The following is a 60948-nucleotide window of genomic DNA, read 5'->3' on the forward strand; positions in this document are numbered from 1 at the left end:
GGTTCCACATAGACCCCGTTCCTTTAGCAGGTTCTGCAGACTCACAGCAGGGGGAAGGGGATCTTTGTAAATCACCGTCAAAGCTCACTCCTCAAAGTCTTCATCAGCGTGGTCAGATTTCTGTAAGACATAAAAAGAACAAAAATACTTTGGTTACGAGTTCCTATGGCAAGACCAAACCAAAACTAGCCTTGCCATAGTCATCCGTAAACTCCGGTCAAATATAATTTCCCTACATGTACGTCTGGGTCTGATCTCAGTGGCCGCGTTTACATCGGTTGATTTCAACCTACCATTCAGCAAGCGGGGGAGGCGGGGCTTGTAGGTGCCATCAAGTATTTTCGCCACATTTGCTGGTTGTAGTTTGGCAATGGCGGCGGATACGAAAGTAATGGGAGCTCTTCAATCCGTTCTGGCTCGGCTCCCAAAAATCCAGAAATTAAAATTTACTGGGGATGTTGTCGGGCGGTGGAAGGAGTACTTTGAGAATCTCCTCAATCCCACCGTCATGTCTTCCGATGAGGAAGCAGAGGCTGGGGACTCAGAGGGGGGCTCGCTCATCACCCAAGCTGAAGTCACCGTGGTGGTCAGAAAGCTCCTCGGTGGCAAGGCTCCGGGGGTGGATGAGATTCGTCCTGAGTACCTTAAGTCTCTGGATGTTGTAGGACTGTCTTGGTTGACACGTCTCTGCAACATCGCGTGGCGGTCGGGGACATTGCCCCTGGATTGGCAAACCGGGGTGGTGGTCCCTCTCTTTAAGAAGGGGGATCGGAGGGTGTGCTCCAATTACAGAGGGATCACACTCCTCAGCCTCCCCGGTAAGGTCTACTCCAGGGTGCTGTAGAGGAGGATCCGACCGATAGTCAAACCTTGGATCCAGGAGGAACAATGCGGTTTCTTCATCGGGTGCTCGAGGGTTCGTGGGAGTTTGACAAACCAGTCCACATGTGTTTTGTGGACCTGGAGAAAGCGTTCGACCGTGTCCCTCATGGTGCCCTGTGGGGGGTGCCTCGGGAGTATGGAGTCCGGGGCCCTCTGCTAAGGGCAGTCCATTCCCTGTATGACCGCAGCAGGAGCATGGTCCGCATTGCCGGCAGTAAGTTAGACCTGTTCCCGGTGCGTGCTGGTCTCCACCAGGGCTGCCCTTTGTCTCTGGTTCTGTTCATTATCTTTATGAACAGAATTTCTAGGCGCAGCCAGGGGCCGGAGGGTGTCCGGTTTGGGAACCTCTGGATCTCATCTCTGCTGTTTGCAAATGATGTTGTTCTGTTGGCTTCCACAAATCAGGACCTTCTCAGGACCTTCTCGGGGTCTCTGTGAGATCCACAGACGTATCAGTGCGGCGTCAGCAGTGATGCGGTCGCTGTATCGGTCTGTCATGGTGAAGAGGGAGCTGAGTTGAGGCAAAGCTCTCGATTTACCAATCGATCTACGTTCCCACTCTCACCTATGGTCATGAGATTTGGGTATTGACCGAAAAGACAAGATTACGGATACAAGTGGCCGAAATGAGGTTCCTTCGCAGGGTGGCTGGGCACACTCTTCGAGACCAGGAGAGGAGCTCAGTTACCCGGGAGGAGCTCGGAGTAGAGTCGCTGCTCCTTCACGTCGTAAGGAGCCAGTTGAGGAGGCTAGGGCATCTGTTTCGGATGCCTCCTGGTCGCCTCTCACGGGAAGTGTTCCAGGCATGTCCTAGTGGGAGACTATGTCTCCGAGCTGGCCTGGTGTTGCCTCGGGGTCTCCCCAGAACAGCTGAAGGAGGTTTGCTTGGATCGGGAAGTCTGGGCATCTCTGCTGAGACTGCTGCCCCCGCGACCCGGCCCCGGATGAAGCGGAGGAAAATGGATGGATGGAAAATTGAAGCCTTGGAATGCACAAGGAATGCCCCCAAGAGTTATGATAGTTGCTTCACTCACTCCGGCACATTACAAACGTTGCGACCAAACGTTAGAGAACATCAGATCCAATCATTTCAAAGGAGTTCACCCCTCCCACCTGATAACGGAGCTCAATTGTGAAGGTCCAGACCCTTGTACGAGTACGAGGGTATGGTACAACCAGGCTAAACCAAAACCTACAGGTAAAATGTTGCTTTGTCTCATTCAAACATCTCAGCTCTGACTCTGTCCCACCTCTGTCTGTTCAGCTCCAGCCTCAGCAGATCCTTAAACAGCTGCACTCTTCAGTCTGACACTGGACACACACAAAGCCATTCACAAATGTTTTTTTCACATCCAACTTATGGCCAATTTGTCCAAATATAATGATTAGTGTCATCTTACCTATTGCCTGGATGCTGAGATGGTCTCAAAGTTTTTACAGCATTTCGGATGTCTGTATAAAAAAAAAGAATTACAATCAGTAAGCTCACTGCAGGCATATCCACACAGGATTGCAATTAGCTAATGACCTCAGGTGAAACGCAAAGACTATGGATGTCCTTAGAGTTTCATGACAAGAAGAATAAACTACATCACATAAATATCAGATCTAATAGTTCAAGACTAAACAATGCTGTACAATACTAAAGTCCAAACCACAGGTAAACTGTTTTTGATACAAACATTTGAGTCTCACCTCAGTGTGTCTCATCAGGTCTTTCCACAGCTGGACTCCTCAGTCTGACACTGGACACACAAACCATTTAAAAGATTATTATACTCAATTACATGCTGTTTAAAACACTGACCAGTGCAGTCTTACCTTGGGCCCTGATGCCAACTCTGTCTCTAAATCTTCACAGCTGTCACTGTCTGAAAAAAGAAAAACTTTAATAATGACCAGTAGTAATAGATATACTTTCATTTAGTTCAGTGAGTTGTTAAATGGTGAGTGCAAACTGAAAAATATACTGTGATATTTTGTTGTACCTGATTTAACATTTGAAATAATGAGTATTACAATAATAGGGCCAAAGCTAATTATGTAAATGCTGTATGAGTGAAAAATACACAAATGACTGTACTGCTGCTGCACTTTTGCAAAGCAAACACTTGGTAAATTACCCATAAGTATCTATGTTCTGTCTTTAAATGACAGGCCTGGAGCTTTACTACTTAAATTTGTATCACTAATATTAGACAGACCACTGTGTGGTCACCAAATTTTTCACCATTTTTCAAATATAAATTATTGAAAATGGTAACGATACACAAACTCTCAGAGCAATCACAAATATATCCAAAGACACACTCACCTTTTGTAGCTGTAGTTTCTCTTACTCCTTAATGTAATCTATGTACAAAGGTTCATGTGGTAAACTCACATCCTTTTGCATCCTCTTCAGAACACATCTGTCTCCAGGTCTCCTGCTCCCCCCAACAGGCTTTCTCCTGAAGTGTTTTAATGTACAGTATGCACAATATTATAAATCAATAAATAGATATAGCAATGGTGGTGTGGACATCTTACTAAGTTTACAATGTGTTATATGAGTATTGAACAATTCACTTCCCTACGCGCTGTTAATGAAAGTTAGCAATTTTAATTTTAAACAGAACCCCCTGTCCTGACTATGAGTGTCAAAAAAAATAATAATAATAATAATTATAAAAATAATGCACTGGTTTTATATAGCGCTTTTCTGGACACTCAAAGACGCTTTACATTGCACTATTCATTCACTCCATACTCGGTAGTGGCAAGCTACTATTGTAGCCACAGCTGCTCTGGGGTAGACTGACGGAAGTGAGGCAACCAATCTACGCCATCGGCCCCTCCGACCACCACCAACCACTCACTCACTCACGCACTACATTTGTTAAGTTTCCTGGTGTTCCCAAACAGTCTCCCATCCAAGTACCGACCAGGCCCTTCCCTGCTTAGCTTCCAAGGTCTGACGGGATTGGGCAGAGCAAAGGCGGTATGGTGGTATATGTTCCTATGCTGTGACCCACTTTACCTCTGTAGGACGTCAATAAGTGTTCATTTTCCTTTCACAAGCATAGCTTTTTGAAGGAATTGACACAATGGTTATGCTTTAACATGTCAAATGCGTTTTAGGAATCTATCCCACTAAGGTGAAATTGCAATTTTACTCACCTAACTCATAATTCGTACAAGCAGGAAGAACGTAGAGTCACTTAGTTTCAAATTCTATGGGTAATGTAATGGTACAGTAGAACGGTAATGACAAAAGATACATACCGTAAATGCTCAACTAGGACCAGGCCTTTATTGGAACCAGGCCACAATTAGAGACAGGCCTTTATTTCTATTTGAGCAAAATGGACAACCAGGAAAATAAAGAGAAACGAGATTTGTGTCCATTTGCACCTAAAATATTAGGTTCATTTATTAATTAACTTTGCAAACACTCTCCCAGCGGCTGGAACATTGACGCCTTTTATTTTGTCGGGACAACAGGAAGTGTTTCGTTGCTGTTAGCGGAATTTTGACATCAGTGTCACTGCAGGTTTCTGTTTCGTTTTTACCGCGGACCGGATTATTTGTTGTTATCTTGTGTAAAAGTTGAGTTTAGACGGAGCGTTTGTGTTTGTGATCGATCATAAAAGACCCGAGAGAAGACGAGACGCTCGCGCTGATGGGAGGAGTTATTTTGAGGCGTGGGACTTACCTGCACACGGAGCAGCTGGACGTGCTTTGAAGACGCGATGGTGACTTTATTAAAACCCTGGAGGGTCACACAACATTTGTTGCTTGCCCTGTTTCCAAATATAGTCACAGGAGGTTCAAAAAGTGGCTAAATCTGTATCAAAGTTACGCTCGGATCAGCTCCTTCCCAGCGTTCCCCATCGGCCCGGGTTCCCGTTTGTTTATTTCCTGCACGGGAGTTATCATTTACTCTAGTATGGGACAAATTCCAAACATGGGAAATATTTCTGCTATAGTTTCTAATAGCCCCGGCCTGTTTTAGAGACCGGCGTTTATTTGCCTCCACCAGCCGCAAACCCGGCCACTGTTAGAGACCCGGCCGCTAATGGAATATTAGAGAATTTACGGTACATGAATAAATAAGTGATTAAAGACATGATTAAAAGGTAATTCAAACATGATTGAAAGGTAGTTAAAAACAGGTAAAAAAGGTTTTTGCTCATTCATTTAGAATATTGTAAAATTGTTCAACTCCAGACTTTGAGTATTGTTTTGTAAGAAGTCCTGCCAGTACGTGATATGAGAGGAACAGAGGCAGCAAGCTCCGTAGTAATAACATTTGTACATGTTTGGCAGCTTGTGCCACCTGAAATAAATATGTTACACCAAGAAGGAGTTGGCCCATCTATCAAAAGTGTAACAGTTGTTATAGCAGTAGTAGTAGTTATAGCAGAAGTAGTGGTAGTAGTTCTAGCATTAGTAGCAATAGTAGTTATAGCATTAGTAGCAGAAGTTATAGTGGTAGTTATAGAAGCAGTAGTGGTAGTTATAGCAGTAGTAGTAATAGTAGTAATAATAGCAGTAGTAGTGGTAGTTATAGCAGTAGTAGTGGTAGTTATAGAAGTAGTAGTGTAAGTTAAAGCAGTAGTAGTAGTAGCAGTTATAGCAGTAGTAGAGGTGGTGGTGGTAGTTATAGTAGTAGTAGTAGTAGTAGATATAGTAGTAGTAGTTATTGCAATAGTAGTAGTAGAAGTATTAATAGTAGTAGTCGTATTAGTAGTAGTAGTTGTAGCAGTAGTAGCAGTATTAATAGCAGTAGTAGTAGTAGTTATAGCAGTAGTAGTGGTGGTGGTAGTAGTTATAGCAATAGTAGTGGGGGTAATAGTTATAGCAGTAGTAGTAGTTATAGTAGTAGTAGTTATAGCAGTAATAGTAGTAGTTATAGCAGTAATAGTAGTAGTAGTAGTAGTAGTAGTAGTAGTTATAGCAGTAGTTATAGCAGTAGTAGTGGTAGTTATAGCAGCAGTAGTAGTTATAGTAGTAGTAGTTATAGCAGTAATAGTAGTAGTTATAGCAGTAATAGTAGTAGTAGTAGTAGTAGTAGTAGTTATAGCAGTAGTTATAGCAGTAGTAGTGGTAGTTATAGCAGCAGTAGTAGTTATAGCAGAAGTAGTGGTAGTAGTAGTAGCAATAGTAGTTATAGCATTAGTAGCAGTAGTTATAGCGGTAGTAGTAATAGTTGTAATAATAGCAGAAGTAGTGGTAGTAGTTATAGTAGTAGTAGTAGTGGTGGTACTAGTTATAGCAATAGTAGTAGTAGTTTTAGCAGTAGTAGTGGTAGTTAAAGCAGCAGTAGTAGTAGTAGTTATAGCAGTAGTAGTGGTAGTTAAAGCAGTAGTAGTAGTAGTAGTTATAGCAGTAGTAGTGGTGGTGGTACTAGTTATAGAAATAGTAGTAGTAGAAGTATTAATAGTAGTAGTCGTATTAGTACTAGTAGTTGTAGCAGTAGTAGTAGTATTTAAAGTCAAAGTAAGACTTGTTTTTATTTTAGTAAATATGAATTTACTGTTGCGCCAACATTCGCGCGCTAGCCATTAGCCTACTCGTAGTTAGATTGGCTCGCCGTCATTTTGTTTTCCTCATTGTTTTTTTCTTAAATATTTGAAATTGGCTATTTTGTTTAAGAAGAAGTAAAAAGTAAGGTCTCGAAGTTCCGACAATGTCAAGTTGACATACACGTGTATTAGAAGATTTGTAGAATTATTAGAAGTATTTAGTAGAAGCTAATGTATAAGAGAATTTCTGTTCAACTACTTCTGTGCCTATGGTCAGATCTGGATGTGAAAATGAAAAATGAATATTGCGTATTACATTGTTTAAGACAATTAAATGAGTCGGCAAGCAGAGAGCCTGGACGCAACATCAATATTTGACTCCGGTCTCTTTCTTTCTTTCTTTCTTTCTTTCTTTCTTTCTTTCTTTCTTTCTTTCTTTCTTTCTTTCTTTCTTTCTTTCTTTCTTTCTTTCTTTCTTTCTTTCTTTCTTTCAGTTCAGTTTCCCAATGCTTCCCTATTTACATAAAAATAAACTGTTTGCGGTGATAGCACCGGCCTACTTGGCCCATGCCTGGAGTGGACCCGTCACGTCTCACGTGAGAGGATGAGGACAGTTGTTTCCAGTACATCAGTGATGTGATGAACAGTAAAGAGTTCATAGTGTCTGAGGATGCTGGAATGTCACATTTACTTGAGCTCAAACACAACTCTCTAAAAGTCATGATTTGTCTGCTAAGTGGAGAAGGTTCCCAGTCCCCAGACACACAGGTTAATGACATTTAATAAGTCAAGATAGCAATAATAACCAACCTGAAAATGCAAACGCTGATTCTGAGAACCACAGTTACAGGGGTTACACAGTAGTTATGAGGATCTATGTAAGAAAATGTCACTGTTCATGCTGCTCAGCCTGTACTTCAGCCGTCTGTACAACCACAGCCTAAGCCACAGGCTAGAGTCCAACATAGTGAACACTCCACTCATGACAGAGTCCTGTCACTCAGGGATCTCTCCTATCTTCACCAGAGAGTTCAAAATCCAAGGAGGACAGATTGGAGATCAAGGGACAGACATAAGTTATAACAACATTTGTTGCCAGATCGAAGAAGGTTTCAAAGAACAGTCTAGTGATACTGAAATATTCCGAGCTGTTCTCAGAGCCATCAAACCAGGTAATTTCAAAGACATGCTGATGAATAAAGATGAACTGACTGTATGTGAATTGAAAGACTTTTTGCACTCCCACCTTGGTGAGCAGAACAACACTGAACCTTTCCAAGAACTGATGTGCACTAAGCAAAATGACAATGAAACTCCCCGGCAGTTCCTTTATCGAGTCATAGGCCTTAAGCAAAAGATTCTGCTCACGTCAAAACATATTGCTGCTGATGTAAAGTATTCTGCCTGTACAGTCCAAGATGTTTTTCTTCACACAGTGTACCAGGGTCTAGGGCACAAACACAGTGACATTCGCAGAGAGAACTGAAACCATTACTCGCTGAACCTTCAGTCACTGATGAGGCAATCTTAAGCATCTAAAGAGAGTAATAAGTGATGAAAGCGAAAGGCAGCGTCGTCTTGGGCCTGTGTCACGACAAAGAAATGCAAATGTGCACAGTGCCGCCGCTGAAGTAAATGCTGCTTGGGGCGCTTCTGCAAAAGAGGTCACTCACGCGAAAAAACAAAACGATACGACGACACCATCCAACAGCTGGTAGAGAAAGTCGAAAAGCTAACAAGTTATCAGTTATCAGAAACCAAAACGACATGGGTGTGCAACATGTCTTGCAGAGAATCGTTCTCATTGTCCTCACTGCTTTTACTGTGGAGCAGAGGGACATCGAGCCGTGGGCTGTCTCAAGAAACCATCACGTCAGGGAAACTGGAACCAGTCTCTGCCAAGGGACAAACAGTGACCGGATCCCTCTCAACATCCCAACCTGCAACAAGTAAAGACAAAGAAAGTGGACAACAGACAGAACCTAAACATGTCAACATACTGGCTACGGACTTACCTGATGTTAAAAGTGAAAGACTGGCTAAGCTTATTGGGAAGAAAGCGCTCATCCAGTACAATCTGAACAGTTTCGCTGTCAGTGCACTCTTAGATACTGGGGCCCAAGTAAGCATTATTGATAAAGAGTGGAAAAACAAATATCTTCCTGACACAAGTATTAGGCCACTCAGCGAAATTGGTGGTGAAGAGGATGACCATATGCTGTAAATGGTTTCAGCTTGTCTATCACAGTGCCCTTTCTCATCAGTAGTCTTGCTCTGGAGAGACCAATACTAGGTTTCAACGTGCTAGAGGAAGTGATTCAAAAGCAACCTGAGCAGTTTGTTCCAACACTCACCAGCCTTCTCTGGAGTGTCCATCCCTACAGAAAAAGCAGAGCTGCTGGTGAACTTTATTCAAATTGACAAACCCTCAACTCAAAATGAGAGACTCTGCACTGGTAAATGTGACACAACTATTGCAGCAGGTCAAGTTGTGTGGATTAAGTGTAATGTTTCACCAAATATGAACTTGTCAGAGACTGTCTTTCTCTTCGAACCTGATGCAAATAACACATGTCTTGCTGAACTGGACATTGGTGAGAGTCTCGTAAGTACCCTTATGTATTTGTTCCTGTGGGTAACAACACCAAACACACAGTGATGTTGCAAAGAAAAACAGCTCTTGGTTGTATTCACAGTTTTGACAAAGTGATAAACATGAACTCACCTGAAGAACTGGAAGATGCAGATCCCACAGTAACCATTAGCAGTACCTCTTCTCCTACAACTCACCCATCACCATGGCAACCTCCTGTTGATTTAAGTCAGTGTTTTTCAACCAGTGTGCCGCGGCACACTACTGTGCCGTGAGATATTGACAGGTGTGCCGTGGGAAATTATCCAATTTCACCTAATTGGTCTAAAAAAGGTCTTAACAAATTCATTATTATCCGCAAGTAATGTGCCGCGCTGTCTACTAGTGATCGGCAGAGTAACCATGTAATACTCTTCCATATCAGTAGGCGGCCGCAGGTAGCTAATTAATTTGAGACAAGAGAATTGGTGATGCATGAATGCATAGGCGGCGGTGACAGTGGCATTGTGGCTAGCTGGCAAGACGTGACAGTGATGGAGAAGTTTTTGAAAAGAAAAAATGCTAATTCCGAACTGGACCCTGGACAAAATCTGGACCCAGGTGAAGGCCCAAGTATGAGTGGAGGTCAAAAGAAAGCAAATAAGACGGTTACCGTAAGGCAATTTAGCGAAAGCTATCTTTCATTTGGATTTACTTTCACCGGAGATGCAATGAAACCGTCTCCGTTGTGCTTGGTGTGTGGTGAAAAGCTATCCAACAGTGCTATGGTCCCAAGTAAGCTTAAACGCCATCTCCAAACGAAACACCCTTCGCTTCAAAACAAGAATCTAGACTATTTTCTTCGCCTGCGTGAAAACACAGAGAAACAGGCAACTTTAATGAGAAAAACCACAAAGGTAAACGAGAGAGCACTTAAAGCTAGCTATCACGTTGCTGAACTTGTTGCTAAGTCAAAAAAGTCGCACACTGTGGCAGAGACACTAATACTTCCCGCCTGCAAAGCCATTGTAAATGAGATGCTCGGACCTGAAGCAGCTAAAGAAATAGCCAAAGTCCCTCTCTCAGACAACACCATTTCCAGGCGTATTGACGACATGTCTGCTGACATCGAAAGCGTGGTTTTGGAAAAGATCCGTATCAGTGAGAAATTTGCATTGCAGCTTGATGAGTCCACTGATATTAGCGGGCATGCTCAACTCTTGGCCAATGTGTGCTTTGTGGATGGAGACGCAATCAAAGAAAACTTCCTTTTTTGCAAGGCATTGCCAGAAAAAACAACAGGAGAGGAAATTTTTTGGGTCACATCAGAATATCTTGAACAAGGAGGACTTAAGTGGGAAAACTGCACAAGTGTCTGCACTGATGGAGCTGCAGCCATGGTCGGGCGCACAAAAGGCTTTGTAAGCAGAGTGAAGGAAAGAAACCCAGATGTGATTGTTACGCACTGTTTTTTACACCGTGAGGCCCTCGTAGCAAAAACTTTACCAGCAGACCTAGTTCCTGTGTTGGATGATGTTGTGCGCATGGTGAACTTTGTTAAGTCACGACCCATGAAAAGTCGCATATTCGCATCTTTGTGTGAGGAAATGGGAGCGGAGGTCCGGTGGTTGTCGCGCGGCAAGGTCTTGGCCCGTGTGTATGAGCTGCGGGAGGAACTTAAAGTGTTTCTGTTAAATGAGAGGTCCGATTACGCAAAGATGCTTGCAAGTGATGAGTGGTGTGCTAGGCTGGCATACCTGGCAGATATTTTTCATCATCTGAATGAACTGAACACACGAATGCAAGGCCGAAATGAAAACCTGCTTACAAGTACGGATAAAATAAATGGATTCCGTTCAAAGATGCAACTCTGGCAGGAACATGTGGAAAGTGGCAATCTTGAAATGTTCACACTCACCAAGCAATGGCAAACCGTTAACACTGCAGCACTGTGTGAGATAATAGTTAAACATTTAAAAACTCTTGAGGAGAGGATGTCATTTTATTTTTCTTCAGCCTCCACTGAATGCCTTGACTGGGTTAGGGACCCATACAGCTCAGCATCAGTTGGTGGAAATGACATGAGTTTACAGGAGCAGGAGGAACTAACTGAACTGAGACAAAACCGCAGTTTAAAGCTAAGCTTTGCTGATCTGACTTTGGACAGTTTTTGGTTGGCAACTGCTAAGGAGTTCCCCATTCTGGCAAACAAAGCTATTTTGACATTGCTCCCATTTTCCACAACATATCTGTGTGAGGTGAGCTTTTCAAGCCTGACTGCTATAAAAGCTAAAAACAGAGAGAGACTGAGAGCTGTTGAGGGAGAGCTTCGTGTGTGTCTTTCTTCGATTCCTGCCAGGATATCAGCTCTGTGTTCATCCAAACAGGCCCAGGTTTCACACTGAGTGAGTTGAAATATTAAATTTGATTATAAAATACTTTTTCTTTGTGTTCATTTGATTCTTATTCAAGAAAGTTTTATAAGAACAACTTTATATTGTGAATATAGGCTGCAGAGTTTCATTTTTAAACATATTTTGTTGGTGGTGTGCCTCGTAATCTTTTCAATGAAAAAAGTGTGCCTTGGCTCAAAAAAGGTTGAAAAACACTGATTTAAGTCACCTCACGAATGAGCAACAAGCATAAGTATACAAAATGCTTCGTGAAGAATCGGGTGCCTTTGCTGAGGACAGTACAGACATTGGATGCAAACCAACACTGCAAATGTTGATCAATCTGACTAATAACATCCCTGTTCAGAGATCCTACTCGTCAATACCAAACCACTTTTTAAAGAAGTAAAGGACTACATACAATAACTGCTGTTGAAAGGGTGGATAGTAAAATCGAAGTCCCCATACGCTGCTCCAGTGTACAGTATGTGTCAGAAAAAAAGATGGCAGCTTACGCTTATATATTGATTATAGGCTTCTCAATAAAAAGACTGTTCCAGATCGACATCCACTGCCCAGAATACAAGACCTGACAGACACTCTTGGCGGTTATGCCTGGTTCAGCATCCTAGACCAGGGAAAGGCATACCACCAGGGTTTTGTTGCCGAGGGGTCCCGCCAGTTTACTGCCTTCATCACTCCCTGGGGCTTACGCCCAGCTCACATTAAATCTGGTTAAGGTCCGATACGGCCTCCGCGAACTTAGAAAGTCATTAAAACCAATGTTGCAGACTCACACTGCTCCGCGAAGTCCGGGTCCGGCTACCGAGGACGTCTGAGGACATCACATCCGGTGAGTGTATTCTGTTTTGACGCTCGTTGTGAGCAAGTTGAACATTAGCTCTCTCTGTTACTATTGTTAATCCACGTATTAAACGTAGCTTTAGAGTCCACTCTAGCTTGTTATAGATCTAATTTGACCCATTATCTCCGCGGACCCAATTCTCCGCTTGAACCAACACTTCTGCGTGGATTAAATCCCTTCTCTCTCTTCTCCGTAACGTGGTAGCTCGCTGGCTAGCTTAGCCCGCTAGCCTAGCCATGGCTGCCCCATCCACTTCTGCCTCTTTAGTGCTGTTCTGCTCAGTTTGCCGTATGTCGAGTCAGAACCCTGCCTCTTTCAAAGACGATAGGAGTAGTTGCGTTAGGTGTAGTGTAGTGGCAGCTTTGGAGGCCAGGGTGTCCGAGTTAGAGGAGCGGCTGTCCGGAGTTTTGGTGAAGGCTATCGTTAGCTACAGTCAGATAGCGACAGGGACCGTAGCCGCACCTTGCCGTACTGGAGAGTCTAAGGACGGGGGACGCCCACGCCGCTCATCGCTACCTTTGGACATTATATTTGCCTGGATTCACCTGAACTTTTAATTGTTGAAGAATTATGAAGAAGTGAAGAAGTGGACAACACAGGAGAAGGAGTGAAAAACTCCTTACTCTACATTGTCATATTTATTGCTGTGTTTTATTGCCTTGATGTTTGTTGCAGCCCTTTGAGGCGACTTCTGTTGTGATATTGGGCTATACAAAACAAAAAAAACCATTAAACCGAGGCCATCTGGCGGCCTTCCGGCGTCAAACGGAAAGAATCTGCAAGAAGTCTATTTTTGCCGGAGGCCGGAGCCCCAGCGGATCAAGCTGACAGAAAAACACGAGCCAAGCAGGAAGTCAGGTCTCGTGAGGAAAGAAGGTGTATTTCAAAATAAAATAGGCCTGCTCGCTACTTATTTGGTCTCGTTTACCACCTGTACACGAGCGTAACATTGTAAATGTAAACATTTCTCCATTACCAGTGACACGGGGGCAGTAGTGTGTTAACGCCTCCACTTCACTGGGGAGAGTCGTTGTACTCGCAAATGTGGCTTTAGTTTACAAAAACTACCTATATACGGGGCTAATCGTAAACTCGCACCAAGCGGGCAACCCTCGCGCACTTCTGTTCTCGCGAGTGCCATTTCTGTGCCTGGTGCAGTGTCTGGTGGACTCACTGTGAGTGGTAGTTTGGGGCAAACCCAGACTGGATCAGGACCAAACCCGGACCGTAGTTAATGTGAGCCTGGGGTTATACGAATGGGTCTGTATCCCATTCGGGCAGACAAATGCCTCTGCAGCGTTCCAACGGAGTATGGAGGAGATGCTTGGCCCCCTCCAAGATGAATGTTGCCTTCCTTATTTGGACAATATACTGCGCCATGCAAAAACTTTCGATGAACATGTTGAGTGTCTCAGAAAAGTGCTGCGTGCCCCACAACAACATGGGGTAAAACTAAGACCAGAAAAGTGTGAACTGTTCAGGAATGAAGTGAGGTACGTGAGCACGATTGTGTCCGCTGAAGGAGTCAAAATAGACCCACGTGACCTCTATGACACCAAAGACTGTGGGAGATTTGAGGAAACTAGCAGGATTACAGGGGTACTACCGCTCTTACATACAGGACTTTTCCAAAATAGCCAGGCCAATCTATGAACTGCTTCAGATAAAGCCAGGTACCGTCCAGAGTCCCACTTGTAAGAAAAGTAGTAAGCGACCACAGTTACACTCGAGAGAGGCTGTCACATGGACACTTATACATCAGGAAGCCCGAGAACAGTTAGGTTCTCTCCTCACTAGCCCTCCTGTACTAGCCTACACTCACTTTAATTTGCCTTTCACACTGCACACAGACGCTTCAGACAAGGGCTTAGGAGCTGTCCTTTACCAGAGTCAGAATGGCAAGTTGCGTGTCGTAGGTTATGGCTCACGGACTTTGACACAAGCTGAACGTAACTACCATTTACATAGTGGGAAGTTAGAGTTTCTGGCCTTGAATTTCTGGACTATTTGTATTATGCGCCCCATTTCACCATTTAAATCGACAACAACCCTCTGACTTACGTCATGAGCATAGCAAAACTTAATGCGGTTGGACACAGATGGGTTGCGGAACTCTCAGACTTTAGGTTTGACATAAGATACAGACCCGGTAAAACGAACATCAACGCAGACACACTCTCGCGTTTACCACTAGACATTGAGAATGTGTGTGAGTGTACTGAGACTTTTTCAGATGAAGCTGTTCGAGCTGCATGGGATGGGAGCCAGGCCACCTAGCAGAAGGACATCGCTTGGGTCGCCGCCGTCAACGCTACTGCCCCAGACTCCCACCAGCCACTCCCTGCCAACCTGCGGAGCATCAGTCACAGTGACCTGGTTAAAGCTCAGCGGGAAGATTCTGCCATCAGTCAAGTCATCAGACTGAAAGAATCAGAGACATAGCTGACAGAGGAGGTACGTAAAACAGTGAGTGGAGCAGCACAGAAACTGCTACATGAATGGACTAAGTTGCACCTGGAAAACTTCCTGAAAAATACAGAAGTCTAGCCTTGCAGAAGTTACATGTTGGTGGGCCATGTTGGTGCCGAAAGAGTGCTCCATCTTCCCAGGGAAAGAATCTATTGGCCCTTTATGGCAAAAGAAGTTGAGACATATGTCACCCAGAAAAGCCCTTGCATCATCAAAGAAACCTGTGACACATGTCCGAGCTCCTATGGGTAGTATAACAACAAGTTCCTCCCTAAAGCTCGTGTGTATTGACTATTTACACCTAGAGACTAGTCATGGAGGGTATGAGTACATACTAGTGGCTATCAATCACTTCACTAGATATGCTCAGGCCTATCCCACAAAGAACAAAAGTGGACGCACAGCAGCTGAATGCATTTTCCAGAATTTCATTCCCCGGTTTGGGTATCCCAAAAAACTACACCACGACCAGTACCGTGAATTCGAAAATGAACTGTTTAAGACCCGCAAAGTAATCCAGCAGAGCGGCTCAATCGAACCATTCTCCAAATGTTACGGACACTGACAGACACTGAAAAGCTGCAGTAGAAAGACCACCTCCCACACATTGTACATGTGTACAACTGTACACGCCATGAGGCAGCTGGATACTCGCCCTTTTTCCTGCTCTATGGCCGTAATCCCCACCTGCCCGTGGATCTGTTGTTGTCTGTCTGGTTTAGCTGAGGAAGGAGAAACATACTCACCTAAAGGATATGCAGAGAAATGGGCCGAGTGCATATCAGGCATACCGCATTGCTAGTGAAAAGTTCCCCCCATTGCTAGTAAAAAGTCTAGTGCAAGAGGAAAAGTGACATACAGTATTACAAGAAAGTAAAAGGTGTTGTACTACAGCCAAGAGACCGAGTCTTAGTCCGTAATCTCAGTCAACATGGAGGGCCCGGCAAGCTGAGATCCTATTGGGAAAAGATTATTTACTTAGTGAAAGAGCAGCTTGGCCAAAACTCAGTGTATGTTGTTCCTCCTGAGAGCGGAGAAAAGAAACAAGAACAGACTAAAAGCAGTGACACTCTGGAAGCGACTCAGATGAAGAAAGCTGCGTTAGTTGAGGATACCTGCTGAAAGAACTGTGCGAAGACAAAACAGTGATGAGCAGACCTCATGCCAGCCAAGTACAGCACTAGGACGCATCAGAGAATGTACAAATGGACTAAACAGACACCTCCCTGTGAGACTACCAGAGAGGACACACCAGCTGCACTCCCACACTCACCTGATGGAGAAGAGACTGAGGATTTACCCTCTGCAACTCACATGCGTGAGGAGGTGTCGGAGGAAGAAGGTGGTAATGAACATCCTGCACTCGCCATGCCTGAGGAAGAGGGACCTGAGGACAACTCAGTATCTGACCAAGAACAGAGACTATCTACTCCCCCGGTAAAACACACAGAGGTTTGAAGGTCTGCACGAGATAGAAGATCACGTCACGTGTTTACGTATGAGACATTAGGTCATCCTTCAGCGCATACACAGGGAACAGTTAATTTATTTAATGGAAAACTACAATACTTACCTGTTTCTCAGAACACCTATCCAGTTATGACCTACATGCCACCTATGTATACGCCATACTCATACTTACCTGGTACTTACACACCATCAGTTGCCTATTCGCCTTATACTTACCAGACACCTGTATACACACAACCTGGGGTGCTTGTTTCATAGACTTATGATACTTAAAAGACATTTTGTAAAAAAAAAAAAAAAGTTAATATGTTTTGGTTATGAGGAAATATGGACTGAGGTAATGTAATATTTTGATTTATGTCGGGAGCCATCTTTTCTTTGGTCAGGGAGCGTGTGACGTCCACTATGTGTGGCCACATAGTTTTATTTTATTATAGTAATTTCATAAATTAGAGTAAGGTTTGGGTATTGGATAAGTAAGGTAGTATCGATGCCTACCACTAGAGGGCAGGTTTAGAGCGTTCACTCCTGCTTCTCGTCAGTCGGCAAGCAGAGAGCCTGGACGCAACATCAATATTTGACTCCCTTCTCTTTCTCTCTTTATTTCAGTTCAGTTTCCCAATCCTTCCCTATTTACATAAAAATAAACTGTTTGCGGGGATCGCACCGGCCAGTACCTGCAGCAGTAGCTGTATTAATACCAGTAGTAGTAGTAGTTATAGCAATAGTAGTAGTAGAAGTAGTAATAGTAGTAGCCGTATTAGTAGTAGAAGTTGTAGCAGTAGTTATAGCAGTAGTAGCAGTATTAATAGTAGTAGTAGTAGTAGTTATAGCAGTAGTAGCAGTAGTAGTAGTAGATATAGTAGTAATAGTTATAGCAATAGTAGTAGTAGTAGAAGTAGTAATAGTAGCAGTCATATTAGTAGTAGTAATAGTAGTTGTTGCAGCAGTAGTAGTAGTAGTAGTAGTAGTAGTTATAGCAGTAGTTGTAGTGGTGGTAATTGTTATAGCAGTAGTAGTGGTGGTAATAGTTATAGCAGTAGTAGTGGTAGTTATAGCAGAAGTAGCGGTAGTAGTTATAGTAGCAGTAGTCGTAGTTATAACAGTAGTAGTAGTGGTGGTAGTTATAGCAGTAGTAGAAGTGGTAGTTATAGCAGTAGCAGTAGTTATAGCAGTTGTAGTAGTAGTAGCGGTAGTAGTTATAGCAATAGTAGTAGTAGCAGTAGTAGTACTATATAACTATTAATTGTAGTATCTTACCATCTGGTTCGCAGCTCCTCCCGTCGCTCTTCAGTCTGAAGCCGCGTAAACAGGAGCAGCTGAAGCTGAAGTCAGAGGCCGTGCACAGCTGTTCACAGGAGGCGGGGCCAGAAGTGCGACAGGCAGGCGGAGCTAAGAGGAGGACAGGGTTAGGATTAAACCAGAGGCCCTCCCTCCTGTAGAGCGCCCTCTTGTGGACTGACCTTTGAGTTGCGGCGCTGAGTCCGGCTCGTTGTCCAGTCCCAGTTCACATGTCACTCCGTGAAAGGGGGCGGGGCATTTGCAGTGGAACCCACCCAACAGGTCAGTGCAGTTCCCTCCGTTACCACAGGGGGCAGACTCACACTGGTTCCCATCGTAATACTGCGCCCAGAACTTGGCCTAGACCGGGATCAGACTCAGACTGTTAATACGGCAAAATCGGTCCATATGGATGTTTTTTCAGAGATAAGATAAGATCATCCTTTATTGATCTCACGACAAAAAAATTCACTTGTTACATTCGGCATTCAATAAGATCACTCAGGTTGTGCAAAATAGAATGGAAATGTGCAAACAGTTAAATAGTAGAAAAAAGAGGTATCTTATGTACAATAAGTAAAAGCAAAATCCCCGGGGGCGGAATTATAACAATAACGAAACAAGAATGAATAAAAATAGAATAAAAATGAGAACAGACTATTAAAAGTAGAATATCGAGGTGCAAAGTTTACATTCCTAGTGCAGGTTCTCAGTAAGTGACGCTGGTACCGGGAATATTGCACGTGGTTTTTCAAAGGGGTTATTGCACATGTTACTTTGCGGTCTTATTGTACAGTCTGACAGCAGTCGGGATGAAGGTCTTGCGGTAGCGCTCCTTCTCACACTGAGGGTGTCTCAGTCTTCCACTGAAAGAGCTGCTCAGCTCCTCTACAGTCCCGTGCAGTGGGTGGGAGGTGTTGTCCATGGTGGAGGTGAGCTTGGCTAACACCCTCCTGTCCCTCACCTCCTCCTGACCAGCTTGTTCAGTCTGTTCTTGTCCCGCTCTGTGCTGCCCGGGGCCCAGCACACTATGTCTTTGTATCTTTATTTAGTAGAAAACTATATTCACAATACAATCATTTGTTAAAGTATTTTTTGAATAACTGGTAAAGGTTTACAGCTTTAAAAGAGGACCACATATGGTCTATTCCAGAGATGTCGTCTGTATCCATCAGAGCATTACTACGACGACAGTGCCAGGATCAGAGTGTTACTCCGGTAAAAGAGTAAGGATCAGAATGTTACTATGACGACAGAGTAGGGATCAGAGCATTACTACGACGACAGTGCCAGGATCAGAGTGTTACTCCGGTAAAGGAGTAAGGATCAGAGTGTCACTACTACGACAGAGTAGGGATCAGAGCATTACTACGACGACAGTGCCAGGATCAGAGTGTTACTCCGGTAAAAGAGTAAGGATCAGAGTGTCACTACTACGACAGAGTAGGGATCAGAGCATTACTACAACGACAGGGTAGGGATCAGAGCATTACTACGACGACAGGGTAGGGATCAGAGCATTACTACGACGACAGAGTAGGGATCAGAGCATTACTACGACGACAGAGTAGGGATCAGAGCATTACTACGACGACAGGGTAGGGATCAGAGCATTACTACGACGACAGAGTAGGGATCAGAGCATTACTACGACGACAGGGTAGGGATCAGAGCATTACTACGACGACAGAGTAGGGATCAGAGCATTACTACGACGACAGGGTAAGGATCAGAGCATTACTACGACGACAGGGTAGGGATCAGAGCATTACTACGACGACAGAGTAGGGATCAGAGCATTACTACGACGACAGGGTAAGGATCAGAGCATTACTACGACGACAGGGTAAGGATCAGAGCATTACTACGACGACAGGGTAAGGATCAGAGCATTACTACTACGACAGAGTAAGGATCAGAGCATTACTACGACGACAGGGTAGGGATCAAGGCATTACTACTACGACAGAGTAGGGATCAGAGCGTTACTCCGGTAAAGGAGCAAAGGCCTATTCATACTCCACGTCTTGCTGACGCATCAGCTCAGAAGAACTTTGTTCGGCAGGGCTGCAAGAACTTTGCCTGTGATTGGCTGGATTTTTAGTGGGCGGGGTTATTTTGGCGGAGGCGGGAAGCGAGAATCTAATGTTTACATCCTAACACAGGTGCGGAAAACGGAGACAACATGGATAGTTTTGAGGCACCACTCGCGGCAGTAAAATACTTTGCTGAAGGATTACAAGGACACGCAAAGGGCAAAGAGGTCCTGGGGAGAAACACACGGACGTTTTGGGCGAGGACGAAGAGGAAACAGAAGAGCCTGGCACTACCTGCGTGAAAGAGGCGAGTGATGAAGAAAAAGGTGGTTCAGGCTCGTGGACAGAGGGAGACCAAGCTTATAGACCTTAGACCCTTCATCAAACACCGGGAAACATCACCAACATGTTCAGTGAAGGTTCTTGGATGGACAAAACCTGAACTGAGGCTACACAGACGTCAAACAACATGGTTTTACCGAGTGACACAGAGGTAAGCTTTCAACGTTAACGCTAACGTTTTCTAACATAATAAACCAGCGGGAGATGTGGCTAAGCATGAAGTCAATCTTCAAAATGTCTGCAATACCGTGACTGATATGTTTTATAATAGTTTGAAGTCAAATGGCTCTTTTTATTTCGGTCATTCCTTGTTTGTTTTGGCTGTGGAAAAAGGGGGCGTGGCAGTTCGGCAGAAACACGTCTTGTGGAGTATGAAATGTCAGAGCTCAGACAAACTTTGTTCTCGTTCTTTTTGACTCAAGAACAAGAACAAAGTTCTTGCGTCTTGTGGAGTATGAAGAGGCCTTAAGGATCAGAGCGTTACTATGACGACAGGGTAGGGATCAGAGTGTTACTACTACAGCAGAGTAGGGATCAGAGCGTTACTACGACGACAGGGTAGGGATCAGAGCGTTACTACAACGACAGAGTAGGGATCAGAGCGTTACTATGACGGCAGAGTAGGGATCAGAGCGTTACTACTACGGCAGAGTAGGGATCAGAGCGCTACTACAACGACAGGGTAGGGATCAGAGCGTTACTACAACGACAGGGTAGGGATCAGAGCGTTACTACTACGACAGAGTAGGGATCAGAGCGTTCCTACTACGACAGAGTAGGGATCAGAGCGTTACTACAACGACAGAGTAGGGATCAGAGCGTTACTACGACGACAGAGTAGGGATCAGAGCGTTACTACTACGGCAGAGTAGGGATCAGAACGTTACTATGACGGCAGAGTAGGGATCAGAGCGTTACTACGACGGCAGAGTAGGGATCAGAGCGTTACTACAATGACAGAGTAGGGATCAGAGCGTTACTACTACGGCAGAGTAGGGATCAGAGCGTTACTACAACGACAGAGTAGGGATCAGAGCGTTACTACAACGACATTTAGATAGTTAATGTGTAATTAATGATTAGATCATGTTATTTACCGTCAGGTGGTGGTCCTCAAACACCTCTCGCGCCTCCTCGTAGTTGCACACCTCCTCCACACACTCTCGCTCCAGGTTTCCCTGAAGAATTTCCTCCAGGAGAAAGGAGTTTGCTCGTTTGGATCTCAGGAACAAACCAGGAGCTGCAAACCAACAATTCTGCGTTTGACTCTTCGAAAAAGTCCGTTCAGACACCTTGGACCCGAGGCCTAAATTCCTTCTGCCACGATAGAGCTGCATTATAAACGTAGCATTTGTGAAAGAAACGTGGACTGGAAAGAAAGCACATTTTAACAACCGTTTGTAGCATTTGTAAATTATCTGGCTTTTTTTGTACTAAAATATATAAAAAACACTCTAACCCAGGAATCAAACCAGGGTTAACTTCATCAACTAAAATATTCTGTTGTCATTTTAGTCAGGGATATTTGTATGACTTAAAGTAAATTAAAAGATGTTTATGAGACTAAAACTGTGTCAAAACAAGAATGAAAAGAAGAGACTAAAATCATCTGAAGTTCGCTGACGGTTTAAAGTGCCTCATCTTTAAGTTCTCCGCCAAAGGAACAGCTATGAGCTTTGTTCATGAAGCACATTAAATATTATTATGACAAATTTTAACTTAAGTGTTATAAAGTATCTAAACTGACACTGATCAAACTCAAACTATGACAGTGGGTGTAAGGGCTAACCACTCTGCCCCCAGTCCCGGAGCCTTGAGCGGACCCTGGACCTCGCTTTGTAAGGGGTCAGATTCAGATGCTTGACAGCACAGTCAGCTCCGCCCCTTGTTTACAGAATGAATCAGGACGAGCTTTACCCAAAGACTGGACTTATTTAAACATTTAAACAATAAAATGAAATATCTTTCTAACTGTGAAGGTTATTCCAGTAAATAAACGTAAAGGTGGAAGTTTCTCACCACGGTTTATTCCAGAAATATGAAGCACACAAAACGTCAGCAGCAGAGACGAGAGACCGACCCTCAGCGCCATGACGACCAAAGCTGTCAGTCACCGGAGACCCACCCCTTGTCAGTCAGCAAAACCCCGCCCCCAGCTCTTGTCAAACCCCACCTCCTGCTGGAAGAACCCGCCCCCTGCTGTTGTCAAACTCCGTCCCCTGCTGGAAGAACCCACCCCCTGCTGTTATCAAACCCTGCCCTCTGCTGGAAGAACCCGCCCCCTGCTGTTATCAAACCCCGCCCTCTGCTTGAAGAACCCGCCCCCTGCTGGAAGAACCCGGCCCCTGCTGCTATCAAACCCCGCCCCCTGCTGGAAGAACCCGGCCCCTGCTGCTATCAAACCCCGCCCCCTGCTGTAAGAACCCGCGCCCTGCTGTTATCAAACCCCGCCCTCTGCTGGAAGAACCCGCCCCCTGCTCTTATCAAACCCTGAGCAAAATGCAAACATGTTTGATTGATTTTGTGTCCTTTGCTGTTTCTTACCTTGGTAATACTTTATTTTACACCACCCTTGATACATTCTACTTGCCAAATTTAGTACAATGTAATGGGATTTGTAACAAAGTGTAGTAACTTGTACCTAAGGGTTAGATACACAATGAAATAATGTGTATTAGTACTTGGCAGGTACACAATGTAATAAGACATGAGACCCTAACTCTAACCCTGACCTTCATAAGTGCCAACCCTGAAGGTCGTATGTCTTATTACATTATGTACCTCCAAAGTACTAATACACATTATTCTGTTGTCTATGTACTACATAGATACAAGTTACTACAGCTTGTTACAAAGCAGATTACATAATCTACTACTAAAGTTTGTTAGGTACAATGTATCAAGGTAGTGTAAAATAAAGTGTTACCTTTTTATCGTTATCAAAATACTATTTTAATTTTCTATCAATTTCTATGTATTTTGTTATTACTATATTAAAGCAGTACTAAGTAACTTGTTTACCATAATAAATCCGTTTCCTAGTCCCTCTGGGTGTAATACAAGTGTTAATGGGTTGATTATGTAAATGGCGTGACACCCCCTGGTGTCTCTGGCCAGGAAACCACAATTGCAACTTCGCTGCGTATGGGTCGGAGGCCCCAATACACACTAATAGAATCATGAAGAAGCTAAGAAAGCTAACTGCGGGCTAGTGTCACTTAAACAGTATCTACAGCCAAGTTTGAGTGAAAAAAATGATCTTCCCTCTCTCCCTTTGTCTTTTCTGTCAGCGTAGTATTTACTCTCACAGACAATTAAAGAGCAAAACACTGCAACATGCTATGACGCCTGCAATGGTACTGATGGCCTCTAGGGGCATGAGTTAATTTATTTTTTTCAAAATTATATTAATTTATTTTAGTGTTTAAAATTTCTATTGAGTATTTAGTATTTATTATATTATCAGTATATTATGTATATGTTCTATTATTATTTATTATTATTATCATCATCATTTTATTCATATTATTATTTCTTAATTATTTAATGTTTTTTTTATTATTATGTTTTTTTTAATGACAGTATTATATATGTAATTTTTATTATTTAATGATTCATTTATTTTTATTCCCCTGTTTCCTGCAGGGGGGGGGCTTTTATTTGTGATAAAACAAAGCATATAAATGTCTTTTTGGTGACTTCCTGTCTCTGTTTCACTCTGACTCTGTTCAAATATTTAGTGTTTGCTCATATCTAGAGTCTGTGACGTCTCCAACACTCGCTGTCACAGCATCGTGTTTTAGAATCCACTCACAGAACAAGCTCTAAACCATCATCATTTCTGTCTATATTTAGTAATAAAATATTATAAATCTCTGTCCTATTCAGGTCACAGCTCGCTTCACGGGGAAGAAGGTGTTCTTTTCCGTTACTGTCTGATCTTTTATTTGTTTTTCTCCGTGGTCTGGTCTGAGCCGGACTTTGGAATATTGCACAAACGCGTCGATATTCGCTGTTTACAGACAAACTCAAACACAGCTTTCCCGTAAACTCTGACTTCATCTGGACTTTTCCAACACCCGACAGCAGGAGCAAAAACAGGCATAAAATGGCCGCCGTGGGAGAGACAACATGGAGGAGGAACGGATTTGGACAGGACTTTATTTAAACAGAAAAACAAAAGCTTCTTAAAGGTATTAACGGTAAAAGATGGTGAAGCCTCTGGTCCCGGGCCGGTCCTGTTCTCGCTGAGGGCCACTCCCTCTGGTCCCGGGCGGGTATTGGTCTTCCAGGGGAGAGCTGCGCCTCTTCCTCTTGAGCTGATCCTGGTTCTGGTCCGGTCTCTTTGGGATTAAGACCTGGATGCCGTCACGGATCCAGCCAATGTACTTAGAGACCTGACGGGACAAACTGCTTTGTGAAACAGGAAAGAGCTCTGCATCCGGCCCCAAAGAAGGAAACAACTCCTAGACCCAAAACGGTGCAATAGGAACCCTTCTGCACCAACTATTTTGAAGTTGTGCGATCTTTGAGCTTCAAAATTGGGCTAAAGTCGTGTCTAAAATCGCATGGTGTTTGCCTAGCTTTTGACCCAGAAGTAGAGCGATGACATCATCACTTAATAATAATAATCATGCATTGGTTTTATATTGCGATTTTCTGTACAGTCAAAGACGCTTTATTCATTAACTTGGTGGTGATAAGTTGGGGTCTGCCCTGGGATAGACTGATGGAAGCTTGGCGTTCAGTCAGCCCCTCCCACCACCAACCACTCGCTACAGTCACGCAGGCTTCCTTGCTGCTTCCAAACTCTCCATCCAAGTACCAGCCGGGCCCTTGGAGATCTGACAGGATCAGGTGGAGCAAATGCGGAGCGAAGGCAGAGCATTCAGTAAAATTCATTATACGGTCAGTAGATTATGGATCACAGACAAACTCTGTGATGTCATCGTTTTAGTAAAAGTTGTGACGCCTTAACAACGGAGCCATGTAAATCTCCATGGAAAGCCATGTAAATTAGATCTTTCCACTCGGGGACCAAAATACCGAGTTTGTCTGGATAATAGGTTGGATTGATCAAATATTTTAGCATAGTATTTTAATAGTATAAAGGTTTAGTCTTGAGCTTGACTTCGTGTGGACAGGGCCTCTATCTTTGACGCATTATATGTGTGTAGACCTGGCCCCCTGTGTAGGCCCTGCCCACCCATGTGTATACTACTCCCCGCTGTGTACACTCCTCCCCCCCTCTGTCAACCCCACCCACCTGTGTATAGACTCCGAACTTGCCCTTGCGGGCGCAGCCCTCTCCCCAGGAGACGATGCCGGTGACGAAGTAAGTTCCCCTGTAGCGGGTGACATGGGGTCCGCCCGAGTCGCCCTGGCAGGCGTCGCGCCCGCCCTCCTCGTACCCGGCGCAGAACATCCTCGTGGAGATACGGAACTGTGTGGACTCCATACACTGCGCCCGCTCCACATACGGCATGGCCAACCGCTGCAGCACTGAGGACGGACGTGAGAACTCGCCCAGACGCCCGAACCCAGACACCAGGCCGTCAGGCTCCTTCATCAGCACCTGCAGGAGCAGAGGGTAGCGGTTACACCTGGGGCGGTTGCAATAACTCGCCCAGATGCCTAAACCCAGAACCCGGGTTGGGTTAGGCCAGTGATTCACTCCCATTCACACGACTGCTTGCTTGAACTTTTCAGTACCCCAGAAACGGATCCCATGTCAAGTAAAACTCATCCACTTTCCCTTTTAATTATTATTTTTTGTTTCGTAACATCATGTAGCAAATAAAAATAGGTTGGAGGGTTTTTCTTATTCCAATTTAGTAATCCGTTTTCTTGACTGAAATACATTTGAAAAACGGTTTCTGCTTGTTAATAAGATTAGCTGTTTCTGGGGGTACTTCAAAACGTGCAAGCACCGGGTCAGGATGCAACAGTATTCCACAAACATCAGGTATCAATTAAAACATGTTTAGTCCTGTAAGCTGTTATGTTAGGACAGTTCCAAAAAGTGTGTGCTCATGAAGCTTCACAATCTGTGTTCATCCCAGGGAACATTTTGGAAAGCTGTTCTTTGGAAAGACTGAAGACTGAGATGCAGTGATATTTATTCCAATGTCCTTTTGTCAAGCTTCTTTTAGGTGATCAAGTGAAGGCATGTATTCCATATCTGACAGTTTTCTGCACATGTACTTCTTTTGAGATCCAAATAATATTGCTTATGACCTGACCATCGGACCAGACGAGGCTGTGGGCCCCCCTTTATGTTGGGAACCAGTAGGTTAGGCGTAACGCAGAGGTGTTTTTTTTTTTTTTTTTTTCATGAATACCAAGCAATACACACTGTTTAACTGTTCTTACTTCTTGATATATTGTTGATATGAACATGGAGTTGGATCTGTATTTCATGAAATGCTTGATTATGGTGGTTATTTCATAATGACCAACATTGCAATGTAATTTGGGTTGTTTGTAAATTAATTGGACATTGGATCCTATATTCGAAACAATATATTCATTAATTCATCATTGCCTGAATTAACAGTGTGAAGTATTTCATCATGAAGCATCATGACCTCACATGTATTCATGCACCCTTATTATAATGTGTAAAGGAAACACTGGTTTAGTCAGAATGAAATATGCAGTAGCACCAAAAACTAAGAAGTCCAAATATGAGGACCTACAAGCTCTGAAGGCTGTACTACCTCATGACTACCATTCATTCTATGATAGATCACCGCACCATGTAACTTAAACAACTGCTTATACAATGGTATACTGAAAGTGTTAGTTAAAGAGTTTCATTGTTTTATGAAGCAAGATTGAAGTATTTTTACCTGGTTGCTTACAAAACTGATGCTAGTCTGGATCTTCCAATGTTCAGGGTTTAAAGCTGACTTAAGTGATGTCTTTCTAAAACATTTTCATCTGCAGGTGGAGTAGTGAACCCGCTGTGCTCCACCACCACCCTCCGCCCCTCACCTGGCATTCCCCCATCACCCACGCCCCTCACTCCCCTCCACACAATAGTGTGGAGGGGAGTGAATGCTCTGATTGCATTCAATGGGCCAGATCTTGTGTTGATCGAGTGTGCAGACGGTGGGGATTTTGTGGTGCCGCCCCTTCCCATGCTTTCCCCAGAATAACAATAACATGCACAATGCAGCGCGCACTGTTTAATAAAGATGAAAGAAATAAAAGTGTCCCTCCGGTGCTTCAGCCACTCGCTGCAGATCCAAGATGAGCGGGCGGGACAGAGAGGCAGCAGCCTTGGCGTTGAACATCGTTTGAATGCGCAAACTCAATTGTACAGGATTTAATTGATCAGAAACGGGCACATTGGCTACGGAGGAGTTGCAGAGTTATGCAGTAGTTACAAGAAAACTCTAGCTTATTGTAACATTTGAACTACAGCTGCAGGATTCTTGGAGCGGCTGAATTAAAAAAAAAAAAGTTTGCTCTGGGTCCCGTTTGTGAAATGCGCTTCTTTCTTTTGGACTGAGCTGTACACGAGGAGCAACAATGTAAAAGGAAACATGAGGCTTATTACAACGACCATCCATCAGGAGGTAAACACTGACACACCATGGAAACGACTCCTTAAAACACAGATTAGACCTGGTGTTGTGGCACTTGAAGGCACGTGTGGTTTATTTATGGAAAACTGTTTAGTTTTGGTGTTAGGGGTGTGCACGTTGAGCTACTGTATCAAAGTAAACCCGTGCGTAACCGACCCTCAAACAGACTTTTCAAGGTAATTTCGCTTTTGTTTTCAATTTGACGTGGATTCTGAGGGAGAAGACGAGGCAGCGCGATGTAAAGAGGAACATAATGTGAAGGTTGCCACAGAAGAGCAGCTCCGAGTTTGTAATGAACCACGCCTCAGTCGGCCTCTTTTTCTTAGATTACGGCCTCTCCCTTGTGGCGCAGTCTTTAGCGCAAAACCTGCGCCACATGCAAGATCACGCGTGTGCCACGCTGCGTTTAGAGTTGCGCACGGACTGAGCCAGTCACAAGATCTGATCCAATGAGATATGGAAATCTCATTAATCTGTGTGAAACACACATTTATCAGCCTAAATAAGATATGTAGCAAAGTAAACATTTTCAGAGATTTATTTGCTAACGGTTGCAACGTCTTCTGCTTCAAACATTACGATTTCTTGTTCACATGTTTACATGGTGCGGGGGCATGTGGGGGTGAGGCGTGTGTTGGGGGTGTGCTGTGAGGTGAGGGAGGGGCGACACCGGTCTCCCCTCCTTGCTATTTGCGAGTGTGGCGCACATGGTTGCGCATCCAGTGGCACTTGATGGGAATGCAACGTATCGAGTAGCTTTAGAATTCTCAAGTAACACTTTCTTTTTTTTTTTTTCTTTCATGTGGCCTTAATGCAAATGTTTCTACTGCAGTAATGCAATTTACATGAGTTCTACTGTTAATCACAATACTAAAAACAATGAAGCATTGCATTGCAACACTCTTGCCGGCCCTCCAGACACTCCTCCTTTCTGTTCAAATGAAGAACCGTCTGGACAGCTCCTCGCAGCCTATCATTTAACGATTTTACCCACATCGGTCCAATCACGTACCGAGAGGCGGGACTTCATTCCCCCAAGAGGCGGAAGCCGTCACCACACACAAGGTTTTCTTCTGCTCTTTCGTCTGTTTTAAAGGTTCTGTATCCTGCTATTTTAGCCATCCCAAAGTAAAGTATAGGCATTCATATGATATGTTGTACCTCTTCCGCTATGGAATGCCCATGCATTATTAGCAGTAAAATAAGTAAGGATTAAACAACGAGGAGCCGTGAATGCTGCTCCCAGACTATATGTCTTTGACATATCTATGAAAAAGCATGTAGTTTGGCAGGCCAGGCAAGCAACATTCTGTAGTTGAAAGTGTATTTTTGTTTGTATGGAATTTATTTACATGAGCCAACCTATTTTTATACTTAGTAAGACTTTTTTTTATTTACAACACAGTTTTGCTATTTTATTTTGAATATGCTTGGATATCTTTAACAAAGACCATATTATAATATAATAAAATTTTGTTTCCTGAAAAAAGTGTTTTTTAGATACAGTATTTGTTTGCCTTGATAGTCTGTGTAATTCACATAGTGAAAAAAACAATAAAATATACCGTGGGTTGCAGAAGGATCTGTACCCCTTTATCGTTTTTACATTTTGCCACCAGTGCTTGATTTGTAAATTTGTTTTTTTCAGGAACACATTTGGTCTAAGGTGATGGATTGGGGAAACAGGCCAAAACATTTGCTGGAACACTCATTAAACACCATTATATCAGATACAATTTTTGCCGGATCCTCCTATATATTTCCCGGATCCTTTACCATGAAAAAAATGTAATTGGGGGAATGTGTTCCCCCAAACGGGGAATCAAATTAAGCACTGTTTGCCACGCATATGCTCCACAAACGTACAGGGGGCAAAAAAGTATTTTGTCAGTTCCCCATAGACTTCTTATTGGAGTGGAAATCTCATACCGTCCCATCCCTCAGTCAGGGTTGGGTCAGTACATTCTAGGCGAAGTCCCTTGTGGGCAGACAGAGTCATGGCTGGATCAGGGTTAGGGTTGAGTCAGTACCTTCTCTGCGAAGTCCCGCGTGGGCAGACAGGCTGGGAGGATGTAGCGGCTGAAGCTGATGGGCGTGCGGAGCTTAATGAGAGCGATGTCGTTGTGGTAAGTCTCGGATCTGTATTTCTGATGGATCAGAACCTTCTCCACTTGACGCACCAGCTCGTTCCCGTGCTTTACCTGCGTGTCGAACTCTCCTGGACGATCGAGAGCACACACACAATAAATCAGCTGTTTACAAACCAGAGACTGGATATAAACCCAGGCTCACCCAGGACCACGTAGATGTGCCGTGATTGGTTCATGCAGTGGGCGGCGGTCAGAACGATGAAGTCGTTCAGAATAGTTCCCCCACAAAAGCCTCGGTGCTCCTCGTTCAGCAGCAGCGCCTGGAGAGAGGGTGGGGTCAGAGGGCGGGATCAGAGGGCAGGGCGGGGTCAGGTCCTGGTCTAGTCCGGATCCAGTACCTGCCAGGGACACTCTCCTGGAGGACAGTCTTCTCCGTTGACAATGCGGGTCCATGAAGCCATCTGAGACATGATCTTCTCCTCCTGGACGAGGTCCAGACCCAGGTCCAGGTCTGAGATGGTGATGAGGGATGAGTTCTCGGCTGAGTCCAGACTTTGGACGTGGCTGGTCATGTTATGGGTCTTGTTGCCCCAGACCCCGCCCTGGTTTAGATTCAGGTCCTCTTCCTGGTCCTGGTCCTGGGTCAGGTTGAGGGTCTGGTTGCGGTCGTAGACGAACACAGTCCTGGTGTAGTCCGTGACGACAACTCCACATTTAAATGGCTCTGAACAAACAAAACGACAGAAAACATGACACATTCCTCCGTGTTTGGATCGAATGTAGGCCAGGGTACAATACCAATACCTGAACAATATTTGTTTTCTAGAATCAAAGAAATGTGGGACAAATGTGTAAAATATTTGTAATTAAAAATGAATAAAAATTAGGAGGAAAAAATGGGAAAACAACAACAAAGAAAATTGGAGAAAGAAAAATTGGGCAAAAGTGGTGGGAAATTATAAAAGAAGAAATGTGTGAAAATGGGGAAAACAATGGGGAAAAACCAAGGGGACAATGGTGTAAAAAAAATGTGGCAAACATTTATTTGAGCTGAAACCCAGTCACTTCCTTTAATCCTGTCCGGGATCAACATCAAAACTTAGATAGAAAGATATAATGTTTTCAGGTCCTGCTTTTGATACTTCTATTTCTTCAATACCAGTAGAACCAAAACTTTATTTCCAATTCCAGACTGGTTGGGTTTAATGGTGCCCAGTGTCGACAGAAGAAGATTTATTTATACATTTTCACTGTGGTTTATTTTCTCGGCTGGTACTTGGTTTGGATCAGACCTGAGAGTGGGCGGAACATGACCCAGAAGTGGGCGGGGCCTAACCCAGTAGTGGACGGGGGTTTACCTGTGGACTCGCACGACTCTTGGTCCGGTTTGAGGAAGTAACCGTCGGCACAGGAGCAGTGCACGCTGCCGCGCTCCACGTTACAGAAATGCTCACAGCCGCCATTTTGGTTCTCACACAGCTCCGGGATCACTGGAACCATGGAAACGGACATTAATCAGAACCCAAACAGAACCCAGAGGTGAGCTAACGGTCTGGTACCGATTTCGCAGCTGGAGCCCTGGAAGCCCGTTTTGCAGAAACAGGTGAATCCTCCCACGGTGTCTTTGCAGATTCCCTGGTTCAGACACGGCGCCGACTCACAGGCGTCTCCATCTGAACCAGGACAAGGACCAGAACCGGGTCAGGACCAGGACAAGGACCAGAATCAAGTCAGGTTTAGAGTTAGGAATAGGGATATATCGATAGGTTGCGTTCACGCTCCAGAATGTGATGATGTCATAACCTCAGGTGGGGCTAATACAACTCTATGGGCAGTTTTGGCAGAAATCTCCAGAACGAAAATGTCCAAATGTTTTCCCTAATCATTATTTGACAGTGATTAGATTAAAAATCTAGCCACATTATGTTTATGGCTGAAAGTCCTTTCTACTGACCAACATCACGTCCATGTTTATGAATATTGTCAGCACTTTTGGACACCTTTATGAGGAAATAATTGGACATTAGTTTATATGTCCTGACAGAAAGACATTGAATTTTGAGACAGTTTTTGTTTCATGTGGATTCTCCCAGTAATGACTAATATGTATGCCAAAAAAAAACAATAATCTGCAGTTTGCCAGTTACCCTCATGGAATATTCCCTCCACCTCAATATTAAACTATCGGCTCTTTAGAATATTGTGATGTCAGGTGAACACAACATATATCAAACTCTGTTTTATCTCCAAACCAACTAAAATAAAATGATGTGGAATCTCTCACAAAAAGAGCATCAAATGGATAGCATGAATGTTCCTGTTTGTTCTGTTTCTATTTGTTCTGTTTGTTGCAGCAGTAGCTGGTCAAAGAAACTCACCTTTGTATTTGGCCCAGAATTCGTCCTGAAATAGAGAGAAGCCAGTTTCCCATTAAAAATTCATTTGCAAAAACAGATAAGTGCTGTTAAAAAAAGTCACCGTACACTTGAACATTTCTCTCTACAAAGTAGTTTGTGTTTCTCAGGCCTGTTTTAGTGCCATTAAAATAAAGTCACTAGGTCTTAATCAAATGTACACGACTTTAGCTTCACAAGTGTCATCTGCAGAGAACAGGCACAAATGTCCAAAACAGAGAAATCTGCTTTTGCAAATTAACGCTTTATTTTTAAACAGCCTGGACTCGACCCAGACTCGGCTCTGACTCGGTCCTGACTCGGCCTGGACTCGGCCCGTACTCAGCTCGGACTCATCCCTGACTCAGCTCAGACTCAGCTCAGACTCAGCTCAGACTCAGCTCAGACTCAGCTCAGACTCAGCTCAGACTCAGCTCAGACTCAGCTCGGACTCAGCTTGGACTGAGCCTGTACTCGGCCCTCACTCAGCCTGGACTCGGCCCGTACTCGGCCCTGACTCAGCCTGGACTCGGCCCGTACTCGGCCCTGACTCAGCCTGGACTCGGCCCGTACTCGGCCCTGACTCGGTGCAGACTCAGCCTGTAGTTCAGACTCCCTCAGACTCACAGTGCGCTCCTTGTTCTCGAAGATTTCCCGTGCCTCCTCATAGTCGCAGCGCTCCTCCTGACACTCGCGCTCCATGTTTCCCTGCTTCATCTCCTCCAGGAACGAGTTTGCTCTTCTCCGTCGGACCAGGACCTGCAGGGCATCGTCCCGGGACACGAACACCGGCCCCGGACCGGGCCCCTCACCTGGAGCCAGACCTGGGAGAGACCAGAGCAGAACCATCGTCACAACTGAACAACTCTACAGACTGACCCTGGCCCGAAACTGGACCCAGACCCGGTCCAGACTCATCTGTTCATGTAAACACCTCAGCCTCTGGAGGAGGACACACAGACCTGGTGTGGGCCCTGGTCCTCAGGTCCTCAGTGTTGGGCAAGTTATTTACTACAATAGTAATACATCCTATATTAGTAGTTATTTGGGCTGGGACAAAATATTACATTGTATTGTATCGATACTTTATCAAGTATCACAATACTTTCAGTACTTGTGTTTTCAGGCATTTTTATCATCACGTCTTTGTTTTCAGTAACAGTTACACAGCACTTTGTTATATTTTGTGTTAGCACTTAATAAATAAACAATAAATGTCATTTGGTTCAAAACTTTGGACACATGACTGTTTTCTTTTTATGCATTTTAAAGCAAACATATTACTCATAAATAACTATTTCATCGTCCCAGCCTCAGTAGTTACAGCTTTAATGTTTGTTTGTATTACATGCAGGTTTTCCCACAGGAAATGCGGTAGATTTGGTGGTGTCTGTCATGTGGTATGTATTTTGCCTGCCACTTGTCCGCGATTGTCAACGCAGAAAGTAAATAATAAATACATTTTTTTATTTTAAGTTAGTTAAGGCGGTGTCCCGCTGTTGTTTAGGCCACCCTGACATAATACTGATAAAAAATGTAGCGGAGTTTCTTTTGAGCTACTTCTAAACTGAAAATAATAATAGTGCCACCGAGCAAAAGTGCAAAGATTCCTTTACTTTTGCAATAGGTCAGCCCAACACTGCAGGACAGACCTGCTGCGGGCCCCTCAGCTCGGGGCCCCTCCAGGTTCTTGCCTACATTTGTGAACTCATAAACAGACCCTGGTCAGGTCTAAAGTCACCTCGGCCGATGAAGTTGGTGTTCCAACTTCCCTTTGGGGGCGTTTCAAATTTAAATAACTAGAACATAATGTAAACTCTAAACTCGTAAAAAGCACCGGATTATTGTGGATTAACTTTTGGTCAGTGAAACATTGATGTTTTTAGTCGCCTGCGTCGTGTTTGAGGGCCAGACCGAGGAGCTGGGTGGTCGCATTTGGCCCCCAGGCCTCAGTTTGAACTAAAGTCTCGACCAGAACCAAACCCTGGATTAGACTCACCCTGGGTCCAGACCAGGTCCAGGAGCAGCAGGAGTCCGTAGATCCGCAACATGGCTTTGTCTGAGCCTCGTCCTCCACTGGCTCCTCCCTCTGTTCTTCAGTCCTTCACTCCTCTGGCCTAAGTCCTTTAGTCCTAGCTCCTTGTCTCCTCTGTCCTCGTCTCCTCTGCCCTAGCAGCTCGTCTCTGTCCTTAAGTCCTTGTCTCCTCTGTCTTCGTCTCCTTGTGTCTTAGCTCCACGTCTCTGTCCTAAGCTCCTCGTGTCCTCTGTCCTTGCTGAGTGCCATGCGTCACTGCAGCTGCAGTCTCTGTCCCGGAGGTCACTGACCCGGATCCTGCTCCTGTTTAAAGCAGCTTTACCTGTTTGTTTTTTTTATATTCATCTGGAGTGATCCACTTTTGAAACTCAAAGAACTTCTAAGACTATGTCTGTGTCCTCTGTCTTCACTATTCCCTATGTAGTGCACTATAATGTGGTCACGCCATTATGTAGGAGTGTCCGAATGTCTGGAGAGAAGAAGTAGTAGACTCAACATTTCCCACAATGCAATCTGAAAAGTAGTGTGCAGCGATGACGGGTCAATATATTATCAATTTATCGCTCTTTATCGCAGAAGTACATTATTCCCGGAGTTTATCAAACTTATAGTAGCTGTAGTCACTCCTTTCTGCATGCCAATGCTAAAAACAGTTAGCAGTAACACTTTATTTTACACTACCCTTTACACATTGTCCTGCCAAATTAAGTACAATGTAATGTGCCTTGTCCCCTCCTGGAACCGCCACCTTAACGTGGTGGAGGGGTTTGAGCGCCCAAATGATCCTGGGAGCTCTGTTGTCGGCAGGGCAAACAGGTCCAAGGTGACGGGTCAGACAGAGAGCGGTTCAGAAGCCCCTTATGAGAGACCAACAGGCCCGGATAGAACCATGAGGCCGTCCTTCTGTGGACCCACCACCTGCAGGAGGAGCCATAAGGGCTGGTGCAATGTGATTTACAACCAAGGAATGGACAAGTGGAAGAAAATGGATGGATGGATGGATGGATGGATGGATGGATGGATGGATGGATGGATGGATGGATGGATGGATGGATGGATGGATGGATGGATGGATGGATGGATGGATGGTAGTGTGCCTTGTAACAATGTGTAATAACATGTACCTACAGGTTGCATATACGATGGAAAAATGTGCATTAGTATCTTGGTGGTACATTATGTAATAAGACATACGACCTAAACTCCAATCCTAACCTTCAGCCCTAGCCCTAAGGATCTAATGTCTTATTTAGTGGTGGGACTCGATTAAAAAAAATGTAATCGAGTTAATTACAGGTCGGTAATTAATAAATCGCAATTAATCGCATTTTAATTGAAAACCAAAAACGATTTTTTTGCACCTAAATGATTCAATAATTAGATTCATGTATTCATTGTTATTAATCTGTATAGTTATTCAAGTAACAGAGGCAAAGTGTATTTATAGCAATTTAGCTAAGTGTTTTAGTCACTCTGATCATTCATGTAACTTGTAGAGTACATTAATAGTATTATTTATTAATTAACAGAAATAATATCTATGTATAAAAGTAAAATATAAATAAAGCAAAAGGGCCATAAAACAGCAACTTTAAGTGTTTAACAATTGCAGTAAATAGAAATCAAAGTGCCATTTCATATACTGACAAGGACTAGAGTTATGTTGGCTCAGAAGCCCATCATATTGGCCAGAGTGGGCTGGCTGGAGTGGTTCCATGGTTCAGCTGTTTGCTGAACGCTAACATAGGCATCCAGGACGTCTATGTGTTTGTCCAACATGTTTTGCATTGAGATGGTATTTTAGTAACTACGATGGAAGGCAAACTCTTTTTTTGCACAACTTACACACAGCAGTACAGCTGTCTATCGTCCCATCAGGACGTTTTTAATACAACAGAAGCGTCTCCATCCATTGCTGTTGTGTACGGATGTGCGTCTGATACGGACGTACCAGAAACACGCAAATAGAAAGGTTCCAACTTGGGAGTTCCGGCTTGAGGGGAAAATAGGGGAAAATACGATTAATTGTGTTAAAAAATGTACGCGTTAAAATCTTTGTTATTAATTAATCGTGAATTAACGTGTTAAAGTCCCACCCCTAGTCTTATTACATTATGTAGCTACCTCCAAAGTACTAATACACATTATTCCATTGAGTATGTGCTACATAGGTACAAGTTATTGTCACATTGTTACATAGCACATTACATTGTACTAAATCTAGTTGGGTACAATGTATCAAGGCTGAGTAAAATAAAGTGTTAGCTAATAAGATACTAATGCGAAAACAGTTAGCTAATTAGATGCTAATGCTAAAAACAGTTTGCTAATAAGACGCTAATGCTAAAACAGTTGGCTAATAAGATGCTAATGCTAAAAACAGTTGGCTAATAAGACGCTCTTGCTAAAAACAGGTAACTAATACGATGCTAGCGTTATGTGAGTGAATAAAACCTCTTCTAAATAAAGTTAAACCGAAGTGTGACCAAACACACAAACAGGTGCCTCTTCTTTAACCTTTATTTCATCCAAAACAGAAACACAAACATCACTGAGGTCCAGGCCCTGTCTGGTTCTGGTGCTGGGCCTGCACCGGGACTGGACCTGGTTCTGCTGCAGAGTCATTCTGGAAGTGGCCCGGTCCTGAAGTCAGGGTCTGATTTGTGTTGGCTGTCGGTTCTGGACCTTGGGTCATGTTCCCGGTCCGGTCCCTAATCCAGTCCAGGTAGCGTGAGACCCGGGTGTAGATCCCGTACTGACCCGGCCGGGCGCAGCCACGCCCCCAGGACACGAGGCCCGTGAGGAACCAAGTGTTTCTGAAGCGGGTCACGAGCGGCCCACCCGAGTCGCCTTTACACGAGTCCTGATGCCCTTCCAGGAACCCAGCACAAAGCATGTTCTGGGTCAGGACCAGCCCGGTCTGGTCCTCGCAGGCCTGAGAGCGCACCAGCGGCACCTGGAGGACACAGGAGTTACTACAGCAGCACCTGGAGGTTAGGATTACTACAGAGGCACCTAGAGGTAAGGAGGAGTTACTGCAACAACTATTATTATTACAACTACTGCAAACCAAAGTCACGTGGACAAAGAGCTTTAACAATAGATCGAACGTGGCCCTCATTGTCGTGGTAAACGTGTTGGCCATCTTACCTGGCCGGTGAGACTAAAACCTAGGCCACCAATGCTAAACCAGTTTGAATATGTTAATTGATCCAACGGCAGAATGTGAGACACACTCATGTTTGTGATTGGTTTATTATTAAGTTTTAAGTCTCGTATCTTAGTCAGGATCAGGTCATTTCTTTGAAACATTGTGTTGTTTAGCTGCATCAGCATTGTTTTCTCCATTCATTCCCAGGGTTCAGTGTTTAGCATTCATTGTATCACTGTCCCAAGTTTAATAAATATTGATACACCACAAAAAGTACCAAAAAAATAAGGACAAAACAAATATTATATTTGACATATACAGAAGTGAATTATTTGTAGATATAGATTTGATAGAGGAAATTACATGAACAATGGAGCTAAATCTGAGCCTCCTTCAAAACTGGAATACAGTCAGGTCTGTAAATATTGGGACCTCGGCTAAATTTGTTATTTACAATGTTTTTGGCTTTATAAACCGCCACAAATGAAACAACCAAGATTTGCTTAAATTGCAGACTTTCAGCTTTAATTTGAGGGTATTACATCCATATCAGATGAATGATGTAGGAAATACAACCGTTGTTTTGTGTGCCTCTTTGGCTGCTCAGCGGTTCCATGGCCATGGTCCATGGTCTGCTCTTCCCTCATTATAACGTCCATCATACTTCATTTCAAGTGTGATATTTGCATTTTCCATACTGTTGCTGTTAATTCTCAATCTCACATCCAAAGAGCCAGGGTCCGATTTGCTGGGGGGGATTTTCCCCCCAACATGTTATTATTATTATTTTTTTATGAATGCCTGAAAGCTGACAAGCTCCAGGGATGGCACAGGCCATTTGAAGTTTCTCATCTCCTGTCTCCCTCGCTGCTCCTCGCTTAAAGGAATAGGCCACCGTTTTTACATACTGAGATATGTTCTTACCTGAGCTTTGACGAGTTCTTTAGGACCTGTCTGATCTTCCCCCCTGCCTTCAATCACGTAAACACAGCGCAGACGGCGTTAGCATTTAGCCTCTCCCTCTCTCTTCCACGTTTTCCCTATTTAAATATGGTTACGTGAAGTGTTCCACTTCAAAGTATAATTGCACAAAATTAAACAATGTGGATTTTCTAAGGGAATAAAAAGGGGAACTATATTGTAAGGCGTAATAATACCAGGAGTACTTCGAAATCCGCGCAGTAATCTTTACTTTACTGTGCGGATGCCAAACTACTCCTGGTATTATTACGCCTTACATTATAGTTCTCCCTTTTATCCGCTTAGAAAATCCACATTGTTTAATTTTGTGTAATTATACTTTGTAGTGGAACACTTCACGTAACCATATTTAAATAGGGAAAACGTGGAAGAGCTTGGTAGCTTCTATCTTGACCTGTTTTGGAGCTATAGAGGAGAGAGGGAGAGGCTAAATGCTAACGCCGTCTGCGCTGTGTTTACGTGACTGAAGGCACGGGTGAAGACCAGACAGGTCCTAAAGAACTCGTCAAAGCTAAGGTAAGAACATATCTCAGTATGGAAAAACAGTGGCCTATTCCTTTAATGTAGTCTAAACCTATACAGAGGAACACGTAACATAGGCCTATGCGTCTTACAGTATATATAAATATCTGCCTCGGCTATAGGCTGGATCATTACGCATTGAATTGGGCTGTGCATGCTTATATTCAGCCCAAAAACACACACGGGCATTCATTAAACAAAAAAAAAACATAAGTTCTGCTATAGATACAGATATATGTTACAAGGCAGATCCAGAGCTGTTTAGACAAGACGTCATTAGCTCCGCTCAGCGAGTCAGGTGCAGAGTCCAGGCCTATCTGTCAATGGTCAGGGCCTTACAGGACAGAGCGGTGCTCTCAACATCTTGGTGGACTCTTTCTCCTCCAGGGTTTACTGCTAGTGTGTGTGACCAGGTTGTTGTTCAAGAGTTTGGGGCATAATGTCACGTTAGTAGCATCAACTTCACCCTCCACTCACTCCCCCAGCAGCGCGCACGCTCGCGCCAAACACACACACGTGCACATGAACACCCACACACATGCAGTTCAACAGCATGAAATGTATGTGCTTTGTATGTGTGGCACTACCAATGTTATTGTTAAATATAGGCTAGTAGCTTTTATTAATTAATATTCATTATTATTATATAGCATTGGAACATCAGCGTCTGGTTCTCTGTTGTTCTCCGTACTTCCGTCTTGGTTCCGCTGGGCTGTGAGCGCCCAGTGTGTGTTTACGTCTCCTAGGTAGATATTGCAGATATTTGCCGTTAATTTGTCTTCGTAGCCGCTAATACGAGTTCTTCTGTAGTGTCGCGGATGGTTGAGGGCTTCATAGCACCATTCCATGGCACCAAGGCTCTGCTCGGCGATGGCGGTCCAGGGTCTGCTGGGATCCACGTGTGAGCACTATCGAAGCACCGGGCCAGCCGAGGAGCTTGTGTGAGCGTGCGTACAGTCTAACATTATCTTTCATTTTATTGGTCGAGGGGTTTGGTCATGTCCCTACTTTTGTTCTCCTGCTCCATTTTGTTTACCTTCATGGCACTGAAGTACAATTTTCATAATAATTCTTTACATTTGTGTAGTGTCTGACCAAAATGAACCTTGAAGTATTTGCAGCTGTAGTGGTTGTATTGCTGAAGTAGTGTCAGTATTTGCAGTAGCAGTATCAGTAGTAGTTTCTGTGGTGGTAGTAAATTATTTCTGCAGTCGTAGTATTTGCAGAATTGCAGAAGAAGTAGTACTAGTAAAGTAGAGGTAAAGTACCTCTAGTCTCTTCATGATTCTGGACGTAGGCCCGCTCTCATGCACTCGTCCCCAGCCGCTGACCAGGTGTGCGCTGACACTCAGTAGTTGTGTGTGTGTGTGCGCGCTCGTGGACAGGCAGACGGGCACGGCGTGTGATGTCACGGCGAGGGGCGTGGTCAGCCGCAGCAGAGCGATGTCATTATCGGCCGTGCGCGGGTCGTAATGCTCATGCACGTGAAGAGCAGACACCGAGACTTCCTGTTCCGAGCCTTCAGCCACGTCTAGGTCATGTTCCCCTGAAACAACGAGTTACAACTGGTCAGAACCTACAGAACAAGGTCAAAACCACAAAGCAGACACCGAGACTTCCTGTTCCGAGCCTTCAGCCACGTCTAGGTCATGTTCCCCTGAAACAACGAGTTACAACTGGTCAGAACCTACAGAACAAGGTCAAAACCACAAAGCAGACACCAAGACTTCCTGTTCTGAGCCTTCAGCCACGTCTAGGTCATGTTCTCCTGAAACAACGAGTTACAACTGGTCAGAACCTACAGAACAAGGTCAAAACCACAAAGCAGACACCAAGACTTCCTGTTCTGAGCCTTCAGCCACGTCTAGGTCATGTTCTCCTGAAACAACGAGTTACAACTGGTCAGAACCTACAGAACAAGGTCAAAACCACAAAGCAGACACCAAGACTTCCTGTTCTGAGCCTTCAGCCACGTCTAGGTCATGTTCTCCTGAAACAACGAGTTAGAACTACAACATGACCACAACAGAACCAGGTCCAGGTCACATTATCCTGAATGGGTTGGTAATAACTCTCTCTTATACCATGGTCTGGGTGAATACTCGATTCTGCCCAGGAGCCACATATCGGTGTTTACTTCCACGGAAAAGAGCAAGATTAGTCCTGTTGTGATTCTGGCGATGCAGCGTGTGCTGATGTTTCGTTGAGCCTGACGGAGATCCTCGTAGCAGCGAGAGGCTCACTCTGATGAGCCTTTAGACAGTGACCGGCTAAAATCCCACATAAAATAGTCCCTGTAGTCTGGCATACTTAGCGAGTTTAGTAAATGAAAACAACATTTGTTATAAAATGTTACGTTTGTGGGACCATGGTGTAAGTAGATTAAACAAGGTTATAATGCATAATATAATATAATACTTGGTGCGCATCGTGCATTATAACCGTCTAATGCACAGCTCCTCATTGTTTAATCCTTACCTAAACCCTGGTCAGTTGAGTGCTCAAGTTGTTTACATGCATGATTGAAGAACTGAGCCTCTGTGTGTTTCCTCTGTCAGTAAAATAACCCATCAGTGCAGTACCTGCCACTGCCTGCAGGTGGCGTTGCTCCACGTCCTCTAAGCAGTGGGCTGCGGTCAGGACCCAGTCTGGATTCAGGAACACGGCTCCGCAGAAAACACGGCCTTTGTTCTTCAGGAGGATCTGACACAAACAAAAAACTGCATGTATTATATACTGTACGAGTCTTTTTAAGTTTTAAGTCCTACGTCACCTCACACCTGAGTTTCAGTCTGAACGGTCCTAATCTCCACTGATCACTGCTTATTAGCCAGCACCATTAACATTACCTTCATTGAAGATGGACAGCTCCTTTAGGACTGAGAGCCTACACAGACAAGTTTTACTGAACCTCAGTGAATAGAGACATGCTGCATGTCAGTTTGAAGCACAGAACCTGGAGAATCCAATTGTATTTTGATCGCAATTGTAATTTTGATCTTTGAGCAACAGTATGCTAACGCTAGCGGCAACTAATCGAGGCTGGGACAGAAAGTATGTTTGAATCTAGTAAAGCAGATGTGTCCAAAGTGCGGCGCGGGTGCCAAATGCAGCCCTCAAACCATTTTTGGTGGCCCTCGGGTTGTTGCTGAATCAGCACATGTCACCAGAGATGGTCCTTATAATTCTACACAATTCTAACCTAACAACTAACATTGTGAGACAGAGCTGGCATTAAGGTTTTACGTATAAATACATATGTGGGGCACAAATTAAAGCTCTGCTAAATACGCCTAGTTGAAGATTTCACAGCACCCCCCCATCACCCCTTGTACATTTATGAAAAAACAGATCTATTTGTAATGATCACATCAGAAGATAGATCACTACAAATAGATCAATACAGACAGATGTCAGTATTGGTATCTGAAGCAGAAAACCTGGATCGGTGCATCTCTAGAACCGACTAAACAGGATTTTTTTAAATATATCAACCCTATGCCCCTATTACAGCAGCACCCGGCAGACATATGGAAAAATCAAAAATATTGTTCAAAAATATCGGCTGTGCATATCAGCATCTGCCCGAGAAAAACCTATATCGGTCGAACTCTAGTGGTGTCCCTTAAAAGCTGTCGGACACTCGGCTCCTCAGTGTTTAATCCACATATATCTCGGTCCCACAAACGGAAACTGTTCCTGGGCCGGAGTTATTTCACTTTTTTAAACTTTTACATGAGGCTAGTTCCAGCTATGCAAAATATGGGCCCCCCTTTAACTTTTCAACATTTTGCCATATAGACCATAAACATAAATATATTTAATTGAAATGTTATGTGAAAGACACACACTAAGTGACACACAATCGGGAAGTGAAATTTATACATGATTTAGATTTTTTTTTTATCAATAAAAAACTGAAAAGTGTGATCTGCAAAAGTATAGGCTCCCCTTTCCTTTTAGTGCAACTAATTGCCTTCAGAAGTTTCCTGTTAATTTCTGAATGACCACATGTTGACCCAATGCCTAAACAGCCTGTGTGTAATCTAATGTCAGTTCAAATACAGCTGCTCTGTGATGGTCTCAGAGGTCTGTTCAGAGACTATCATCATGCATCAGCATCATGAAGTCCAAGACAGGTCCGGGATAAAGTTATTGAGTATGTTTGGTTAGGTTATAAAAAGATTTCCAAAGCTTTGAACATCTCTCAAAGTACAGTTAAATACACCATCCAGGAATGGAAAGGAAAGCCGTGACCCCCAAACTGGAGGAGTGGCTCCAGCAGATCTCAGGAAATACATCAGACATCTCGGTCCAATGAAATGCAGTCCTAGGAACAGCAAAGATACTGCGCAGAACCCTCAAGCTCCCAGGTCCCAGAGGACCCGAGCTTGGAGAAAAAAAGAGACCGCCCACGGAGGGTGAGGAAGAGTTATATATATAGGAGACAGGGACAGATGTAGAAGAATGTTAGAGAGAAAAGAGTCTGTTGTCCTCTCACCGTCCAGGGACACTCCCCTCTGGGACACTCAGACCCGCCCACAATGCGCCTCCTGGTGTCCAGCGGAGGAGGAGCCACGCCCTGAAGAACAGGGACTGTCCCACAGGCCCAGGGCCCTACAGGTCAGAGGTCACAGGTTAGACATTATTCAGCTTATTCCACAGGTTCGCATGGGCGCCGCCATGAATTCGCCCCTTTTCGCCTATCTGTTAACATGAGGCTGGAGAAGTCCACATAAAATCAGCCACTACACAAAAACAAAGCCATTTTCAGGCCGTGCACAGAAACGGTGCAGTGTTGACATGTTGGTGCAAATGAACATTGGACATTTTACACAAATCAAGCTACTAAACATCAGATTTTAGCAGTCATAGCAGGTTTTCGGTCGAGTGCAAATGCATGCTTTGCGCCTGTGCTTTCTCCGGTAAACCTGTGGGCGTTGCTTCTGGAAAAAAGTGGGCCGGCGGAGGCGTGTACTACAAGCAGCGCTGACTTCAACGAGCGCTTGCTGCATTCCCTTCTTTAGGGTGCTATAGGGTCTCTCTTTACACTTTCATGTCCATCCAAGCGGATACAAGCAGCTGATAAGAGCAGCTGCATTTGTTATGTTTAAAGGCTGTGTTTACAATGTGTGTCAGTGCGCGGCAGATTTACCTCCTGATGAATGAAGAGCATCAGCGGTCGTCGTAATCAAGCCCCATGTTTCATATTGCATTGCTGCTCCTCTTGAACAGCTCAGTCCAAAAAAGAAGACGCGTATTTCACAAAAAGGGCGCAGAGCAAACTTCCATCAATTCAGCCGCTCCAAGGCGGCTCAGTAGCACAGCGGTCCCGGGTTTGGTTCCCACCAGGATGGGGTCTTTCTTTGTGGAGTTTGCATCTTCCCCCCATGACTGCATAGGTTTCCTCCGGGTACTACGGTTTCCTCTACCACTATAAACATGTACAATAGGCTAGGATGAATGGGCGTGTATTTGAGAGTGGGGGATGACGGATGGAAATTAGCCCAAGGCTACAATCCTGCATGGCATGTTTACATGCATGAGCCCTATGTATGTTCATTAACATATACTGTCCCAATCAATAAACCAATACAAAAAGAATAAATAAAATAAAGATTCCTGTAGCTGTAGCTAAACTCTTCAAACAAGTTTCCTTGCAACCACTGTATAACACTGCAAGTTCTCCGCAGCCAATGTGACAGTTTCTGATGTCTAAAAAAAAAAACAATTCTTAAAGCCGGACCCAACCCAAACCCGACTGTTATGCGTGACATCTCAGCCCGACCCGGCGCGAATTTCGGATCGGGCTCAGGCCTAAAATCTTACACAAGGCAACTCAATCCGCCATACAAAAGAGATACAAAAATCACAATCAGGTTAAAGTTAAGGGAATGAACAAACATAAAAACCTCAAGACAAGGTAAATACACCATACACAAGGTTACGTGTGTAGGGGAGGGGCAACCCCCTGTGGACTGGAGGGTGGGGGCGGGGGGGGTGGATCAAAGGTCCTGAATCCAGATGCAGAAGGATTGGGACATGGTTAAGGAGGGGATGTGTTCAGTAGGAATGTCACAGTTACTGTTGAAGCGGTAAACCCCGATAAAAATGTTGACTACAACAATTACCCTTTCAATTTAAAAAATATATATCTCGGTGGACCACCGCGCCAGCGGTGTAGGCACTGTGAGCCTTACCAGCTGCCGTTTCATTTGCCGAAGTTCACGTGTAGGCACACTTCGTAGCTTAAAAAACAAAACTTTCTCAAAGCTGGAATCACGTCCAAAGGAGGAGACGACAGCTCTCAGGACATCTAGCCTTCAAAGAAGACCAAGTCTAAAGTCAGGGCATATTTTGGGTATTTTAAGAATGCCGAGGGACAGTTGATAGACGACAGTTATCTGTTTGCAGAACGTGCAGGAAAAAAAGTGTCTGCTAAAGGCAGCAATACTTCGAACCTCATGACTGATCTGCGTGACCATCACCCACAACTCTATAGCCAATGGAAGTAAGTTAACGTCAGTGTTTTAGCTGAAATGCATGATGTGGGGACTTTGGGTTGAGGGAGAATGCACCATAGTGCAGCCGCAGCGCCACCGCCAGCATTTAAGCCGTATCAATAAACCAGGGCAGCACCTAATCCAATAAGCAGGTACCCTGTTATCAAGAGTCCAAATAAGTAAATATCTGTGATGTCTTCGACCAACGGGATCCTCTACTTACACTGTGTTCCAAATTATTATGCAAATTGTATTTTTGTGTCAAAAATGTAAAAAAAAATAAAAAAAATAATGAAACTTGTGGATGGTATCGTGTCTCGGGGCTCTATGAATCACTGACATTAATCTCAGAGACCTAGGATGATTCGTTTTCAGGCTAAGCCCAGTTAAAAAGGGCTTTATTATGCAGATCATCATTTTCAAGAAAAAAGGGAAAGAAAGGGTCTCTCTGCTGATGAAAAGCGTGAAATAGTTGAATGCCTTGGTCTAGGTATGAAAACCTTCGATATTTCATGAAAGATTAAGCGTAATCATCGAACTGATAAGAGATTTGTGGATGATTCAGACACACTCGGGTTTGTGCAGATAAAGGCACAATATGGACGGTTTCTGCCAGACAAACACATCAGATTAAGAGAACAGATGCTACAAAGCAGCATACAGGTATTTGTAGCTGTTTGGTGCCTCTGGAGTCTCCCGAACATCAAGGTGTAGGACCCTCCAGAGGCTGCAGTTGTGCATAAACCTTCTATCCGGCCTCCCCTAAACTGTTCATTGAAGCTGAAGCAGAAACGGCTGCAGTGGCTCAGAAATACATGAGGACTCATTTTCAAACAGTCTTGTTCACTGATGAGGCCATGTAACCCTGGATGGTCAAATCAATGGAGTAGTGGATAGTTGGTGAATGGCCACAATGTCCCAACAAGGCTGTGACGTCAGTAAAGAGGTAGTGGAGTTATACAGTATTTTGGGCCAGAATCATGAGGAGAGAGCTGGTCGGCCCCATTAGGCCCTTTTAGGCTCCCTGAAGGTGTGAAAATGACCTTTGAAAAATATGTGAAGTTTCTGACTGACCACTGTCTTCTATGCTACAAAAAGAAGAGCCGTGCTTTCCCGAACAAAATCATCTTCATACATGACAACGCACCATGTCCTGCTGTAAAGAAAACCTCTGCATCACTGGCTACTATGGACATAAAAGGAGAGAAACTCATGATGTGGACCCCCTCCTACCCTGACCTCAACCCTATTGAGAACATTTGGAGCCTCAACAAAAAAAACATCTATGAGGGTGGGAGGCAGTTTTCATCCAAACAGCAGCTCTGGGAGGCGATTCTAACATCCTGCAAAGAAATCCAAGCAGAAACTGCCAAAAAACTCACAAGTTTAATGGATTTAAGAATTTTGAAGCTGCTATCACACAAGGGCTCCTATGGTCAAATATAACTTGACCTGTTAATATTTTTTTGATTGAAATATCTTTTGATTTCAGTAAATATGACCTCCTAGTGCTACAAATTCAACAAATGACCATTTTCAGTTAATTACAAGCTTTAAAATGTATTGAAACGATGAGTTGCATAATAATTTGGAACAGTGGATTTTGAGGTTTTTACTATATTTATTTTTGAAAAAAATACCGTTATCACTAGGACATTTTTTCCACCACATTTAATTGATCCTCTACCAGTTAAAGACTTGAAAATTATGCTGACTCTCATTTGAGTTGACAATTTAGAAAATCTTAGAAAAATGTCATTTGCATAATAATTTGGAACGCAGTGTACTTTACGCAACGGGATCCTCCACTTACTTTCACAGCTGGGACTTTCACCCAGCTGTGAAAGTCCTGTCAGGGCAGATGACTTCCTTATCAATTGCACTGAGAGACCAGATAATCGATCAAGTCAAAGACACTGGCAGAGGTAGGAAAAAAGCACGTAAGCCAGGAGCAGTCTGAAAACACGTCTGCACTCGACAGAGACAGGAAGTAACCAGTAGGGGGCGTGTCTCACCTGCGCTGCTGCAGGAGGCGTGGTCTTGGTCCAGGAAGTATCCATCGGCGCAGCTGCACTTAGGCCCCGTCTCCGTCTCCTCACAGAAATGTGTACAGCCGCCGTTGTCCACCAGGCAGCGCCGCAGAGCCGCGCCGTCGTCTGAAATGAGGAGGCGGGGCTAAGGACCGTTTCATTTCTTTTGATACTCTAATATTCGTCTAAAACCAGGAAATAGAACAATAATGCGTGAAAAATCTGCACATTTACGGGTTCATCTCCACTGTAATGTCAATAAATGTGGAAGAAACAGTGAGGAGAAAACAGGATCTGAAGATAGATTTTTTTTCGGTTATGCTTTCAATGCTTTTATTTTTTTTCAATACCGGTCATTAGGGCTGCTCAGTTATAGAAAAAATAATAATCACGAATATTTTTGTAATAATTGAAATCACGATTATTTGTTTGCTTTAAAACAAATCTTTATTTTATTTATTCACTTTTTTTATTATTTAAAAAAACAACTATGCACAATATTTTCTTTGGACAATAGTTGAAAAAAAATTCAATATGCTCACGTTTCTAAACTAATCCTCTATTGAAAGATACCTGCCCCCTGCTGGCCAGCCCTCACACCAGTCCAACAGAGCTGCGCAACCCGATGACATCATCACACAGCGCTAATGTTTTTATGTTGGACCAAAGCCTGAGCCTTTAGCTCGTGAAATGCGAAGGGAACAGAAACAATCAATCAATCAAATTTTATTTGTATAGCGCCCAACAACAACCAGAAGGTGCCCAGAGCGCTTTCCAGGATAAAAACAAGAATCACAATAGACAACAATAAATACAAAAACACATAAAAACAGCAGTCGAGTCGGTGGCTATGTTTCGAAAGCTTTTCTGAAAAGATGTGTCTTCAACTGTGATTTAAAAACACTCAGCTCTGTGATGTTTCGAAGCTGTACTGGAAGTGCGTTCCACAGTTTGGGCCTTGCGCGGCAAATGATCATCACAGCAGCATGAAATGGTCAGAGTTTGAGACTTTTCTAAACAAAAGTCATCGAGGCTTCTAAACAGCTGTTCTCCTTTCAGCACAAGGTGAGCTCTTAACAGTGACGTTATCTGAAGAGTTAGGCATAAAAAATATGAGTACGATATTATTAAAGAGGGGGGGTATTATGCTTTTTTCAATCACATAGCACCAGTCTATAGCACACTACAATGATGACCAAACCTTCTGTTGGTCTGTAAATGTAGTAAAATTTAAAAAAAAATTGCTCTCTCAAAATGGCTGTAGTGAATGTCTTGAAATAGGCCTCTGTCTCTTTAAGAACCTCTGAGCCTTTCCGACACGCCCCCTCCACACGCTGTCTGTGGCATCAGTGGGGAGGGGGTTCTGCTGAGGAGCAGTGGTTGGTTACTCGGCTGGTGACCAAAGCTCGGAGGCGTCTCCAGGAGGTGGGGGCGTTCCTAGGAGGACTCAGGCAAACCTATCCCTAAAATGGCCGCCATCAGAGATTTTACAGATTACTCAGAAATATGTGAATGTGCCAAGGCAACACTTCAGCCATGTTTTTAATGAGGGAATGACAGAATAACATGATGTAAAGCTTGAAAAAGTGGATTTTGCTTAATACATTTAACAGTTCGGTCATGCTGCGCTGGTATTTCAGCTGATCAGCCGCGTTCAGGACGGACGTTTTTTGTCGATTATGCTATTTTTGTGAACGTCTAGTGAGTCACTGAGGGCCACTTACAGAAAACTATACAAACAACTCAGTAGAGGTCAGATATATAACTTCACATCTATTGCATTAAATTATGCAAATTCAATGAAATGTTAACTATGCTCTGTGTTTCCCACAGATTTCAAGTGGACTGTGGTAGGAGAGAGCACCCCCTAGGGGGGGGGGTCCGGGAGCCCTCCCCCGAGACATATTTTTTTAAATTTAGATGCATTTTCCTGCATTCTGGTACATTTTAAGCAATAAATAATAACTATTTTTGGCTATTATGCTGCTGTGAAAATAATAATTTCTGGTTGATTCACCGTAATAATTCATGTGCTTTGACAACAATACAACAATTCATCATAGTTTAGTTTTTACTCAAAAATTACATTTTGGATTTTTAAATAACATAATATGTAGGCTACACAAAATGTCGATGGACGATATCATCGTCCATCGTGATGAATGAGCAACATCACGATGTAGAGCCATCATCGTGATGCCACGCCCCCTCCTGTCAGAAACATGCACTGGTCTTCTGTGGGCCTTGTAAACCTACAAACTGTGCAGGGATTGCACTGTAAGTTAAATCACAGATGTAACTAATATGCGCGCTAGTGTCAGTAGCCTGTCAGAAGCCATGATGTGTCAGCCGTAATTATTAAAGTAAAGAAGCAGCTGCTCTATTTCTGACTCGCGGGGCTCTCTCTCTCTGCAACTCAGAGTTTAACACCGCGTGGTTTTGTTTTGCTTTGCTGCGTACGGAAACTTAAAGTGTTTTAAAATGACGAGATGGCGCTCACATCGGAGCTAAATGAGCGCGCGGATTATTCTCATGAAGGACCGAGAGAGGAAAGAGAGAGGAGAGAAAGAGGCGGTGCAGGAGTTACAGGGTTACGAGCTCACGGACCGGGCGGCGCGTGGAGCGGCTTCAAAAACGTAAGCTACGACGCAAACTTCTAAATATTGTCCCGTTCACCCACTGTTTCTTAAACATTACGTTAAAATTGAGCAAATGCAAATATTAAGCTCCGATTTACATTTGTATTAGTGTGATAAGAGCCTTGGAGTTCACGCTCTGAATAAGTCGACTTTACGCACGAGTTTTAACACATTTCTTTTGCAAGAGTCGTGTTCCGTGACTGTGTTCAGATCATGTTTAGTTTAGATCCATTTATCCTGCAATCTCACATTTTCCTAACATACATAATATGCAGCATATATAGGCTATGTAAATGTCTTAAAAAAAATACTTATAATGAGAAATGGACGATATCATCGTCCATCACGATGGTTCACTGTAAACATCGTCAACGGCCAATTAAGGGGACATCGCCCAACCCTAGTCGCCCCCATTTATTTCATATATATTCAATAAAAGCAAAACAATATTTATGCATTTTTAAAATTATTATTATTATTTTTTGATTTTGGCCAATTAAAAGTGTCGTTTGGACACCCCTGGTCTGGTGTAATAATCTAAATCGTAATTGAATTTTGATTAATTAATTGTCATTCCTGAACGTGTTATTCCCCCAAACCAAACTTGACATTAACCAGGTAACCAGCACTAGATAGAGGCGGGATTAGAGGGTAAGGCGGAGTTAGTGTTATGGACGGGGTTAGTGTTGGGGTTGGGTTAAGTGCTAGTTTTATATTGTCATTAAATTAAAATCAGCCTATGATGCAGTTTTGTTGCTTATGAAAATAGTCCATGGTTCATTCAGCAGCTATTGTTTTATAACCCAGCGAATCATTAATTAGACCTAATGCTGAGCATGTTTTAAGTCTGAATATTTACCCATTAAAGATGTCACAAAGCATATACATGGCCACCAGGGGTAGCTGTTTCCTCAATAATGAGCCCTGACAGAGAGCAGCAATTTTAGGGGTCTTACCCCCGGCTCACATTAAATCCGGCATCCGCGAACTTAGAAAGTCATTAAAAACAATGCTGCACACTACCGAGGCCTCCGGCGGCCTTCCAGCGTCAGTCTATTTTTGCCGGACGCCGGAGCCCCAGCGGATCAAGCAGACAGAAAAACACGAGCCAAGCAGGAAGTCAGGTCTCGTGAGGAAGGAAGATCCGGTGTATTTCAAAATAAAATAGGTCTGCTCGCTACTTATTTGGTCTCGTTTACCACCTGTACACGCACGTAACGTCGTAGATGTAAACATTTCTCCATTACCAGTGATACGGGGGCAGTAGTGTGTTAAAGCCTCCACTTCACTGGGGAGAGTCGTTGTACTCGCAAATGTGGCTTTTGTTACAAAAACTACGTATATACGGGGCTAATCGTAAACTCGCACCAAGCGGGCAACCCTCGCTCACTTCTGCCGAGTGCCGTTTCTGTGCCTGGAGCAGCGTCTGGCGCCGGAGCCGGCGGAGCCACAGTGTCAGCCGGACTCACTGTGAGTGGTAGTTTGGGGCAAACCCGGACTGGACAGGACCGAATCCAGACCGAACCCGGACCGTAGTTAATGTGAGCCGGGGGTTAGGGCGTGGTTAGTGTCAGGGGTGGGGTCATACCCAGGTCACAGTGGAGTCCGGAGAAACCTTCGGGGCAGAGGCAGGTGAAATCCTGGCCGAGGTCGACACACGTTGCTCCGTTTGAACATGGTCTGGACGAACAGCGATCCTGGACTACAGACACTACGTTACCCACAATACACCGCTGTACGGAGCCTACTCAGTACGACTCTTACCTCGGTATGTTTTCCAGAACTCATTCTGCAACAAAAGAAAAGACAAAATAAAGCATTTACATCAGGATTACTTCTGCTTTAACCGACTGGACGGGGCTGGACGGGTTAGTACTTAGAGATGGATTTGAGAGCCATTAAAAAAACCTGCTCTTTTTAAACTTTTATCTTACTAACTGATAGTAAGATAAAAGTGCTGAAAAAGCAACAATAACACAATTTAAAAACTAAAGAGCAATGAAAAAGCAACAGAAAAAAAAAACCATGACAAAAACATTTCATAAATCTGATTAAAACATGGCAACAAAAAAGCCACTATTGGTTTTGCAGTTCCTAGATTTCAAATAAATGAGTTGTTACACAGGCCAAGCCTCTCCATCGAGAATAATTTAGATTTGGATAAAGCTGAAATTAAGCAAATGAGCTCAGTTAAACGTTTACGACTTCAGCTGGAGAACTCACAATATCAACGATGCCGTCGATAAAAGGCACTTTTAGATTCAAATCATCTAAACTGACACAGGGACTGATTTGTTATGACCCAGCTCTTTTGCATCACTAAAGGACAGATATTTGGATATAGCCGAAGAATACACTTGAGATGAAGCCATCTCAAAGATAAGAGGTTTCATTGCCGTTGTTCCGAGTTACAAAGAAGTATAACTAGTTGGTCACTTCTGAGAGAGAGAAGTGAAGTCCCAAAAGTTGACAGTTGCTTTTAATCCTTTGCACTCCTCTGTGCAGAGAGGGTGACCACCTACCAATGAGCTATGTGCATGAAAACTATGGTGATGACCATTGTCTATCAGCTAGTCTCCACTGGCATGGTCTTGTATTCTGTAGCCTTGAGTCAGAAGCTTGTTCAGATTGAGTTCAATCCGGACTGATATTTAGGCTTTGGAAACGTTTTTTTGAATCAAATCTAATAAAAACAGGTTGTAACTGTCGGACAAATCATTTTTAGTGCATTTAGCTTTGACTTTAGAGCAGAAAGCTTTCACTCGTGTGGCCTGCTCTGTTGTTGAGCTGATTCTTGTATTTGTTCGGGGGAGTTCTGGGGATAAAATATCCGGCTTCTAACCTGTGAAAATTTCCCTACATGTACATCTGGGTCTGATCTCAGTGGCCACGTTACATCGGTTGAATTTCTACGTACCATTCAGCGAGCGGGGGAGGCGGGGCTTGTAGGTGACGTCAAGCATTTGCGCCGCATTAGCTGGTTGTAGTTTGGCAATGGCGGTGGATGCAAAAGTAATGAAAGCTCTTCAGTCCGTTCTGGCTCGGCTCCAAATATCCAGAAATTAAAATTGAAGCTAAAGTTATGATAGAGTCATGATAGAGTTATGATAGAGTCATGATAGAGTTATGATAGAGTTATGATAGAGTCATGATAGAGTTATGATAGAGTTATGATAGAGTTATGATAGAGTTATGATAGAGTTATGATAGGATTATGATAGAGTTATGATAGAGTTATGATAGAGTTATGATAGAGTTATGATAGAGTTATGATAGAGTTATGATAGAGTTATGATAGGATTATGATAGAGTTATGATAGAGTTATGATAGAGTTATGATAGAGTTATGATAGAGTTATGATAGGATTATGATAGAGTTATGATAGAGTTATGATAGAGTTATGATAGAGTTATGATAGAGTTATGATAGGATTATGATAGAGTTATGATAGATTTATGATAGGATTATGATATAGTTATGATAGAGTTATGATAGGATTATGATAGAGTTATGATAGAGTTATGATAGAGTTATGATAGGATTATGATAGAGTTATGATAGAGTTATGATAGAGTTATGATAGAGTTATGATAGAGTTATGATAGGATTATGATAGAGTTATGATAGAGTTATGATAGGATTATGATAGAGTTATGATAGAGTTATGATAGGATTATGATAGAGTTATGATAGAGTTATGATAGGATTATGATAGAGTTATGATAGAGTTATGATAGAGTTATGATAGAGTTATGATAGAGTTATGATAGGATTATGATATAGTTATGATAGAGTTATGATAGAGTTATGATAGAGTTGTGATAGGATTATGATAGAGTCTTAATAGAGTTATGATAGAGTTATGATAGAGTTATGATAGGATTATGATAGAGTTGTGATAGAGTTGTGATAGGATTATGATAGAGTTATGATAGAGTTATGATAGAGTCATGATAGGATTATGATAGAGTTATGATAGAGTTGTGATAGAGTTATGATAGGATTATGATAGAGTTATGATAGAGTCATGATAGAGCCATGATAGAGTTATGATAGAGTTATGATAGAGTTATGATAGAGTCATGATAGGATTATGATAGAGTTGTGATAGAGTTATGATAGGATTATGATAGAGTTATGATAGAGTTATGATAGAGTTGTGATAGGATTATGATAGAGTTATGATAGAGTTGTGTAGAGTTATAATAGAGTTATGATAGAGTTATGATAGGATTATGATAGAGTTATGATAGAGTTATGATAGAGTTGTGTAGAGTTATGATAGAGTTATGATAGGATTATGATAGAGTTATGATAGGATTATGATAGAGTTATGATAGGATTATGATAGAGTTATGATAGGATTATGATAGAGTTATGATAGAGTTATGATAGAGCTATGATAGAGTTATGATAGAGTTATGATAGGATTATGATAGAGTTATGATAGGATTATGATAGAGTTATGATAGGATTATGATAGAGTTATAATAGAGTTATGATAGAGCTATGATAGAGTTATGATAGGATTATGACAGAGTTATGATAGAGTTATGATAGGATTATGATATAGTTATGATAGAGTTATGATAGAGTTATGATAGGATTATGACAGAGTTATGATAGAGTTATGATAGGATTATGATATAGTTATGATAGAGTTATGATAGAGTTATGATAGGATTATGACAGAGTTATGATAGAGTTATGATAGGATTATGATATAGTTATGATAGAGTTATGTTAGAGTTATGATAGAGTTATGATAGAGTTATGATAGGATTATGATAGAGTTATGATAGAGTTATGATAGAGTTATGATAGAGTTATGATAGAGTTATGATAGGATTATGATAGAGTTGTGATAGAGTTATGATAGAGTTATGATAGAGTCATGATAGGATTATGATAGAGTCATGATAGGATTATGATAGAGTTGTGATAGAGTCATGATAGGATTATGATAGAGTTATGATAGAGTTATGATAGGATTATGATAGAGTCTTAATAGAGTTATGATAGAGTTATGATAGAGTTATGATAGAGTTATGATAGGATTATGATAGAGTTGTGATAGAGTTATGATAGAGTTATGATAGAGTCATGATAGGATTATGATAGAGTCATGATAGGATTATGATAGAGTTGTGATAGAGTCATGATAGGATTATGATAGAGTTATGATAGAGTTATGATAGGATTATGATAGAGTTATGATAGAGTTATGATAGAGTCATGATAGGATTATGATAGAGTTATGATAGGATTATGATAGAGTCATGATAGGATTATGATAGAGTTGTGATAGAGTCATGATAGGATTATGATAGAGTTATGATAGAGTTATGATAGAGTTGTGATAGGATTATGATAGAGTTATGATAGAGTTATGATAGAGTTATGATAGGATTATGATAGAGTTATGATAGGATTATGATAGAGTTATGATAGAGTTATGATAGAGTTATGATAGGATTATGATAGAGTTATGATAGAGTTATGATAGGATTATGATAGAGTTATGATAGAGTTATGATAGGATTATGATAGAGTTATGATAGGATTATGATAGAGTTATGATAGGATTATGATAGAGTTATGATAGGATTATGATAGAGTTATGATAGAGTTATGATAGGATTATGATAGAGTTATGATAGAGTTATGATAGGATTATGATAGAGTTATGATAGAGTTATGATAGGATTATGATAGAGTTATGATAGAGTTATGATAGGATTATGATAGAGTTATGATAGAGTTATGATAGGATTATGATAGAGTTATGATAGAGTTATGATAGGATTATGATAGAGTTATGATAGAGTTATGATAGGATTATGATAGAGTTATGATAGAGTTATGATAGAGTTATGATAGAGTTATGATAGAGTTATGATAGGATTATGATAGAGTTATGATAGAGTTATGATAGGATTATGATAGAGTTATGATAGGATTATGATAGAGTTATGATAGAGTTATGATAGAGTTATGATAGGATTATGATAGAGTTATGATAGAGTTATGATAGGATTATGATAGAGTTATGATAGAGTTATGATAGAGTTATGATAGAGTTATGATAGGATTATGATAGAGTTATGATAGAGTTATGATAGAGTTATGATAGGATTATGATATAGTTATGATAGAGTTATGATAGGATTATGATAGAGTTATGATAGAGTTATGATAGGATTATGATAGAGTTATGATAGAGTTATGATAGAGTTGTGTAGAGTTATGATAGGATTATGATAGAGTTATGATAGAGTTATGATAGAGTTATGATAGAGCTATGATAGAGTTATGATAGAGTTATGATAGAGTTATGATAGGATTATGATAGAGTTATGATAGAGTTATGATAGGATTATGATAGAGTTATGATAGAGTTATGTTAGAGTTATGTTAGAGTTATGATAGGATTATGATAGAGTTATAATAGAGTTATGATAGAGTTATGATAGGATTATGATAGAGTTATGATAGAGTTATGATAGAGTTATGATAGGATTATGATAGAGTTGTGTAGAGTTATGATAGGATTATGATAGAGTTATGATAGAGTTATGATAGAGTTATGATAGGATTATGATAGAGTTATGATAGGATTATGATAGAGTTATGATAGAGTTATGATAGGATTATGATAGAGTTATAATAGAGTTATGATAGAGTTATGATAGTATTATGATAGAGTTATGATAGGATTATGATAGTTATGATAGAGTTATGATAGGATTATGATAGAGTTATAATAGAGTTATAATAGAGTTATGATAGAGTTATGATAGGATTATGATAGAGTTATGATAGAGTTATGATAGGATTATGATAGAGTTATGATAGGATTATGATAGAGTTATGATAGAGTTATGATAGAGTTATGATAGGATTATGATAGAGTTATAATAGAGTTATGATAGAGTTATGATAGGATTATGATAGAGTTATGATAGAGTCATGATAGAGTTATGATAGGATTATGATAGAGTTATGATAGAGTTATGATAGGATTATGATAGAGTTATGATAGGATTATGATAGAGTTATGATAGGATTATGATAGAGTTATGATAGGATTATGATAGAGTTATGATAGGATTATGATAGAGTTATGATAGAGTTATGATAGGATTATGATAGAGTTATGATAGGATTATGATAGAGTTATGATAGAGTTATGATAGAGTTATGATAGCTGTTTCACTCACTCGGGCTTATTACATATGTCACGACCAAACCCTAGCGAAAATCATATCCAATGGTTTCAAAGGAGTTCACCCCTCCCACCTGATAACAGAGCTCAATTGTGAGGGTCCAGACCCTTGAACGAAACGCAATGAGTACGAGGGTCTGGTAAAGCCAGGCTAGTGAAAATCAAACCTTTTCACATGTTAGAGCCGAGAACCGTTCACCTTAAAGAGCTGTTCAAAAGAGCCACTTGCTCAGGAACGTAATAGTACAACTGCAGAACGCCTTCCTCCTCCTCATACTGCAGTAGAACTGTAGAAGTACTGTAGTAGTAGTATTAAAGTACGCACAGTAGTCCCCTCGTGCTCGAACACCTCCCTCCTCCTCGTCCTGCAATAGTACTGTAGTAGTAGTAGTAGTAGTAGTAGTATTAAAGTGCTCACAGTGGTTTCAGTGTGTTCAAAGACCTCCCGCGCCTCCTCGTAGCTGCAGACCTCCTCCACACACTCCCTCCTCAGGTCTCCTTTCTGAAGCTCCTCCCACCAGCCGGAGTTAAACCTGCGCCTCCTCACGAGGGCCTGTTCCTGAGACCGGATCGAGCGCAGAAGTCTGTGAGCGCGGACTGGACCTAAAAAAACTATAAGCATAAACATATATAATACATAACTACACATACTGTATACATAATATAACCACATAAACACTTCCCCTAACCCTAACAACATAATACACACAAACTAATCCTAAACCGACCGAGACCGATCCCGGTCGCTATGGGCCTTGTTCCAAACGATTCCTTCAGGGAAAAGGTAGCGCTCAAATTGTGGACTGATCGCCTCTAACAGTTTCTCTCCACGAGCCGATCACTTTAAACAAGGCACTTTCCTTCAGTTTGGACTTTTTATTGTACTGTATTTTAAGTTTCTCATTTAGTAATGTCCTTTTATGTTTCCATTGTGGATTTTATCCTGCAAATGGCTGGGGGAAAAAAGTCTGTGGGTGGAGACAAGCTCCAAAAACACTACAGACGCATAAGGGTTAGGTTACAGTGCATCCAAAAAGTTTCCCCTCATGTTACATCGCCTCATTCCAACATGGAATAAGTCAATCTACACACAATACCCCATAATGACAAAGGAACTGGAGAAAATGTGCTCAGTTTATGTGGTGGTAAAGACGCGTCTCTATAAAGTCACACAGCTGACAGTGAAGTCAGAACAGACACTAAGCCCTGAAGTCAAAGGTGTCTGTAGACTCTGAGACAGGTTTGTGTCGAGGTACAGATCTGAGGAAGGCCCTGAAGAACAAAGACAAAAAGTTCAGAACCACTAGGACTCTACCTAGAGCTGGGCTCACCAAACCAAAGCCATCAGGGATAAGGGCCTTGGTCAGGGAGGGGACAGAGCTCCAGTTATTCTGAGGAAATGGGAGAAACTACAGAACTACAGGACAAACATCTCCACCATAAGATCTGATTAATATAGTTTAGTTTATTGTATTGCCGTTGTAATAATACAACAAAATTTAAGGGCACAGGTAAAAGTGGTCACACAGAAAGTCCTGATCACATTACAATGTAATGAGAGCTGTAGGTGGGCAGCAGATTAGTGGATGTCCATCCGTAAAACCTGTAAATTAATAGATCAATGACAAAGTAACTGACCTGAGGACTGACCCGAGGCGGACTGGGCTGAGGACAGTCCCAGTGAAACCAGTGACAGCAGAAAGAGCAGCTCCATGATCCGAGTCCGAGCTCATCGACCACAAGAGGACAAAGTCTATCCCTGCAGCCAATCACAGTCCAGTGTCCGGTCACATGACTCTCAAATCAATAACAACAAGTCCAGTATTTTCATTACCCCTGAAGAAATCGTCCTGTCCCTGGATGTACCTGAGTCTGGATCACAGGCCCTCTGAGTCTATTTGAGATGTGTTGGAGAAGGCTTTGCTCAGTGCTCACATTCTCCCATCATTGATACAAATATCTAAACCTGGATCTTCACATAAGTTTATTGAAACAAAGTCACTGAGAAATAATCAAAGCAAAAGTAACAAACAAAAATGGGGGGAGGGTTATTCCCCTTTTAATTACAGGTGAAAGTTGGAAAAATAGAATATTGTGAATATTTTTATTTTATTTCTTTAATTCAATTTCAAATGTGAAACTAATATATGAATAAAACAAAAAAAGTGATGAAAAAAATGATTTTAAGCAAAGAAGTGTGGGCCCTCTGAAAACTATAATCACGCATATGTACTTAGTACTTGGTTTGGGCCTCCTTTACTTGAATGACCTTGGCCTTAATGCTGTTGCGTGGCATGGATGCTCTCAGCCTGTGGCTCTGCTGAGGTGTTATGAAGACCAGGATGCTTCAAGCAGAGGAATCTAACATTTGAAGTCCATGTCCAGGATCCACCTGTGTGAGGAGGCTCTTGATGCACTGACTCCAGCCTCAGTCCAGTCCTTGTGAAGGTCCCCACACTTTTGAATGGCCTTTTCCTGACAGTCCTCTCCAGACTGTGCTCATCCCTGCGGCTTGTGCACCTTGATCTTCCACACTTTTCCCTTCCACTTAACTTTCTATTAATGTGCTTTGATAAAGCACTTTGAGAACATCCAACTTCTTTTGCTATTACCTTTTGAAGCTTTCTCTCCTTATGGAGGCCATGGCATGAGTCTATATCATAAAATAGCTCCACATTTTAAGCTTCCCCCGCTGGAAGCTGGAGGACGCGGGAGTGGATGAACATCTCACTGCATGGACTACCTCTCAGACCGACCACAGTACATGCGACTGCGCAGCTTTGAGTCCGAGGTGGTCGTCTGCAGCACCGGGGGGCCCCTCGGGGAACCGTCCTCACTGTTTCTCCGAACCATCTACACATCGGACTTCACATACAACACGGACAGCTGTCATCTGCAGAAGTTCTCTGATGACTCCGCCATTGTGGGCTGCATGTCTGAGGGGAACGAACTGGAGTAAAGGCTGGTTATCATGGACTTTGTGGACTGGTGTGAGAGCAGCCACCTGTGCTTGAACACCAGTAAGACAAAGGAGATGGTGATCGACTTCAGGAGGAAGTCACTACCGCACACACCGCTGAACATCCAGGGGGAGGACATTGAGGAGGTGGACAGTTTCAAGTACCTGGGTGTTCACCTCAACAATAAACTGGACTGGTCCCACAACACCAACGCCCTGTACAAGAAGGTCCAAAGTCGCCTCCACCTTCTGAGGAGACTGAGGTCCTTTGGGACTTTTTATGACTCTGTGGTAGCCTCTGCTCTCCACTACGCTGCCGTGTGCTGGGCCCCGGGCATCACAGAGACAAGAACAGACTGAACAAGCTGGTCAGGAGGGCCAGCTCCATCCTGGGCTGCCCCTGGACTCTGTGGAGGAGGTGAGGGACAGGAGGGTGTTTTTACTATGGGTGCAGTAAAGCCTTGTGCAACTTCCATGTAAAGATCTTACTTGTAAACATTTTATTGAGTCAGCAGGTGGCAGCAGTGCTCTTTGGATCTGATCACAGGCAGAAGTATTAACCGCAGCTACTTGTTTTGATAACATAATCTAAGACAAGGGAAAGACTATAGCAACGAGAGAAGAAGATCCAGAGAGAATGGCGAAACGTAAGGAAATATACAGGCAACTTACACTTGAACAGGTTTTGGTTAGCAGTGGTTCTCGTAGTAGTGTTGGATTATGGTGGAGGAGGAGGCTCAAGGAAGCAGTCTAGCCTGGCAAACGCCAGACTCCTGTGTGCGCTTGAAACATTTGAAACCAATCACAGAACGAGGAGAGATAGCAAGACAGACGGAAGCTTGTAGTTTGTTTACAGATTAAAAACAAGAAGTTGATTTACGGATCCAACATGACAGCAGCAGACGCAACGGCATTTTCTGATCAAGATTTAGACCGTGTTCTAAATAGTTTAGCTCGAAAGTTTACAGCGGGTGCTTCATACGTCATCGGATGCGATGATACGATTGGCT

General features: G+C 42.9%; 2 protein-coding genes across 2 annotated transcripts; both read right to left on the reverse strand.

The window, feature by feature from the left end:
- Window positions 1-23987: 23987 nt before the first annotated feature.
- f10 (coagulation factor X) lies at window positions 23988-34042 on the reverse strand. The gene is made up of 10 exons (XM_079570299.1): window positions 33892-34042; window positions 32367-32716; window positions 31878-31902; window positions 31059-31172; window positions 30858-30989; window positions 29898-30223; window positions 29702-29819; window positions 29440-29627; window positions 25084-25392; window positions 23988-24214 (listed from the first exon to the last, which is right to left on the reverse strand). The coding sequence occupies exons 1-10, from the start codon at window positions 33941-33943 to the stop codon at window positions 24014-24016; spliced, it is 1815 nt and encodes a 604-aa protein (XP_079426425.1). The 5' UTR covers window positions 33944-34042; the 3' UTR covers window positions 23988-24013.
- A 2396-nt stretch (window positions 34043-36438) lies between these two features.
- LOC306973374 (coagulation factor VII-like) lies at window positions 36439-58693 on the reverse strand (the record flags this gene model as incomplete). The annotated part of the gene is made up of 9 exons (XM_079570300.1): window positions 36439-36883; window positions 39850-40127; window positions 41164-41284; window positions 43083-43198; window positions 47100-47240; window positions 51342-51455; window positions 51518-51542; window positions 57398-57591; window positions 58618-58693. The coding sequence occupies 9 exons, from the start codon at window positions 58691-58693 to the stop codon at window positions 36476-36478; spliced, it is 1473 nt and encodes a 490-aa protein (XP_079426426.1). The 3' UTR covers window positions 36439-36475.
- Window positions 58694-60948: the final 2255 nt, after the last annotated feature.

This window comes from Gobius niger (genome assembly GCF_951799975.1).
Source record: "Gobius niger genome assembly, chromosome: 14".
NCBI lineage: Eukaryota > Metazoa > Chordata > Actinopteri > Gobiiformes > Gobiidae > Gobius > Gobius niger.

Coding starts and splice junctions, on each gene's coding strand:
- f10 (XM_079570299.1), bottom strand. CDS start 33,943: ATGTTGCGGATCTACGGACTCCTGCTGCTCCTGGACCTGGTCTGGACC. Junction 31,903..32,366: donor CCAGGCTGAGTGAGGGCCGA/GTACAGGCTCAG, acceptor TCTCTATTTCAG/GACGAATTCTGGGCCAAATA. Junction 24,215..25,083: donor AGTTCGGAGTCTATACACAG/GTGGGTGGGGTT, acceptor TTGTCCCGTCAG/GTCTCTAAGTACATTGGCTG.